Genomic DNA, 72,089 nt, shown 5'->3' with positions numbered 1-72,089 from the left:
AGAGAGAGAGAGAGCAGGTAAAAAACAGTCTATACGGCTTAACATCTTAACACAAGAAACCATGAAGTGGACAGTGGTAGGGACCACCAGTTCTGAGCCAGCAATCATTAGGTTCCCAAAGTCCGCACCAGTCCAAAGTGGCTCAGAGGTTACTAGCCCAGTCGGTGTAGTCCTAGGAGAGGTCAACATAAGCTGGTTGGACTCAACCGGTGGTAGTGTGCGGCTCAGAGGAGCTGGTTCGACCATACGGAAAACAAGAACCACCACTCGATCCACAAAAACAAAGCTTAGATCATTAGGAGCTGACTCCTGGAAAAACAGTAAATACACAGATATGGACCTAACCAATGGCACCGTGGTAGCATGACTGTGGTGTGTTGGATGGATGTGTTTGTTGGAACCCGTACCCGCAGTGATCTGTGGCTTCAGAGTGCTAACCCTATTGAGTGGAGAGACAGATACAGGTGAAACGGTACGTGAACCATTAACTGAAGCAGGTGACACTTCAGGCTGAGAGAGGGTGGTTACGACATTGTCCGGGGCCAAAACCCTATCTAGTGACGAGTTCATAGAGGCAGGAGAAAATGGTGTCACATAAAGCCTGACCCCAGCTTCCATCTCCTGAGTGGTGGTTATGGTGCTGGAGCAAAACAGTTCAGAACCACCTGGTTTATTACCTATGGGGAGACAGGAGACGTGTTGTGACATTACAGTGTCCTGGTCACCATGATCTGCTGTTATGTGTGCATCTTGGTAACATGCTAGGGGTTCATGACCAGTGTTCACAGTCTCTGGTTCGTGAAAAGCAAGTGTAGCTGGGCACACCGGAGCACTAGCTATGCTTTCGTTGCCTTCATTCAGTGACCGATGGAGGAGCAGGGCCGGCTCAGGAGGGAAGAGAGAAACCACAGGCAACTCAGATTTAGTTGGAACTGCAGACACGGAAAGAGACACCAAAGGAAACACCTCCCTACCATTATTAAAACCAAAGGCAGTGGGAAACCTTGTCAGTCTGTGAATCGAGTCTGTGGTCCCTGCCGGGTTGAGTGAAGCGGGAGCGGAACTGTCTCTGGCCTGCGGCTCGGTGAATGGCTCATTGCTAGCCACCTCACCGGCTAAGTCCGTAGCCTCCTCACATGCCTTCCGCTCAGAGGTAACTTGGAGCGACTGGACAGTTTCACTCACCTCCGAGCGTCGGGCGATGCGGTGGCGACGCGAACGCCGTTTTCTTTTGGCCGTGGGCCCTGTAGACGTGGGAGATGGAGGCTCCTGAGGCGTCGCAGCGGCTGAGGAGGCGGTAGTAAGCGGAGTGGCAGGCGGGAGTCCCAGGCAACTCCGGGGGCCCCCAAGGGCTAGCCGTGTCCCGCGGAAAACCTCATCGTAGGGGGGAGTGAGCCATGGCTCCTCTCGTAGCTCTTCCTCCAGTTGCGCGCATACGGCGCGCTGCCGCTCCTCGAGGTCGGAATCCGCGCCCCCCACAGCCACCTCGTGTTGCTCAGTGGAGGGCAGAGCGGGCCGTGGCGGTGCGCGACAGTGGCGGGAACGCCGTTTCCTCTTAGGGGCGGCCGTGGGCTCAGCCTGGCCTTCCGTGGCGACCGGCTCCTCGCCCTCAGACCACATCCGTGGCAGGCAGGAAGCAGGAGACGAGTAGCCCGATCGCGGCGGTGAGGGTGGGTGGTCGGTCTGTGGTGGGACAGCTGACGAGAGCTCCTCCTTGGTGATAAGCCAGGGCTTCCAACGGAGCTCGTCCTCCCGATACGCCCGTAACACCTGCTGCCGCTCCTCTTCACCGAAGTCGCTGGCCTCTGGCATCTCCGTGCGCCACGTAGTGTAGACAGGCGGTGGCGAAGATGTAGAAGCCGATGAGAAGCGAACAGGCGGCGTAACGGTGGTGAGCCCCATGGTCCCAATCCTGACCGTTTCCGGTTCTTTCTGGGACAGCTGCCCCGGGCGGATGCCCACGGCGGACACAAGAAAGTCCCGGATGTGGGGGCGCAGCGCGCCGAATAGCCACGGGAGCCCGGACACCATCCGCTGAAGACGGACGGCTACGGTCTCCCGGTATTCGCCTCTAGGCAGCGTCGCCCATTCCTCACAGTGGTATTCCACCGTGTAGACCAAGTCTTCCTGGAGGTCCGCGGAGGGGTTGTGAGCTGCTGGGTCCAGTTCGGGGTCGCGTTCTTCTGTCATGATTCGTTGTGTGGCAGGCAGGAGAAGGACCCAAGATGCAGACTCACAGACACGGGGATAAACTTAAAGATCACAGTTTTAATGCTGGCTTAAAGGTGAAACACAAAACAGTACTGAACTAAACTGGAAAAACTAAACATGAGATGTACCAGGAACCACGGGGAGAGTAACACACAACATGAGGGAGAACGCGACGCCGAACAGAGGAAGACGCAGACAGAAATACACAGAGGGTTAACGAGGAAAGTGGGAACACACGGGGAACACAGCTGACACAGATAACCATAACGAGAGAGGGCGGGGTGAACATAACACTGACGGGAGACGGGCAGAGTCAAACAGGAAGTACACAGAGGTTCAGACAGGAGGAGAGAGCACGGGGAGAACACAGATATAACAGGCTGGGGAAAACATGGAATAAAACACGAAAGGGGACAAGGGCTCATGAATACATAGAGGGGCACACAGGGGGTGAGAGTCACAAAGGGAAAGCACACAGGGAACAACATAACAGGGCAACTCAGGAAACAGAACCTAAACAGGGAACTGAATACAAAAATACAAGAGAACTAAGAATACTGGGCCAACACGGCCCAGGACCATGACACAGCCGAACTTTATGAACCCACGTAATAAGGATGATTGACCAGGAGACTTTAACATTACATTTAAAAGTACTGGGTCCCGTTAAGTACCATTTTGTTCTGTGCAGGATTAATGCTGTTAATGCTGCATGTATTTCAACAAACCAACATCAAATTAATCCTAACAAAATAGGTTTGGTACCTAAAGCTAACCAAGTCATAGAAAAAACTAGCAGCAAAAGAAAGCAAAAGAAAAGTAAGATTAGGTCATTGATGTCTGTCTTCTCTGTGATATGAAGCTATTCTCTCTGTCTTTTCAGAAGCCATTAGCCATCAATGCAACAATGCAGTGATTTAACAGTCTGATATATGGTAATATCTCTCTGTTGCACCATCTCTGTGTTGAGATCCATGATTTTGTGTGTCTCAGTGCATGAGGACGTTGTATAGTCATAAATTACAGTTTCTAGTGTTATTCAATCAGAAGGTAAGAGAACATAATGCAAAAAAAAAAAAAAAAAAAAGATAATGAAAGGCACCGGATTAACACTGTGGTGCTCAGTATTATGCCACAGTTTGTTTTAACCAAACCTTTTTATAATTTCAATGTTTCTGCATGCAGAAAGGTATATCATAAGACATAACGGTTTGGTGAAAATGGTAGCCCCCTTAAGTGTTTTAAAAGCAAAATTAATGAGCGGTAGAGGGTGTTTATTTTTTACTGTAATTTCATTCATGCAACGCTAATCAATGCATGGAAACAATCTTATTCCTTATTGCTACAAAGAAGAATCCCACACCTACTGGGGGGGGGCGGGGCAGGATGGACGAATGATGCCTGCCGCCAGTACTTTTTCATAGCCTCCCTCTCAGGCCATGATAGGTTGTAAAGGCGGCAAGATGGCACAGTTGTAGGAGTCTAAGTGGAGAATGCAGCACAGGGAGACAAAACATTAACATTTAGAAAAACAGACTGAAGTTCACACATGAAGGCTGATTTACCACCAAGAGTAGCATATGATCTGGCAAAGAGTAGAAATCCGTGCTGGCCTTAAATGCAAGACCTCTGATGGGTACTGATGGCTTGCAGATGACGCTGAGCTGGCGCCTGAGGCAGACTCCACCCAAAATGGGCGAGGCCAAGGCGCAGGGGCTGTGTGGAAAATAGAATAGAACACTCACACCGAAATTGTGGGTGTTCCAGACCAACTGTGCTGGAATAAATTATAAGCAGTAGACAGCAGGAATAAATAGTAAAGAAGAAAAATATATACAATCAAGAAAGAGATATACAAAACAAGAAAAATATATATAAAAAATAAGAAAAAGGCACACATTAGAGAAAAAATTGCAAAGTGCTTGGAAGAAGTGCAAAGAAAAGACTTCTAAAAAGAATCTGTGTGTGAATGGAATGAGTGACAGGGGTTATTCAGACCATGGCTCAGATTGGTGAGATCGGTGGGCAGGGGAGGGGTGTGGCGGGATAATGTTTGTTGACAATACAAATTGCCCAGGGGAAGAAGCTGTTTGTGAGTCTAGAAGTGTGGGACCTGATTGACCTGAGGCACCGACCAGAGGGCAGAAGCTCAAACAGGTGGTGGGCAGGGTGTAAGGGGTCACCTGTGATGGCCCTGGATTTCCAGAGACAGGAGGACCTGGTGATGGCCTCCAGGGCTGGCAGTCAATGATTTTTTTAGGGTGGTGTTAATCATCCTCTGCGCAGCCATCCTGTTCTGGCCCCTGCGTACCAAACACCCGGCAGTAGGAGAACGTGCTATCCAATGAGGAGTGGTAGAAGGCCAGCAGCAGCTTCTGGTCTATGTTATTCTTCTTCAGGACATGGAAGAGGTGTGAGCGAGAAGGAGTCTGTTCCCAGCAGGCTATCTTGGTGTGCTAGCCGTTGTCGTTGACAATTCACATTGAACCAGTCACGGTGCGCACATGAACTGGCGGCTTTGATTGTGAGTTGGGCATGTTCCAGGTTGAGGCAACATGAGCAGCCCTGGTGTGCGTCCTTTCTTGAGATTTTGTTGCTACAAATGCAGCGTCAAGTCCCGGAGTCTCTGCTTCCTCTGGTGTGAAGAAACAATGACATCTTCGCTAGCTGGGATGCTAACGACAAGGCACATGAGTAAGCTGCTTTGCTAGCATTGGCCGAAGGTATCAGCTGGTGTGCTAAACCATGCAGATAAGACTGCCTTAAGGGAGTGTAAGGCAAGGCAAGGCAAGTTTATTTGTATAGCACAATTCAACAACAAGGTGATTCAAAGTGCTTTACAGAGACATTAGAAACAAAAACAAATAAAAAGTATGATTTAAAATTGATTAAAACAAGCAAACTAACTAACTAACTAACTAACAAACAAACAACAAACAAAACAGTATATAAAATCAAAAATCAAAACAGATAAAATCGGCAGTTAAAATGTAAGTTTTGAAATTTAAGCTTAAGTGCGGATTTGGTGCTTTATTTAAATGCAGCTGAGAACAGGTGAGTCTTCAACTTGGAGTGTTTCAGCTGATCTCAGGCTTTCTGGGAGTTTGTTCCAAATATAAGGAGGATAAAAGCTGAATGTAGCTTCTCCGTGTGTGGTTCTGACTCTGGGAAGTGATAAAAGACCGGATCCAGATGACCTGAGGGATCTGGAAGGTTCATATTGGGTCAGGAGGTCACTGATGTATTTTGGTCCTAAACCATTCAGAGCTTTATAGACCAGCATCAGAACTTTAAAGTCTATCCTCTGACGGACAGGCAGCCAGTGTAAAGACCTCAGAGCTGGACTGATGTGGTCCACTTTTCTGGTCTTAGTGAGGACTCGAGCAGCAGAGTTCTGAATGAGCTGTAGTTGTCTGTCTGATTTTTTTAGGTAGACCTGTAAAGATGCTGTTACAGTAATCAAGCCTGTAGTTGTTCATTTGTGTCTTGTCAAGATTGTCCTTTTTCAGTATAGGTTTTATTACAGCAGTTTTTAGTGGTTCTGGAAACACGCCTGATATTAAAGAAAAGTTGACGATCTGTAACAGGTCTGACTCTAAAGTCTTTGAGACCTTTTTGAAAGAACTTGTTGGCAGAACATCTAAACAGCAAGAGGAGTTGTTCAGTTGACCTAAGATGTCCTCCAGGTCTTTTCTGTTAATAGGGTGAAACTGTTTGATTGTGTTTAAACAGTTTTTCGGTGGACACAGTACATACAGTATTCTGGATCTGCTGTTGATGTACCAATTGCTTGTCTAATCTTTTGGATTTTTTCTGTGAAGAATTTGGCAAAGTCATTGCAGGCCATGGTCGAATGAAGTTCAGCTGCCACTGACACAGGAGGGTTTGTAGCCTGTCAACTGTAGAAAATAAGACCCGAGCATTATGACTGTTTTTAGTGATGATGTCAGAGAAGTAGGACCTCCTTGCACTCCTCAGTTGTAAATTATAATTGTGAAGTTTCTCTTTATAGATGTCATAATGAACCTGGAGGTTTGTTTGTGGGTAAATAGCATGAGGTGGCCAATTATCCCTGTCTGTCTAACAACACAGAATAAATATCAGAAAAACATTATTCCTTCTTCATGTGGGAGTTTGATTAGCGTCCCTGCAATTGAATTTATATTTATACATTATAAGTAGGTAGGTGTGCTATGAGTGCAAATCAGTCATACCTGTTGTTCATCCATTGTAACTAACATATTCGTGGACTTAAAAATCCTGTAAACTTAGTGATTATAAACAAAAAAACAAATACACAATTCCAGACAAAAACAGAAGTAGTCATAAATTGCTAGTCTAAAAAAAATGTTTAACCAAATGTCTTATTCTGGTTTTATATTCAAAGTCCACCATTACCTCCAATGCCTTTATCAAAAATGGCACACCTAAAGCCATTTACAAGCAATAATTACGAAATAGTCCATAGCTATAATTTCTCTTTGAAATGCTGCATGCAGGTAGAAACTAAATTACCCTAGCCATAACGGGAAAATAAGATACTTTAAAGCAAATTATACACAGTGTCTATATTGGACAGGAAGCATTTAGTTTAATGTGTAATTGTTGAATTGCTCAAGGATCTAATTTGGAACATTTTTATTCTTTCTTTATTTTTTCTTTAGTGTTAATGTTGTATGGTTTATAGAGTAAACGGTCATACACGCTCGTCAATTATAATTTGGACAAATTATTATTGGTCAAGATAAAAAGCTCAAAATTCAGAATATCTTTCTAATCTGGGTACATGTTTGCAAATACTATTACTTGTTGTTGTCAGTGAATGTCATCATTTTTTAAGGATAGTCAGGACACAAGATATTCCTCTGAATGTTGAGCTTTTATATGTGTACTAAATTGGTGGGTGAGTACAAAGCCAATAGCACCACTGGTGTGCCAGAAAAGTTAAATGAGAGTGAAGCAGTGGTCATGCCAGCACTAAATCAAAGAGAATCAAAGCAAAAGTGGAATTTGTAAAGCTTACTTGATAAAAGGGCAGAAATGAAGCACAAATATATAGAGATATGTTTTCAGTATTACAAATTAAAAAAAAAACTTTAAACTTATTTAAAAGAAAGCTGAATTATGAATATATATTTTAATACCATACCATGTATATACCAACTACCATTACCCTGAATTAAATAATTATAATTTCTGGCTCTTTAATAAGAGATTTAAAAAAATATGGGATACATAAAATTTCTTATGTTATAAGAAAAACCTGAAATCAGAAGCCTATGGCTTATCATTGTTATGTTCTATAGAAACTGAGTGGGCAACTAAGTTATACAAACAATTATATGAAATGCAGAAGTTGTCTATTAGTGATGGGAATTCCGGCTCTTTTTAGAGAACCGGCTCTTTTGGCTCCCAACCGGCTCTTCAGGTTGTTTTGTTGCTTTAATTAATTTATTATCAACAACAATATAAAATTATGCAAAAAAGGAATTACTAATGTAAAAAAGACGTGGTTTTATTTATATATGTTTATATATCCATATATTTATATATAAATATATGCGGTGGTCCCTAGAGACAAAGCAGAGGGAGAAAGAGAGCCAGGGACAACAACAAGAGACAACATCATCACATTAGAAAGGTATAGTAATCATCCACAATATTTTCAGTTGCGAGTGATAAAGGATTCAGAAAGTTTATCTGTGCAGTGAATCCTATGTATGCAATTCCAAGCAGGAAATCATCCCAGACTTATATCACAGAGAACGTGCAGCTTCCTTTTATTTTGCATATTTTAATTTATATTTTAGTGTGTTGTGGTTTGCAGTGTTTTGTGTTGTTTCACTTTAAATTTGTTTAAAGGGAAAAAGCTGAAAATTTTTAATAGTTAAAAGTTGAAATTTGAGTAGTTGGTTTTTGTATTTATAATTTATTCATTACATTTTATGTGGAGTGAATAAATAAAAGTATATTTACAGTGGCCCCTAGAGACAAACACGTAGAAACTACAAAACAAGTACAAACTCCAAAACATGTACAAACTCCGAAACAACACAAAACACTGCAAACCACAACACAATAAAATTTAAATGAAAATATGCAAAACAAAAAGAAGATGTCATATAGACCTGGGATGATTTTTTGGGAGAGTGTTTTCCTGCTTGGAATTGCATACATAGGATTCACTGCATGAATAAACTTTCTTAATCCTTTATCATCCGCAACTGAAAATAATTGTAGATGACTTCTATACCTTTCTAACGATGATGATGGTGATAGTGACGATATTGTTCCTTGTTGTTGTCCCTGGCTCTATTTCCCTCCGCTCTGTTCCTGTGCTACTGCGAGTGTAACTACTGCCCCTCCCCCCTCTGCTCAGCGCAAGCACAAGGCTCACATGCGGAGTGAAGCGAAAAAAAGTGCGAGAGAGAGGGTGAGAGAAAGGGGGAAAAAAAAAAAAAACAACGGCTCGCGTCGTTCACTTCAAAGATTCGGCTCTAAGAGCCATATCGTTCGCGACCGACACATCACTATTGTCTATCTGTGTGAGATATGAAAGGGTTTCAGTACATGAAAAATAGAAATAATTGGAAGTATCCACTGTAGTGCATGGAAGTATCTTTGTTTATCTGGAAGTATCTGAGGCATAATGGATGTCTACTGTCTACCTCTGACTACTGTGCAAAAACAATTTCCACAATCAATGTGTAATTACGCCCAATTTTTATTTAAATGTGTATAAACAACAAGGGCAGTGGTGCAGTGGTTAGCAATGTTGCATCACTGCAAGAAGGGTCCTGAGCTCAACTCCACCATTATGGCCAGGGCCTTTCTGTGCGGAGTTTGCAGGTTCTCACCTTCTTTGCATGGGTTCTCCCCAAGCCCTCCGGGTTCCTCCCACAGTTCAAAGACATGCAATTAGTGGGGTCAAGTTAAGTGGTGATTCTAAATTGCCCATATTGGTGAATGTGAGTGCTAATGGTTATCTGTCTGTACTGTGTGTCAGATCGGCAACCTGTTCAGGGTGTACCATGCCGCTTACCCTATGGAAGCTGGGATAGACCCCAGCCCCCCTGCGAGATAAGATACGCTGAAAGAAATGGATGCAGGTATAAGCAAGTATACTGAACCATGTGTCCAATCATGTTTTTAATGTATACAGTAATCAGAGATGTTGTCAAGTTGTCTTTGTGCTGTAATAAATCTGTGTTGTCTTCTGTTTCTGCGAGTGAGTGAGTGAGTGTTCCTGGGTGTGGCCACTTTCTCCCTCTGGAGGTCTTGCAACGTCTACGTTATCCACTCACCACCCTCAGCTGTTTATCAACCCTGGGCTCCCTCTCAGCCTTCCACCAAATTAGTTCCAAGGTTAGTTCTTTGCTCTCTTCCTTCTTTCAATGTTATCTATCACCGCACTTCAGATTCATCTTCATCTGACTGCCTGCCTGCTCAATTGTCATTTCATCATCTGCCTGCCACGTTCTGAGTTGTGCTTCTGACCAAGTCATTTAGCCGCAGTGTTCATCTTTCCGCCATACTCACTGCACTCTTTGTCTGCTCAGACTACATCTTTTCAGCCAACAATCCAGTCTGTAATTTTGTTCTCCCCACAAAATATTGCTCACTGCCCATCTTCAGTCTCCAGAAGTACATCTCTTAATCCTACCAGTAATATTACACATTTGGTTTTCTGTTTTGAAATAAATTCTTAAAAACATCTCTCTCATCTACACGAAAAACACTGACTCTACTTAAAAAGCGATCTTTCCTTATGGTAGCCTCTTGGGAAAACTTAATGAGATACTCCTTAGCCTTCAGGGAACCCAACAGCTTGCGTGAGGGAAGGTGATATAAAATGTCAAGACTGTAGAGTCAACAACACTCTCTTCAGACCTCTTTGTCCACACCTTTTTCTGAATCTTTTTGGATCATGGGGTATCCACTGATACTATATTAGCTCTTGGACAAAAAACTGGTTGATCTGATGCTAATTATTTGAAATTTGGTGGCAGATTTTATTTCAGTATTTGCAATAAACCTTTGAGGTTTGTTTAACCTCCTGGGTTACTCCAGATACTCTGGTTTCCTCCCACAGTTCAAATACATGCAAGTTACAGCAGATTAATCGGTATTTCTAAACTTGCTGTCACCCCTGTGTTGGAGTAAGGGTTGGATGCATTAAACCTTTGAAAGCATCTTTCTAGTATTTGTGTCACATCTGGGTCCAAGTTGTTGGTAAAGCTTTACAGAAGCAGCGCCACTTTTAATAAAGCTCTAGAACACAACTCCAAAAATATAGTTGTTAAGCAAAGTCCTTTGAATCCTTAAAAATTCAAGATGTACAACACATGGCTTAAGCAGGTTTGCTGTATGCTTAACCTCTGAAGCTCAAAGATTACAGTAAAGTTCAGCATTGACTGTTTGGCCTGGATGAATTCATGATGCACGGTCCTGTAAATGTCGAAGAAAGTGACATGCATGTTTGTTTTTTGGTGATCATAACTAGGTTTCAAGGATACAGCTAGGTTCAGGTATTTGTACAACATTAAAATGTAATAATTGTGCCTCTGCGCAACACCACAAGTGATTTTATATGAATATGTAATTGAAGTGCAGACTCTCAGCTTTAATTCAAAGGGTTTAACAGCAAGTGTTGCCTTAAAGGTCTAAGAATTAAAACCACATTTTTTTAGAGGCTCTAAATTAATTGTATAAAGTAATATCATTTAGAATATAAGCATTGCTTGCATTATTTGAATAAAACTCATTTGCTCACTGCTCACATTTGACTGCCTTAAGTCTACAAAGCATGGATGTCACCAAATGCTGTATTTCCTCCCTCTCAATCACACCACCACACAGTATTGACCCACACTTTTAGTTCTTACACACACACTGGACATTCTGGACATTGTTTTCACTTCATCACTTAAACCACTTTAAGCATATTTGCACTGCACAAGACATAATGTGGATTGCACAACACTGGTCACTATATTCTTCATTTCCAGTTAATATTTGTACAGCTGCTGTTATTGTGTGTATATATATATTTATTTATTTATATTTCTTCATACATTCTTATATAGTTCTATACTGTGTATTGTGTATTTTGTTGTACAGTTATTTTATTTTCAACTTTAATTTATATATTTTATCTTATTCTTTCCCAGTTAAATTTACACTTTTTAATTTTTCATATTTATTTCCTATCTTATTCATAGCCTTTTCCTTTTTTTTTTTCTTTAGGTCACGAGCAGTTGTCTAAGCATTTCAATGCATATCGTACTGTGTATGACTGTGTACGTGACAAATAAAATTTGAATTTGAATTTTGAATTTGAATTTGAGATCCTCTGAGAAGCCTTTATTCCGGTCATCTTCAGTTGTTGTTTGTTTGTTTTGTCTTCAGCAACTGATGAGCATGCTCTGCTGGATTGAGATCAGGTGAATTATTTCTCCATTGAACAATATATTTGTTGTGAGAAAGTCTTGTGCCACCTTTTACGGGATATTTTGAGTCATTAACCATTTGCACTGTGAAGCACTGTTTAATCAGTTTTACAGCATTTGGCTGAGTCAACCCATGTACATTGCAGAGTTCAGCTGGTCTGGTCTGCTAAGCATGTTGGTGTTGCTGAGCTGGCCATTGCATTTCTGCTTTTCTGCAATGTTTATTTTGGCTTTTTGGCCTAATGACGGCCTCCTTCGGTTGTATGAACATCTCTTTGGACCTCACATTGAGAATTCAAGTGAATAGCTACCAAGTTCAACATTTAGAATCAACTCCAATTTTAACTGCTTCTTAATCAAATGTACAATTACTTTTGAGCCTCTGAAAATGGGGAATTATTCATGTGGGGTTTTAATTCCTAAACAGTTAATCTAATACTTTTTCTTAAGCTCCTAGATTTAAAGTTGAAAAGCTGCTCTTCAGTCACACCTTGATAGATTAATTTATCATCCACTTTGGTGGTGTACATAGGCAGAAATACAAAAAGTATCAAAAAACTTATAGACCTAAATCTATCAGTTTGTATCATATGATATGAGCCAGAGAAACAACTATAATTACCACTGATGGTCCTTGACACGAGAGTGTTTGTTCTCTGTGTGAGTTCTAGTTCTTCTTCTTCTTCTTCTTCTTCTTCTTATTATTATTATTATTATTATTATTAAGCCGCCATGTGAAATATGTTTCAAGTCCAAATTAAAAAATAACTCTTAAGGTGATAAATGAATTCAACAAATTGTATCATGCTCAAAATAATGAACAATTACAAAACAAAATAGTGAGCAAACTTGTCTTTGATTCCAGATGGTTTTATGTCTCTGTCTGATTGGGATAGATAGATCGCTTAGAATGTTAATATAATTTTAATATAATTTGCAATATCATCTTCTCATACTTCTCTGTCTCCAAGGTTCATCCATAATTTCATATATTTCGCATATTAAACCGGGACAGCGATAAGGCAGGACACAAGACTAGTTGGGCAGATGATGTGAAAACTTTGCTCTACATTTCACACTAGACGTTGTATGAGACAGGAATCTTACAGTCAATTATTTTCATGAATTTTTCATCTCTCACATAAGCACCACACTTCAAAAAGCAAAAAAAGCTTCACTAGAACTATGCAGCCCACAGGCAACCATCAACCGTGAAACAACTTTCTAACTCTGTGGATCTCTCTTAAAGCAGTAAATATACATCATTCAAGAAGAATTTCAGGGTCACTTCAAAGATGGGGGAATATGTAGGAATATAGATATTCTAATGCTGTTAATTACAAACCTCATGCCTTTTAATTATGCAGATTTGTTCTATAGTAACTCAATACAACTCCCAACAGCTTAAACTTTGAATAAATTAGGTGGAAAAAATCACCCTTCAGTTGAGTCATTAGCTGTTGGGGTATTTGTTGAAAATGAGATGATCTTATCTTTTACTGACAGATGCTACTAGTCATTCTTATCAATGTTCTGGGTATTTTGTATCCCTTGTCTTTGGCTGACATGCGATTTCCCTTAAACATCAAGACATTAGAGAGGCACAATGGCTTTAGGTAAAAAACAAACAAGAAAAAATATATTCAATTTGCAGTTGGAAAGGGTCAAGCTAGCCTCCCAGGGTTTCTTTCCACGGGTTGCTTTAACAGATGAAGTCAACCATATACTTTTCCTCACTGTCAGAATTCAACAGAAACCCCTAAAGGAAAGAACAGGTGAAAGGAGTCCCAGGGGAATAGCCTCACTGGCCAAAAAGAATGATCAATTTGACCACTTCATTAGCATGTGTATCTATCCATTTGAGAAAATGTAGTTTTTATGTTCCCAATATTCAGTATAAGCACAGTGTAACATGTGAGTAAACGTGCAGCAATTCTTCATCTCCTGTGCTACAGCTAAACTATTTTAACATGAACAAAAAATTGCATATATCATCAGAAAACATTTCATATGATTCAGTCTAAAATTTGACTTTTTGTAAATCTGTTGATTAAAAGATGAAGAAAATAATTTGAGACTGGAGCTCTAGCTTTAGTAAAATTTTCAACATAGATAAAAAATTTTTAGGGTCTTTGAGATTTCAGTCTTGGAAAAATCTAATAAAGTCCAAAAGGCCTACTTACACCATGGATACAAAGGCCCAGGGAACACATTTTAAAGAGGATGAATATATTTGTCAAACAAACTGACATAAGAATGCTAGCAAAGAGGAACAATAACGTCCACAATTTTCCAGAATGCCACAAACCTAAATTGTATTTGTGACCTTTTAATTGCCTCACCACCTTTACGGGTACACCTTCTATTCTGTTGGCTCAGCAATCATACTATTACTAAGAGACTCACTGCAGCTTTATATTGCTTATAAAGGGAAAATTGCAAGCACTGTGACAGTTTTGTACTCTTCTCCTTGGATTTACATTATCGTTGTCAAGTTCTCAAAAAATAAGTGAGTTTACCTGATGTCTGTTTGTATCACTAAGGCTCCGACTGACTAGTGAGTTAAAGTGGAAATCTTGTCATGTTAATGCGTGTTTTGCTTTTTTTAATTAATAGTGTTTTCTAAATAATTATAAGAGATATAATATAAGCAGTGTTGGGTAAGTTACTTTAAATTAGTAACTTAGTTATGTGAGTGCGTGTGTAAAAGCAGCAGGATTTATATTTCAGTTCTGCTGAGCCAAATAAGACAGGTCAGGGTGAAGAAGTGACAGCCAAAGAAAAGCTTACCGCAAAACGGAAAAGTTATGACAAATCAGACTATAAGGCAAAAAGAAAGTGCAGCTTTATGGTTTCATGGACAAAATAATTTCTGTGGCTGCGATATGATGAGCTAAATAACCAGGGCTGCACATAAGTGGTCCGCAGGTGCGCATTCGCTGTCAAAATAAAAAACACGCACAAGGGTTAGGGTTAAATTTAAAAACTGTACTTTTGAGTTAAAATATATATTTATAATTTTAATAAATGACAAATTAAAAAGGCATGAACATTTTATTTTGTATCGAAAAAATATCGAACCGTGACACCAAAGTATCGAACCGAACCGAACCGTGAATTTTGTGTATCGTTGCACCCCTAATATATACATATATGTTCGTGTGTGTGTGTGTGTGTGTGTGAGCTTGCTGGCCCCAAAAGATATCCGATGCAGAATGCAAAGTTAACAAGACAAGTTAACAGGACTTCTAAGTATTAATGTAGTGAAGTCAGAGGTTAAAAAAAACTGTGTGCTTAGACTGTGGGGAGCAGATTGCTGTGATTACCGATTACAATTTGAATCACCATTAGGAGACTGAACATGCAGGGAAATACAAGAACTTGACTGATGCAGAACAGGAATAGACATCTGAACCTTTGCTAGCAGAACTGCAAAAACAACAAAGGCACACTTTACATATCCAGGAATGCATAAGAAGTTTTATGATTTCCCACAAAATCACTAAACACAGTAAGCCATTCTCTGATGCAGAATTCATCAAAGACTGTTTGGTGGTCTCTGCCAAAATAGGCATTAAAAAAGAAGTAGCAAATGAAAATGTGACCATTTCCAGGCAAAATTTTAAGAAGATGGATCGAGGACATTGCAGGAAATCTGAAGTCTACAGTTGGGGTACAGAGTCTTTTTGTCTGTAGCACTAAGTCTACGTGGAGTCTTTTAAAAAACAGTTAAAAACATTAATCATTGATCAGGATTTCTGTTGACATTTTATTGTTATTTATGTTTTATTTATTTATTTTTTTGTTTTAAAATGGTTCTCTATTAACATTGTGTTTTAATTGTTGTAACTGCTATGTAAATACATTTTACTCAGTTACTTTACTTAGTAAATGTGAAGCCTCACTTGAAAAACGTTTTAGACAACTTTAACTTTCTGTCCTTTGCTCTCTGCAATAGCTGTGATGTAATTACATGCTTACATAGGTTGGGGTTGAAATGGGATAAATTGGCATGTATTATAACCAATGCCTGTCCAAATTGGTAGTTTTGCATTGTATCTATAGTTTCAGTCACTTGACTGACTTGCTACACTGCTGTTCAAAACATTATTCCATCATGACGGCCAGCAGTGGACAGTTGGTAGTACTGCAGAACAAAAGGGGTGTTTTTTTTCTATGAGTGTGGCCCTAATACTGCTTCATAGTCTTGAGTCAAAACTACTTTGATCATCTGTCCATGGAGGAAAACTGAAGATATGAAGAGAAACTACAAATTTTGGGGACTTGTGATCCATATTCCACCCCAGCTGATTTATTTAAATCCCTTAAAGTGGTCACATCTGTCAAAAAGCTCCAGTTCAGTGACATTTCTGTATATCTTGTAGAGCTTATACTGCTTATGCTGACCTTCCACTGTTGCCAGGATAAAAGCTTTCAAAGCGAGTACATTTACAGTGTAGAGTATATGTAAAAATGTCTGACAGTGTTGATTTGTCACATTAATGTTGTATCATAAAAGTAAAGTTCACTGAGTAGTTTTTTCCAGTGTCAGGTAAATCATTCCTAACTGAATGAGCTGCTACTGACAGCCTGGGTTGCTGTGGAGAAGCAGAGATTGGTGCGATCAGAGGCGTAATTTCCAGGGGGTTAGGGGGGTTATGACCCCCCCCCCCCAATAATCAGACCCAACCAATATAACCACCCAATAAAATTATGAATTATTTTGCATAAATAGGCTATCGATTTTCTTTACTCATTTAAGGTATTACCAGCAAAATGGTTGCATGTTTAATCATCGGGGAATTTAGCCAGATTTATTTATTTATTTAGACAGAGATGTTGACCCCTCACATATTGGTGCCATACTCTACCCTCTTCTGGCACCTGTAAATAAATGTAGATTGGTGCATCCAATAGCACAGCAGCTATACAACATTCGCATAGTTGCTTTTAAACTCAAAGACGTTCAAAGGATGGCTGGAGGGCAAAGGACCGGAGTACTGTTTTCCTCTCCAGGTGGGCATGTCCCAGTAGCTATGGATTAAACACCAGGATGTGTAAGTCAACCCTGTGTTGTTGATGTTGTAACTAAAGTGATAAATTTCATTGGGCCAAGAGTAAAAAATGACAGTTGTTTGTTTTTTTTTGCACAGTTGATTTACTACTGGCAGAGGATTTTAAGTCAGTTTCACATCAGACAGTAAGCCTGGCTTTAATGCAATTGTTCAAGCCCAAAACAGAATGGATTTCTCTGACTGGACAAGAAAAACCCCAGAAACACTGTAGACAAAGTCATTAATCTACAAGCAAAAATGGCAATAGCACTTTGTATGAAGTTAAAAGTCTTTGAAATATTACAGTTATTTTCAGGAATTTCGATTAACTAGTGACAAAATGTTAGCATTTTTACTATATGTATTTCACATAGCCTAAGACTGACTTTTACCAGCGCAGTTGATGAAGAGGTCAAATTAATTCAGAGCAGAATTTAGTTCAGTTTATTGTCACAACCCTCTGCACAACAGTACGGATTTCTCATGTGAAGTGTAGAACTGCAGGCTTATGTAAAATAATTTCTATGATCAAGTGTTAAAATGTTTTTTATAGTCCCTGAAAGCTTATTCTGAAAATACTTCACTTTGCTTTAAAAACTGTTTGAATCATTTTTAGTATTTAATATTAAAATGGAAGGCAGAATGAAACGTAATTAAAAAAGAAAATGGGATGCTAATGGGATAATTTAATTAGATCGTAACACTGGTGCAATAGTACATTGTGGTCTTTATGTAAAATTTCACTATTTTTTAAGCTGACAGTTGACCAGAAACTGTACTGAGACACAATATAAAACACTCTCGAGCCTATAATTTGGCAACATAAAGGAAAACAAGAAAATAAAACAAAATATTGAGGCCAAGTTAAGCTATCTCCTTCTCACAACCTGTAGAAGACAGCTCTGAATGACTAATTCCCTAATTTGACATTTTTTAATGCATGTTTTTATTAAACTGTGTGCACAAGATAAGTGTATATACACTATTACAGACATATCTCTGTGTGTTGCAACTTAAACATTCAAACCATGTCTTTCCTCCTCACTGTGAAAAATGTGGGTCTGGAATATGAAAAATAGCTGATGTTCAGGCTGGAACTTGAATGAAGAAAATATGTTTTTGATCCATACTATGCTTTCCACATGGGTGGATGGGTAGGCGCATGGGACTTTTGGTCATCCTTTTATTTGGTTTTGTGATTTGTTTGGACAACATAGAATAGAATAGAATTAGAATAGAATTCAACTTTATTGTCATTGCACATGCACAGGTACAGGGCAACGAAATGCAGTTTGCATCCATCCAGAAGTGCTTTAGTGATATAGATATATTACAATATATATTAGCAATAATATAGATATGTGAGTATATTACAGAAATGGGTCTATTATGGTATGTTATAATGTACACGGTATGAAGTATGTTGTGAATATTCTATAACTATAAGTATGTACAGGCTGTAGTGAGTACAAGCTATGTACAGGATATGAACAGGATATAAATATTAAAAACTATACAGAATATGAAATAAATAACTTTACAGAATCTGGGATATACAGCTATACAGAAATGGGAACTATGCAAGTTGTAAACAGTTGTAGGATTAAAAATTATCGAATGTACAGAATGATTATTTACACAGAGCTCTACAGTAGTGCAGTTAAGATAAGTGAGGGTGTAGATAGTTTCTACAGAGGCTATATAAAGTGCCAGTGGTTGTGAGTGGTGGTTCAGTCCATGTTATTATTGTGTTTGAGGGTACAGTTGTCCATTGTGGGTGTGTGTATGTTCAGTCCATGAGTTTAACGTGGGTCAGATGTCAGGAGGCAGAGTTCAGGAGTCTGACAGCTGTGGGGAAGAAGCTGTTCCGGTACCTGGTGGTCTTAGTCCGGAGGCTCCTGTGGCGCCTCCCAGAGGGCAGGAGGGTGAAGAGTCCATGTGATGGGTGACTGGGGTCTTTGATGATTTTCCCAGCCCTTTTCAGACACCGCTTCCTGTAGATGTCTTTTATGGCAGGAAGTGGTGCTCCGGCGATGCGCTGGGCAGTTTTCACGACCCTCTGCAACGCCTTCCGGTCCGAGGCAGAGCAGTTCCCGTACCAGACTGTTATACAGTTGGTCAGGATGCTCTCGATGGTGCAGCGATAGAAGTTCACCAGGATGTCTGAGGACAGGTGGTTCTTCCTCAGAGTCCTCAAGAAGAAGAGGCGCTGGTGAGCCTTCTTGACCAGCTTGGAGCAGTTGGTCGTCCAGGTGAGATCCTCGGAGATGTGGACTCCCAGGAACTTGAAGCTGCTCACACGCTCCACAGCCGTCCCCTTAATGTGGATGGGTGGATGTGGGTCAGCATTCCTCCTGTAGTCCACGATGAGCTCCTTGGTCTTCTCGGTGTTAAGCAGCAGGTTGTTTCTGTCGCACCACTCAGCCAGACGATCCACCTCCTCCCTGTAGGCGGCCTCATCGTTGTCACTGATGAGGCCAATCACCGTGGTGTCATCTGCAAACTTAATGATGGTGTTGGAACCATCAGCAGGTCTGCAGTCGTGGGTGAAGAGGGAGTAGAGGAAAGGGCTCATCACACAGCCTTGTGGTACACCGGTGTTCATTGTGATGGTAGATGAGCAGCGGTTATCCAGCCGGACATGTTGGGGGCGGTTGGTCAGGAAGTCCAGTAACCATTTGCAGATGAGGGAACTGATACCCAGGTCTGTCAGTTTCCTGATGAGTTGTGAGGGGTGGATTGTATTGAATGCTGAACTGAAGTCTATAAACAGCATTCTGGCGTAGGTGTTGTTGTTGTCCAGGTGTGAGAGGACAGAGTGCATTGCGATGGAGACTGCATCCTCTGTGCTCCTGTTCCGGCGGTATGCGAATTGGTGGGGGTCCAGGGTGGGGGGGAGACAGGATTTGAAGTGTGCTAGGACCAGTCGCTCTAAGCACTTAGTGATGATGGGGGTGAGTGCTACTGGGCGGTAATCATTGAGGCAAGATGGGTTGGAGTTTTTGGGTATCGGGACGATGGAGGTGGATTTGAAGCAGGCCGGTACCACAGCGTGGGCCAAGGACAGATTGAATATGTCTGTGAGCACTCCTGCAAGCTCCCCAGAACACGCTCTGAGAACACGCCCGGGGATGCCATCAGGGCCTGCAGCCTTGTGGACATTGATCCTGCTCAGCACCGCTCCTACATCGGTGGGGGAGAGAGTCAGAGGTTGGTGGTCTGGCGTCATGTCTGCTTTGGTTGTGGTTGTGGGGTTCCCTCGCTCAAAACGAGCATAAAAGTTGTTGAGCTCGTTGAGGAAGGAGACATCAGAGGATGCGGGGGAGGGTTTGGTGGTCCTGTAGTCTGTGATGGTCTGGAGTCCTTGCCACATGCGTCGGGGGTTGGAGTTGGAGAAGTGTTCTTCTACCTTCTTTTTGTAATGGTATTTGGCTTTTTTGATGCCCTTCTTTAGATTAGCCCTGGCTGTACTGTAGGCGTGTGCATCTCCTGACCTAAAGGCGATGTTGCGGGCCTTCAGGAGGAGACGAACATCCCGGTTCATCCAAGGCTTCTGGTTGGGGTACATGGTGATCCGTTTCTGGGTGGTGACACTGTCTGTGGTTTTGGAGATGTAATCCAGTACAGATGAGGCGTACTGGTCCAGGTCTGTGTGGGTGAACATATTCCAGTCTGTGTTTTTAAATCTGTCCTGGAGCACTGCGTCTGTCCCCTCTGGCCACACTTTAATTGTCCTCACAGCAGGTTTCACACGTTGGATGAGTGGTGAATACCGAGGTGTGAGGAACAGGGAGAGATGGTCCGATAGGTTTGCTCATGCCATGATGCATCGGTTATATGTATCTCTTTACGAGAGCAGGCCGTGTTAGAGTGCAGGCTGTAATGTGGCCCAGGCATTGTATAATTGTCTATTTATTTTTGATGCAGAATATTTCCAAGGATATCTCCCTCTCTGTATCACAGGAACCTTGAGCATAAAAAAATATTAAGTGTAAAAAAAAAACAGGTCAAAAGAAGCCAACACTGGACAGCAAAACATGTTAACAGAGAAATAAAGATGTTGCTTATTTACGGTATTTGCAGGACTTCTTTCCTGATACAATAAAAAAGCTGATTAAAAAAGCACTTCATTGTCAATAAGTTTATCATGTTTTGAAAGATACAAATGTCTTATTAGGAGGACAAAAGCTGCCTCTGGTTTTCCCCAACTTTGCTCTCTTGTTTATATATTATATACACAAATAGGTAATTTGTTCACATATTGGGTAAAATATTTTCTTCCATATTTGTCCAGTGTTATGTTCTGTAACATATTTCATATTAAAGTCAGCATCAACAAAAGCAGCTGTCTCACTGACTTCAATAATATAGATGATTTTTAATATGGGTTAAACTGTACCTGTATTATCCACTTTCTATTCTCTCTAAGTTTACCATGTGTTTGGTGAGATTCAAATTCAAACCTTATGATACAAAGCTTTTGTTCTTTTCTTCAACACATACATATAAAATACATATATAATACAGTATGGGTGAGCTAATCACACTTAAGCCATTATCACACATCCACTGCAGCAGTGAACTTTTCAAGGCATTACCCGCCAGAGAACACAAATGTCAAACACAGAAATATCTGACTTTACTCTGCCAAAAATAGTGCGAAGCCCTCGTGATGTTTGATTCTTCCTGTGTGAGAATAGCACAGGTAATTGTCTGGTCAATTCACAGTCCACAAGTGATTGTCCAGCATTCTGCCTCATAGCTTTACCTGGCCAGACCTCTCAGCTCAACAAAATGGAATATAAGAGAAATCTGAAGTAGGGTATATCCTCTAGTGTTCAATGGGAAAGAAAGAAACACTTTGGATTTTCACAACATTTTCTGAAATTCATGTGTGAAAATAGCCTTTGAATACAACCTTCCAGTTGTGATCTGTCTATAACCTGCACCATGGTGAGTGACTTATACTGAACACAAAGTTGTGGTTCTCAATTCATTCTGTGGATTATCCCTTCTCTCTATTGTCCATAGAATTACAGAGGTATTTCTGGATTTTAATCTCCATCCTCAGAGTTTTTCAGCCAAATGAATAGATTAAGTAATTAATAAATAAAACAGCATCAAACCTCTATTGATTGCTCAATGTTTTAAATTCTGATAAAGACACCAGCACATAAATCGCACAGGTAGTTATCTATTGCAGTTATCTATCTGTTCTTCTTCTTGTTTTATTTTTGTTTCCTCATTAAGCCACTGGCTAATTTGTGTTGTGGGTTAGCAACACTATAAACCCCAAAATAACTTGAAATCGAATGCTTTTCTTAGTTATATCACAGATTTATGAGTAATATATTTGACATATCTGCAGTCTAACTTTAAAACATACTGTAATTCAATCTGCTGAGGTTTGGTTTAGTCATCTAACATCTGAAAGTCACAGTATGACCATGCTTAGTCATAAGCATCTTTGAAAAAAAATGTTTAAAGCCATGCTTTTAATTACTGGTGTATTTTACTGTGTGGCCTGTCATTAAACAGTCAGCTCATAAGAATATAAATCAACTCTTTCTAGTGTATCAGCAAACAAATATAACCCACCTGTTATATAAAGACTGCTTTTGTGATGGAATACTGAATGAGAACTACGTCTCAGCTTGACTGCAGGGTCTCCTGACCAGATTTGCTGACTGGTAAGCCCTGGAGAGAAACACTGGTTAATTAGCCTTGTGGTTAGCTCTGAGGTCAATTGTAGGCCATTTCTTCAGGTCATCAGAGAAACCAGTGCTGAACACAGACCTGTGGTTATACTCCCCAGGGTGCAGTGGTTTCCATCACACTACTTCAGAGATTAGTGGACTTTAGCTAATGGTAGAAATTCACCCTTTATAAGGGAATCATAATCCACAAGTTAACTGGTACAAAAGAAAATCTACAGTAATTTCATTTGTCCCTATTTCCTTAAATTACCTTATGTTCTTTTCTTCTCTTTTTAAAAAACAAAAAAACAAACATAACATCCCACTGAAACTGGAATTATTAGTCCTACAACCATTGAGGCTTTCAATATATCAGCTTTAAAATGTAGTTCTTTGCTATTTCCCAGCAATTGAACCATTTTCATGCTATTTTCCCAGCTTCCACTATTCTGCAGTATTCCTTTATGAATGTCTGAAAGTCATTGTATGTAAATGTGTTCATACAGATAGAGAGCTATCTAATATCCCTTGTAGTGTGTATCTAAACAGTTAGACAGATACAGCATTTATTTGAGGACAACAATACCCTTAAACAGCAATGATAGAAGCCATCTACATCAAGTGGGAGCAACATTTAAACAGAGGAGGTGGTCTACAAAACCAATTGCCTCCCACTTGCAAACCAGTCCTGACATTCCCTCCAGACAAACACCCTACTGCACCTGTGACCCTAACGATTCACATCATGGGTGGGTGGGTCAATGACTCACATGTGACCTCAGCAATTCTTGGGAGCTAATGACCTTACAGACATGTATTATCTAGCTTTCCCCTTGCAGCAGGGCAAAACTAAAGATTTCTTCTTCATGTGAGCTGATGTCCACTAGTGTTCATTTTAACACAGAGATATACAGCGAAGTACAAGAACTGGAATCCATGCAGACATGTTTAGTGAAATAATCTTCATCTAAAGGAGGAATTATTGTAAAAGGTGAGATTTAAAAAAAACAAACATTTTTAAATGTTGTCATCCCATTAAAAACTTGGTATCATAAAAATATTATGAGACTATTCACATAGAAGTAATCTTTCTGGAGATGCCAAAATAAATTGATTGTGCAAATACCTGGTATGCAGAAGAAAACGAAAGATAAGCATATATGGTCATCCAGACTGTCTTTTCTCACGGAATATTAATATAATTCAGTAGTTTCAGAAAAGGTAATTTCTATTTCTTCATCTCCAACTTGTCTGATTGACCTTCAGGCATCTAACAGCATTAAACGATGCCAGAAAAGAAACTCCAGATCAGAGGTCTTAAGACTGTGATAACTGCCATTTAAAGGGTTTAAAATGACAAACAAGTTAAAATGTTGTACCTCAAGGCTGGTTTGACATTGGCTGAAAGCTTTAAATCACTGAAATTTGAATGACTGGTCAAAACTGTTTTCCCACATTTCTGTCCGTTTCCTTTTTTTGTGTTACCCGTTTTCTCTTTTCCTTGTTTGTTTGTGGTTGTATTTGTCTCTGGCATAGACATATCAAAGATGAATGTAACAACCATTTTACCCACTGGTTTGGTGACCTAGAGCTCAACCTTTTGACCTTCAAAGTATTATTTTTAAGAAACAACATGTGTTGAAAGAGAGGGGATCTGTTGAAGAAACCAAGGACACTACAAGGTAAGGCTGTGCGATATGACCAAAATCTCATATCCCGATATTAAGACATCTATCGTCTAAAGTCTCAATAGGATGTTGAGCTTTATTGTGAAAAGTTTATGTGGAACAAGCGGTTTTACCATCGTTGTTGCTAACGACAACGCATAAAAACAAACGCTTGTCTGTCTGTAGTGTGGTTATATTAAATGTAAGAGAAAGAGAGAACTTTAAGAAATTAATATAGCCACTACAGTGACCATCAAAATAATGAAAAAAATATTGCCGTAAGGAGTTTATTTTGCGACACCATGAAACAAACGATAGCGTAAAATGAAACGATAGACGTTTTTATATCGTCATCCGATATATATCGTTATATCGAACGGCCCTACTACAAGGCCATAAATTAGGTGAGTACCATCGTCATTTAGACTTCTACACAATCATTATTCTTCTTCAACCATAAGCGTTTCCCCCTGCTGGCTATTAAAATGAATGAAAAGTTTATACAATCACACACTGGCTCAAGTTTTCACGTCCAAAGGCTACATCCATCTACATACCACCCGTGTCCAACTTGTATAGAGAATTTATCATGACTCACTGCACAAATCCTCCAGATTGCATCAGCCTGGCTGTCATCATCACATCACCATGTAACCTTTAATCCCTCAAACCTTTAATCCATCAATCATTCTACCAGTTTGGTACTAGCCACATTGGTAGACTGGCCCTCCAGTGTTTAGTTCTCAGTTCTTGGTTTCCTCGGGCTTTTTTACTTTTTAGAAACAATCCCCTTTGCTGCTTTTTCAACTCAAATTTTACCTTTATACCTCTCTGCTATTCAGCTTCAGCAGCGATGTCAGACTCACTGCAGATTCTGAGTCACCTTTGCATGATGAGGATTTCTTATCGGATGTGTTTCCTCCATGGTCCATCTGCTAGGGCTCACAGAGTGCTTTAACAAGTATAATAATGATATACCTAGTCACAGAAGATTCATATCTGGTGAGAACTGCACAAAAAGTATAAGAACAAGGATTAGGAACCATGTACACTATTAACATTTGTTATAATCAGTAACATTATTTTTTGACAAAGCCTTTAAAAAGTTGAGGTTATGATATTAATAATGCAAATCTGGTGTTTTCATTATTTTCAGCTTAAACGACCACTGAATTCAGAAAAAAACCCACATTGTTTTCATGGTTTATATTATATTAACATTTTTGTTGAAGATGGAACAAATGTTTGATGAAAGAGAAAATGATAATTACAAGGATACGCTTAATATTACTGCAGATCCACAGATGACAAAATTATGCATTTTTCCTGCAGAAGTGAAACCAAAAATGTCAAAACAAAAACCTAAATTCACTTTCATTTTAGGCTGATATGTCATCAAGAGTTTATTGGTATTACTGATGTCAAATCCTGTAATTAAATGTCAAACTGACCTTTTTGGTTTGCCCCTTCATAGTTTTATCAAACATGTTTAGACATGCTCTAAAGCATAGCCTGCATATTACTCTGTAAATGGGAAAGTAATTAAAACTTAGCATCACCCTGTATTAAATAACATCTGAAGAAAACTAAGGATGTGAGAACACAAACTCATTAGAATAAAAGTAGTTGTTGAAGTGTTGGGGAGAATTTGTATCATGAAGTCATGTTTCCAACTAGACTGCTTTTTCCTGCTTAAAGACTTATAAAAATTATACAAAATTATACCAGTGTGAAGAAGAATTGGAACATTTAGAAAAAGTGTTTTCTGCAGCGTCACTGCTTGGATCCCCAAATGGATAAACCTTTAGTTAAATCTACTTTCAACTGACTTTTAACAGTCATAGAGAGAGATTAAACCAAAATACAATGTTTGCTCCTGAGAATTTAAAACTGAAAATTTTTTTTTCATTTCTCAGAGAAGCGCTGCTGTGGCAAGATATGTGCCTTATCATTCCAGAGTGAGGTATTGGTAATAAAATGTCCCTGTCATTGTCTTTGTTCTTCTTGTTTCGGCTTCATAATGTAGCCACTCAGTTCCACTATTTAATCGCTTCACTGCTGCAATTAAAATTCTCCTTTTTTAAAAAACTGGTGTGAACTACAAGTTTTTGACAAGACAAATAGAGCATTTTATACACTAAAATATTTAAAAAAATAAATGAATATTTTAAGGCTCCTAATATGATACAAAAGTATGCTGTGATTACTGATGCAATGTGATAGTTAACAGAGCCAAGGGAGGGAACACATACGAGCCTTTGGGAGCCTCGTTAATATTTGCAAGACAAAACAGTCTAATTCCATGAGCCAGTAAGAAACCATAATATTTTAATGGTGAAGGATGATTTTGGCATGCTTATAGACTATAACATTTAAATGAAAAACAAGAGATGAAGGAAAAAATGTAGGAAGAAAGCAGATATTGCAAAGAGCCCTTGCACTTCAAAATGGCGTGGGTTATCAGAAGTGCTACTTAAAACCAATTTAGCACAGTTTGGAACTTAAGTGGAGTTTTATTGAAAACTCCACTAAAGCCTTTAATTCCACTTGAAAACCAGGATGCGTGTTGTGAAGTGTCACTATCCTGTTGATTTGTGATACAATTAGTGCAGTAAGAGTTTAGGGTATAAGCTCTTCCACATACAGTTCAGTTTTCTATTTTATTTATACAGCGCCAAATTACAACAACAATAGCCTCAAGGAGACTTTATGTCAACATAATGACATAAGATATTGGGACACCTCTTACCTCCATTATATCATGTACTATATAGATATTATATTATCTATTCACACATTACCTGTATGTGTATAAAAAAAAGTAAGGATTTAAATTAAAGTAAAACAACTGGGAAATCAATAAATAGCATAAAATATGTTGTCCTTCCACTGCCTTATTAACCCCACTGTACAGTAAAAATGTGGAGTGATTACACATAGGCTTGTAATGAATTTGATTTAGCCCTTTTGACAAATAGCAATGAAAACCTTAAGAACACACACCCAAATTGACTCACTATTTGCACTATTGTAAATACCAGCTCCAGGTAAAGAGTATATGGAAGTTTCTTGCATTTAGATCCTGAACACAAAACATGAGTTGCTATTTGTCAGAAATTCAAAAGTGGTTAAATAATTTCAACTGGGATTAATAAAATATTCAGATTTTGATTCTAGTATTATGTTGTATCAACAGTGTTGAACATTTTTCAGCTTTCCAGAATCAAATATGAAATTTGAATTAAATCTACTCTGATCTACATAAAATCTGAGTTCTGCAGCTGAACTCTCACAGGATTTGCAACGTCACTGTTACACAAGGAAAATGAATCTTGCCATGGTCTTCTGGGCGAAAACACAGTGGGTTTCAACCAATCAATGTCCTATGGGACACTATACTGGCCAGATCACAGCTACAGGCAGGTTTGCTTTGTGACAGGGAGAAGATGTTCATCCAATATAGTGCCAAACATCTTGTAAAAATGACTGGTGGCATTTTTTTTTAATAAGCAAATTTTCCTTACAATGATCAGAACTAGAATCACTGACTGCTTGCTATATTTAAAGTTCTTTAAACTATGGCTTGTTTCTCTTCTTTGGAGGTCTCTCTTTCCTATGCTTCACTGGTCTGACTGGTGAAAGGTGATGGACAGATGGTTCATCAAATCACCTTCCAAGTAGTTTTTGAAAGTGGAAGTCCTTTTCCAAATAGTTTACAAGGACGACTTCCCAGATGGTTCTGTGTAACAAACCATCTGGTGTGTCAGGTTCATTTAAACTGCATGTGAATAGTTTGCATCTTGGCCATAAAATTAATTTTAAGAGCTTAATTATATGTTGAATATATATCAAAACATTATATACTGAATCCCTTTAGCTTATAGATTTATTTATTCTTTCTTTTTCTATTGGACATTCACCAATGAATAAGTAAATGAAAACACACTATTTATGAGCTATCCTAATGTAAAGTACATACATATTGTTGTTCAGGACATTAAAAAATGCATCATTGACTGACATATAATAAAATAAGTCTGCTAAATGTAATTCTGGAGCTTTGTACAAGGTTGTTTTTACATTAAATTCTCAGTTAATTTGCACAAAAACCACTCTAGACAATGCACAGTAACACATATAGGGGTCCCTATTTCAGCTGCTCACTTCAGTATATTGTTGCAAAACAACACCACTAACACGTCCTCCTTCTTTTAAATCCTTTTGCTACTTTGCTGTAATGTACAGAAATGAGGTGTTAGGAAAAAGTATGCTTAAAGAGCCTGTGTGCTCTTCGTTTGAAGTTTTGCCAAGCACCCATTTCTCCCGTAAAACATTTAGTCATCTTTTCAGGTTTAAAAGCAGAGGGTACTTTAATAGTTGGCAGTAAACCTGATAACCCACTGAGCTTTGTAGTCAAAAAGAATTCAATCTTTTAGCCACATGTTTGCAGTGGTACATGAATAAATGGTACGATTATATAAAAAAAATAAATAAATAAGACATATTCCACGGTGAATTAAACTTCTATCAGAAGCCTCAGTCCGCAGCTTTTTATTGAAGCACACATTATGGTCATCATATCTCTGGGATTACAGCCATTATTTATTTATTTACGTTCATAAAAAGTAGTCATCAATCCTCTGTGGCAAACATACAGTGTAGTCAGCTCCCCTAAGGCTCCATGTCGAATGAAATATACCATATACCTGTACTCAGCTGCTTTTTCCATAGCTCTGACAGCCACTGGCCATTTGCAAATGCTTTGGGTATAGCAGAATCATTTAAAAATATACTTGAGCCATTTAGTAATGTTTTCATGGGCCAAGTTTTTTCTCTCCTCTGTGTGTATGACTCAAAACGCTAGCATATTTACTGTCAGGCTTGAGATTAATCAGCTTTAGTGGTTTATAAATGCCAACATCCTGTTATCACTGTGCAGCTGATGGAAAACCATAGAGTGACAGTTGCTGTGTGGGCAGTTCAAATGTTAACTTACCTTGTAATACAATACTCAGTCAGTGAATCAAGACTTACTGGTGATTCATATTTAGGTCAAAAGGAACAAATCCTCATGTTTAATGGAAACACTTAAAATCCTGCTGAGACAATATTGCTACCGTGGAGTGTGATGCAGACTGCTGAAGTGCCTCACTTCCTTACAGGATGCAGCTTCTGACTATTACATGCTCCTTTTCAGATCCCAAAGCCAGAAAGAGTCTGAGATCCAGATGGCCTGTTAGTACAGTGTCCTCTAACATTTTAAAATAAGCTATTTTCCAATATTATACAAGTAAAAATACATTTAAATATGACAATTTGGCTTGAAGACTTTCATAGATATTTATATTTTCAAGATTCAGGGAACTACTGAAACTATTAAAAGTTATAATCTGTAGGTGAATCTGCACTTTAGTCAGTTATAATATTATTACTATACAAGATTTTATATGGTCTGTGCATAATAACTAATTATTCTATAGACAGACTGTGCTTCAGGTTATTGGTATACCATTAATTGTTTCTTTATATGTTCCGGTAAAAGAAATGGGGCAGAAAATGCTGCATATGGCATTACTGTAGAACAAAACAGTGCCAAAAATAACTAAAATTGTACAATGACACTCAAATAACTTTATGCAACCACCTTTTAAAAATATTTCTCAGAAGCACTTTACAGTGACAGACAATGCAATGCATGAATGGAACAGAGATTGGTGCATAGTTATAAGTAGTATATGACTAAATAGTACAAACTGAGATGCCTTTAGGAAAAGATTGACAGTTTGGACAGTGTAGGACTGCCTGCAGGTATTTTTGGGTTATGTGTCATGAATATGAGATGGTCTTCAAAGATCAGCCAAAACAATACCTGGGATTGCTTATGTTTTCTGATAGCAGACGTCTCTGGAGTCACTTCACTGTGAATTTTCCTTATTTTGCTCACTAATACTCTGCAGGCTCGCTGTTATTTTTAGCAATATAGTTCTGCAGCCTATCAAGAAAATATACAGGACATGATGTAAATCCTGTCAAAACATATTTCTCTTTGCAAAGCAGGCTTACTTTTAACTTAGATACTCTATAGTGCAAATGCAGGTTTTAATTGTTCGGCTGTTAGCCTGTCATAATTCTGCAGATATCAGTTCTTCATATAGAGTTAAATGCTGGGTAAATTAACCCTTCATGCAAAGAAAACACAGGCCTAACCTATATATAGGTTATCACACACATACACACAAAATCAGTTAATTTGCATTTGTTCAAAAACACAAGATATTATACATTTTGTTTCTTAACAAGGATTTACGTAATGCCAGTTAATCTTCTTAGGTATACCCACACACCAAACAATATTTTGTTCATTTTACTGTTTCAGTATTTAAGTCAGGCAAATCATGTTTAGAATGACTGATTAATTAAAGCAAGACTACAGTTAGAGTTTCATGTCTACAAAGTTATCACTACATAAAAAAATGTTAAAAAAATCAAGGTGATAAATAAATGTTTGTAATACAAGGCATTGTGCAAATTTTCACATTAGCAGGTCAAAAACGAGCAGACCTAATGAGGGTGTCTGGTATACTAACCAAAATAACACACTGTAAGTACTGGTGTTACAGAGTTTCTCTGTGGAAACAGCAAAGTGGTTCAGATCAATGAAAGCCAACTGAAAGAGACTCAATGCTTACTTCATGTAAAGGTAATTTCTTACACGAGTTAGAAATTACTAAGGCTTTGGATTTATCCAGAGAGGTGCTTAATGCAAGTATTCCACTGTCAACCTTAAATCTGTGTGTAACAGCTGACATGGACAATGTGTAGAAGAGCACAAGACACTGTTTACTGTCAGAGCCTGACCTACCTGTGTGTTAATGAAGTTACAGTTACTGGTGTCACGGCGGGGTGCGCCGATGTGTGCGGAAACAGGACCCAAAAGCAGATGATGACGAGGAATAGTAATGATTAACAGAAAAGTGAACCTTTATTGCGATGACGGCAGGAAATGAACCAAGAGACCAAAGCAAACAGGCAAAACACTAAGAAACAAAACACTGAAGGTACTAAGACCAAAAACTATAACTATGACCGAGGTGGAAAATAAACAGGCTAAGACTATGACTGTAACTCTGGTGAGAATAAACAGACGAACTGACAATGGCATGAAGAAAACAAAAGGCTTAAATACAGACATGAGGTGATCAGGGGAAGTGGCGACACATGGGGGAAAACAGCTGACAGACATAAACCTAATGACAGGACCAGGAGAGGAAAGCTAAATACAATGAACAAAGAACACATGACATTGTCAGAATAAAACAGGAAATGACAACACAACTTAACAGACCTAATACGTGATGAAATAAATAGAAAACCCCAAAACATAGAAAACCCAGGAACAATAACTGCCTAAACTAAAGGCAAATAGGAAATAACACAAACTAATAACATATCAAAAAATACAAAGAAAACTCAGAGTGCTGGGTCGGAGACCCAGCCTGTGACAGAGCCCCCCCCTTAAGGGCGGATTCCAGACGCCCTAAAACCTCGAAAAACAAAACCAAAAACAACCCACCAAGGGCGGGCGGTGGGGGTCCAGGACGGAGGGCCAGAAACAAGGCCAAAAAAACCCAAAAACAAAACGTCCATCAAAATCACAGGAGCGCAGGGAACAGTTCATGACTCCTCAGGGGGCCGACCCGGAGGGTGACGGTCCAGAAAGTCATAGTTCATGTGATCAGGGGGCCGTCCGTGCGGACGGCAACGGCGGCGACACGGAAACGGTTCAGGGGGCCGACCTCGACGGCGGTGACGTGGAAACAGTTCAGGGGGCCGGCCGTGCGGAAGGCGGCGGCGGCGGCGCCCAAGTGTCAGGCGTACCGGCCGAGGCTTGGAGGGCACAGGACCAGGCGACGCTGAAGCAGAGGCTGAGGCCGGACCAGGCGTAGCAGAAGCACAGGCAGAGGCCGGACCAGGCGTAGCAGAAGCACAGGCAGAGGCCGGACCAGGCGTAGCAGAAGCACAGGCAGAGGCCGGGCCAGACGAGGACGAAGACTCTGACGAGGCCGGGCCAGACGAGGACGAAGACTCTGACGAGGCCGGGCCAGACGAGGACGAAGACTCTGACGAGGCCGGGCCAGACGAGGACGAAGACTCTGACGAGGCCGGGCCAGACGAAGCACAGGCTGGAGCTGCGGCTGACGAAGCACAGGCTGGAGCTGCGGCTGACGAAGCACAGGCTGAGGCCGGGCCAGGCGAGGCTGAAGACTCAGAGGCCGGGCCAGGCGAGGCTGAAGACTCAGAGGCCGGGCCAGGCGAGGCTGAAGACTCAGAGGCCGGGCCAGGCGAGGCTGAAGACTCAGAGGCCGGGCCAGGCGAGGCTGATGATGGAGCTGCGGCAGGCGAGGATGATGATGGAGCTGCGGCAGGCGAGGATGATGATGGAGCTGCGGCAGGCGAAGATGATGATGGAGCTGCGGCAGGCGGCTGAACGGGCCCCTCGGACCCTCCAGCGGAGACGGGAGGCTGAACGGGCCCCTCGGACCCTCCAGCTGACGAGGCATGAGGCTGGTGTGGTTCTCCGGAACCACCAGCCGACGAGGAAGGCTGCTGGACGGGCCCCTCGGGCCCTCCAGCTGACGTGGCATGAGGCTGTGTAAGTTGCCGCAACACACAGTCTATATTGGGTGAAATGAGTTTATATGTGTTCTCAGACTGAGGTGTGGCAGAACCAGGCGAGGCGTCGTCCTCAGGCTGAGGCGTAGAAGCAGCAAGCAGTTGTGCAGCAGGTGGTGGTCCTGCAGGTGGCGGCACGGGAGCCGCAGGAGGTGGCGCTGCAGCCACAGGTGGTGAAGCAGAAGGTGGCTGAACGGGCTCCTCGGGCCCTCCAGCTGACGTGGCGTGTGGCTGAACGGGCTCCTCGGGCCCTCCAGCTGACGTGGCGTGTGGCTGAACGGGCTCCTCGGGCCCTCCAGCTGACGTGGCGTGTGGCTGAACGGGCTCCTCGGGCCCTCCAGCTGACGTGGCGTGTGGCTGAACGGGCTCCTCGGGCCCTCCAGCTGACGTGGCGTGTGGCTGAATGGGTTCTCCCGAACCTCCAGCAGACGAGACATGAAGCTGGCTGGGTTCTCCCGAACCTCCAGCAGACGAGACATGAAGCTGGCTGGGTTCTCCCGAACCTCCAGCAGACGAGACATGAAGCTGGCTGGGTTCTCCTGAACCTCCAGCAAATGAAGCATGAAGCTGGCTGGGTTCTCCTGAACCTCCAGCAGACGAAGCATGAAGCTGGCTGGGTTCTCCTGAACCTCCAGCAAATGAAGCATGAAGCTGGCTGGGTTCTCCTGAACCTCCAGCAGACGAAACATGAGGCCGGACGGGCTCCCCGGGCCCTCTGGCTGACACTGAAATTGGCTGCACCAGCTGTACCTCCGTCTCTGGCTCCAAACCGGCCTGGATAGCAGTCCCACAGCAGCTTAGCTGAGCCTGATGGCTAGCTTTTCCAGGGCAAACAGTCTCTGTATAGCCGGGTTGCGTTTGTGATACGGAGCGTCGGTGGCGCGCACGCCGCTTTTTCTTAGGAGTGGAAGACGGCGGAGCGATGGGTGGAAGTCCCTGGTAACTCCGAGGTCCCCCGAGAGCCAGTCGAGTTCCCCGGAAAGAGTGCTCGTGCTCCGGAATGAGCCACGGCTTCCACCGGAGCTCCTCCTCCAAGAGAGCGCAGAATATAGACTGGCGCTCGTCGTCGTCCAAGTCTATGGTGTGCGGCGCTTCCTCGCGCTGAACTGTGACAGGAGTATGGCGAGACTGTGATGAGGGCGTGGAAACTGGTGAGCTGAGAGGTGGTGACGCTGCGGCGAATCTCAGCGAACCGACACGAACACAATCAGGTTCCGGAGGCAGCAATGGAGATGACTGATTGTGGGGTTGTTGTGACTGGTGGGTGCTGGAAGCCATTTCCTGACTCGACAGTCCCTGGGCCTGCAGCATCTCCTTTATCCTCGTAAAAGCATCAACTATGGCAGGTGAGTCCGGGAGCTGGAGAAGGCGGGGATCCCTCTCCATAATGGCTTCAGCAGCGTTAATCATTACCAGCTTGCTCTTTAAATCGGGCGCTGTAAAGAAGCGGTCGAGGATCGCTTGGATCCGAGCAGTCTCCTCCAGACACTCGGTGAGAGCAGAATCCGCTGGGTCCATGACTGGTCAGTTCGTTCTGTCACGGCGGGGTGCGCCGATGTGTGCGGAAACAGGACCCAAAAGCAGATGATGACGAGGAATAGTAATGATTAACAGAAAAGTGAACCTTTATTGCGATGACGGCAGGAAATGAACCAAGAGACCAAAGCAAACAGGCAAAACACTAAGAAACAAAACACTGAAGGTACTAAGACCAAAAACTATAACTATGACCGAGGTGGAAAATAAACAGGCTAAGACTATGACTGTAACTCTGGTGAGAATAAACAGACGAACTGACAATGGCATGAAGAAAACAAAAGGCTTAAATACAGACATGAGGTGATCAGGGGAAGTGGCGACACATGGGGGAAAACAGCTGACAGACATAAACCTAATGACAGGACCAGGAGAGGAAAGCTAAATACAATGAACAAAGAACACATGACATTGTCAGAATAAAACAGGAAATGACAACACAACTTAACAGACCTAATACGTGATGAAATAAATAGAAAACCCCAAAACATAGAAAACCCAGGAACAATAACTGCCTAAACTAAAGGCAAATAGGAAATAACACAAACTAATAACATATCAAAAAATACAAAGAAAACTCAGAGTGCTGGGTCGGAGACCCAGCCTGTGACAACTGGGCCATGTACACAAATCAGTGTATAGCTCTCTCTCTCTCTCATATATATATATATATATATATATATATATATATATATATATATATATATATATTAGTGCTGTCAATAGATTAAAAAAATTAACTAACTAATCTCACAATTTTCTGTTATTAATTGCGATTAATCTCAATTACTTTATTAATAGGACTGCTGAGCCCTCTGGTCCCCATACAAAGTGTGCAGTCTCGACACAATGGTTCCTCTCGAGGGCAGATTGTAACACTCATCTCCTGATGCAGCACGAATGACTTCTCTCAGTCCATCATCTTCTACTATGCTAACTGGTCGGCAGTTTTTAGCTATCCAAACAACCAAGGAATTGGTTACCTTTTCTCTCACATTTTTTGTTATTCGTCCACAAGCACCATACTCCTGAAGCGTAGACTGGCGAGGTCCCGTAGAGGTGGATTCAGTTGGGTGTTTTGCTCTCAGGTGATTCGCCAGTGATGAACTGCTTCTGTGGTACTTGAATTCAGCGTTGCAAATTGTGCATCTTACTCTCGTTTTGTCCAACAAGCCATCAGGCAACTTCTTAAAGAGAAACTTTCCACCCAAAAGTCCGCCCTCGTCCATGCTTGCGTGTGTTAGCTAGTGTTAGCTAGATAGTAGCATGGTGTCACTTCTTCTTCTTCTTCTTCTTCTAATCATTTCTGTCAGGCCAAACGCCAGCATAGCACACTGTTGCCCCCTCCTCCAGAGGTGCTCATGAATTTAAAGGTCTTAGATTACAGGAAATTAATAAAAAAACAAAATCAGCGTTAAATTTTTTTAATGCATTAAACATTTCGCGTTGATCTTAACAATTAACGCGATAATTTTGACAGCACTAATATATATATATATATATATATATATATATATAAAAGATGGCCCCAACTGACCGAGTGCTCAGTGAATACCTCAGGCAGCAGAAACCCAAGAAAGAGGAGGGAGACGAGGAACCATCATGGAAGGACAGGCCCCTGCACGGTATGTACCACCAGCAGATAGAGGAGGTGGCTGGACAAAGCTGGACTGAAAGACAGCACAGAGGCACTAATCATGGCAGCACAAGAACAAGCTCTGAGTACAAGATCCATAGAGGCTGGGGTCTATCACACCAGGCAAGACCCCAGGTGCAATCCAGCACATAACAGCAGGGTGCAAGATGCTAGCAGGCAAGGCATACATGGAACGCCATAACCAAGTGGCTGGCATAGTGTACAGGAACATCTGTGCCGAGTATAACCTGGAAGTCCCGAGGTCAAAATGGGAGATGCCCCCAAGGGTGGTGGAGAATGACCGAGCTAAGATCCTGTGGGACTTCCAGATACAGACGGACAAAAAGGTGGTGGCTAACCAACCGGACATAGTGGTGGTAGACAAACAGAAGAAGACGGCCGTAGTGATCGATGTAGCGGTTCCGAATGACAGCAATATCAGGAAGAAGGAACACGAGAAGCTGGAGAAATACCAAGGGCTCAGAGAAGAGCTCGAGAGGATGTGGAGGGTGAAGGTAACGGTGGTCCCCATGGTAATCAGAGCACTAGGTGCGGTGACTTCCAAGCTAGGCGAGTGGCTCCAGCAGATCCCGGGAATAACATCGGAGATCTCTGTCCAGAAGAGCGCAGTCCTGGGAACAGCTAAGATACTGCGCAGTACCCTCAAGCTCCCAGGCCTCTGGTAGAGGACCCGAGCTTGAAGGATAAACCGCCTGCAGCGGCGTGCTGGGTATTTTATATATATATACAGGGAGTGCAGAATTATTAGGCAAGTTGTATTTTTGAGGAATAATTTTATTATTGAACAACAGTGTTGGGACTAACGCATTATTAAGTAACGCGTTACAGTAACTACGTTATTATTGTGGTAACGAGCACGGTAACTAGTTATTATGCCAAAACCGGGAACGCGTTACTCATTACTGGGATTTAAATAGGCTCGTTATTCGTTACTTCATGTGGTGGCTATTGCGGAGCTTCCACAGATTCAGTAACATTAGCAAGTGGTGGATGCCAGCAGGTGGATGAAGAAAAAGGGGGGCAAGAGGAGAGACCCGAAGCGGCCGCTGGTCCGAGTGTCAGGTGAACCGAACTTCAGGTAAGAAGTTATGACCTGCAGTCCATCTGGGTCAGATATGAACCAAGTTTAGGTGCAGTTTATTTTCGTTATGCTGACTTTTTTGTACTGCGTGCTAGCTAGCATGACGGAGTTTCTATACAGCTGGGTGGGTGCTATGTTACTGATGTTGAACTTTATTTTGTTCATAAGGTTAATTATTTGAGTTGCTAACCGTCCCGTAAAAAACGGAATCGTCTCGTATTCAGAGAAAATATTACGCGTTTCGTATTGAGGTGAAAAGGAACACAGTTTGTCCCAGATTTCAGGTAGAATGGAAAAAGACACAAAGCTGGAGTTTTTCTGCATCTTTACGCTGTCAGCTGCCTCTTCTCCTCTCATTCTCTCACCCTCCCTCTCCTGTTTCTACTTCAATCATGAAACTGATCAGTGATCAGCTGATTGGCTTTTCTCTCTCGTTTATTTATCGCCCACTTTGTGCCAGAAAGAGGAAACCAGCGGAAAACAGCAGCACTTTTAAGCTTGATCAGCTGTTGTTAGAATTTATTTAATATTACTTTCTACTATCAGCTGATGTTGGCTGGAGCCACAGCTGTAAACCTGCTGGTCCAACAGCTGGTCATGATGTCGGTTTGGTTATGTGGTGAGAGGGAAACATGAAGATGAAACCAGGAGATGTCCTTACTGAATCATCAGAGCTGTGATGGAGAAACAGGTTTACCTTTTAGGTGACATGAATGAGTTGAAGGTAAGTTATGAACTGTTTCTGAGAGACAGATAACACCAGGATCCTTTTCTAAGTAGCTGACAGCTGGTAACTGTGCAGGGGCGGATCTAGCAAAGTGTTGCCAGGGGTCCATGTAGGGCATTAAAAGGGAGAGGGGGGCACAAGGAAATACTTTCTTATTCTCATTTAAAATGTCTCACTTTTAAAAAAAATAATTATCTGAGTCTTACAACAAACAATTGATAGATTGATGCATATATACCATCAGAACAGTGTACATCACTGTCACAACAGCGTTTGTTTTCATTCAAAGGCTTTATGATTTTTCCTATAATGGTGGGCCGGTCTCTAGTCAAAATGCCCGGGACGATTTTTTGGTCCCAGTCCAGCTCTGTATGCAACTCATCTGCAGTCTGGTGTTACCTACATCTTCCTATTCAGAAGGCAGAATTTCCGAGTTCTGAGTACAATCGAAAGCACCACGACTGCAGTTTTTGTGTTTGATGTAAAAAGCAGGCTAGGATAGAATCAGGCGTGGGATTTCTCTCGTGGAAATGTGCACATTATTTTTTCCTTTCTATAGGTGGCACAATGCACTTGTGGCAAGTAAGCAAGCTAGAAGACTGGCAATCTTGCTGGGTATCCAGTTACGGAAGCAACACATTAACAAGAGAATTCTGAGTAAAACCAAAGTTACTTTCCAAAGTAACTAGTTACTCTGAAAGTAACGAGTAACTTGAAGTAACTGAGTTACTTTTGATAGAAGTAGTAATGTAACTAAGTTACTAATTTAAAGTAACTTACCCAACACTGTTGAACAACAACCATGTTCTCAATGAACCCAAAACACTCATTAATATCAAAGCTGAATGTTTTTGGAAGTAGTTTTTAGTTTGTTTTTAGTTTTAGCTATTTTAGGGGAATATCTGTGTGTGAACGTGACTATTACTGTGCATAATTATTAGGCAACTTAACAAAAAACAAATATATACCCATTTTAATTATTTATTTTTACCAGTGAAAATAAATTAACATCTCCACATTCACAAATATACATATACATTATATATATATATATATATATATATATATATATATATATATATATACTTATTTATTTATTAGGGTCAGAAAAGGATGGGCAAGAACACCAGAGGCGCAAAACAACAGCTACTGGCAGACCAAGCAGTCAGCCGAGACTGCAGGACCAGACTGACCAACCTGTGCACTACCTGGATTGATTACAAGAAGGCCTACGACTCAATGCCCCACACCTATATAAGATCAACAGGACCCTGAGAGCCTTCATCAGGAACTCAATGGGGATGTGGCGGACAACACTGGAGGCCAACCTCAAGCCCATAGCACAAGTCACCATCAAGTGCGGGATCTACCAAGGAGACAGCAACATCAGGAAGAAGGAACACGAGAAGCTCGAGAAATACCAAGGGCTCAGAGAAGAGCTCGAGAAGATGTGGAGGGTAAAGGTGACGGTGGTCCCAGTGGTAATCGGAGCACTAGGTGCAGTGACTCCCAAGCTAGGCGAGTGGCTCCAGCAGATCCTGGGAACAACAGTGGAGATCTCTGTCCAGAAGAGCGCAGTCCTGGGAACAGCTAAGATACTGCGCAAGACCTTCAAGCTCCCAGGCCTCTGGTAGAGGACCCGAGCTTGAAGGATTGACCACCCACAGGGGCGAGTAGGGAATTTCTTTTTTTTATATATATATATAGGGAGAGAGAGAGAGAGATTCAGATATTAAACTTACACACTTCAGCTCTTGCTAAATCTCCTTAATTGCTGCGTTTTGGCAGTTTTGTTTTCTATCAGATTAAATACAGTGTGTGTGCACTGCAATAACACATGAAATATTTTCAATGTACAATAAAGTATACCATCTATTCCTGTAGAGATGGATCATGGCTGCATGTAAAACAGTAACATGCAGGAACTATCACAAGTACACTGAGTAAAATAACACATTTTTGACACTATATTGAAGGAAAGTTGCAGCAACTGTTGTGCTGCAAATATGAGTAAACCATGTGTATATGGTTAATTTAAATACACTGCTGTTGCCCTGTGAACACGAAATCCCTACAACTATGAATGCAATAAGGCCTGCCTCAAAATTACCTCTGTCTTGCAATAATATAACTAACACTGCACCATTTTAGTAAATAGTACTGAAATACTTCTATACTGTTAGTATTACTAAGGCTAGCAATCTGGCCATGTGTATCTATAGCAATCCTCCTTGCTTTCTTTGTTCTGAATCACAGTTCAAGAAACTGTGATGCACAGCAATCTTGTTTGATTTATGTAACAACTTGATGCAAACATTAATACAAAGCACTTTTAGTAGATCAAGCAGGGCATTTTTGGCATCTTATAAGATGTGGAGTGTTTTTATGTGTTGAATATTCATACATACCTTACCCAGCTAACTTTTCTCGGGTCAGTGTTGAAGGTTTTTGGCCCCATTCATGATCAAAGCGACAGCTGCCATAACTTCAATTCATTTGTGGGATTCAGGGAGCCGGGCACAGTAATTGAGTTTGAGGAATGAGGGCTATAACCATTCCCCATGTTCCCTTGTCCACCTCATCACCTGCCATCTATGTAACTGTCCATCTATCGTCCTCATGGGAATCCATTCCATCATTGCTGTTAATGGCTCTCATGTTGTCCAGATAATGGGCATGAGTTTCGGTTTGAACTTCCTGGCAAGTGAGGATGAAAAATAGGTCTTAAATTATGTGTACATCAATTTGTTTTCTTTGTATAGATGATTTAATTGTAGTAAGCTAAAAGCCAATACGTCATTTCATTTTCATAGTTTTGTTTTTAAATGTGAAGTTTGATTTAAAAAAATATCAAAATTTGTGAGCCAACCATTCATGACAAGACAAATGTGGAGTTTTGATTTGAAGACTGAAAAAAACAGCCTCAGTCTTGGTTAAACTTGGCTAAACAAATCAATAGAGCAACCACATAATAGGATAGGACAGATCATGAATAGACTGGCAGCATCAACTAAGGGCTTCTTTCTTTCTTTCGTTTTAGCTTTCTTATTAGTTCAGCTACAATTGATGTGTGTTTGCAATCACAAAAAAAATCATTTACAAAGCACTTAACCAGAAAAACAAAACAAAACAAAACAAAAAAAAGTCAGACCAGTTAATGATATTAGCTACTATGTTGGTCGTCTATTTAAAACATCATTTGTGTAAGAGACACACAGGCATGTGCCCTCTGATATCAAAGACACTATATCCACTATATGCTGAAGGACAGGACTCACATCAAATGGCATAAAACCCAATTAACGTTTCCTGCATGCCTGTGATTTAATTTTCCTAAAAGGGTCCAGACAGGGTGTATATAGTGCACTAGCTTTGTTGACGCAGGACACAAGAAACGGAGGCAAGAGAAAAATATTATATATACAAGTTTCTAGTTATCAAATTCGCTTCCTCGTCCATAACAGTATGTGGTCAGTATTAAAGTGTCTTTTCCCTCATGTAAGAGAATGAAACTAATGTAAAAGTTTCATTCTGCTATACTGAGCGACAAAGAGCCTTTTACTTTAAAGTTGTAGGAAAAATGGTGCTGTGATACACTACAAATGCCAGACACAGAAGCCAGAAAGGTGGAGAAATTGTGATTAAGCACACTTGCATTGGGTTAAAGGATTACAGTTTCTTTTTCTTTAATTGAATCTTGTAGAACTTATGTTGCTAGAGTAAACAATAATGAGTCTACAGAAGAAAAAACCCCCAAAGCAAAACAAGAACAATAAAAACAAACAAACATAGAATCAGTGTGAGTGGATGTTTCTAGAATATTTGTAACAATTTATTATTGTCTACCAGAATTGTTTTTATTTAACAACCAGATATAGATGCTAAGTTCAAAGTACTAGAAAGGGCTCATTAGGCAGTACAATTTGCAAAAACAGCTATATTTATTTTACTGTGCCATCATTTTATCATTCTGCAGAGTTTCACACATAAAACTCTAATGCTATCAAGCTAAAAAAAAAAAAAAGGCTTTTTACATTGTAAAACATGTTACAGTGGTTTTGATTCCAGGATGTCAAGTTCCACTCCATCACAAGGTGATAACACCGGTGCACATTTTACAAACACTTATTCTCACTCCAGCTAGAGTTTTCTAAAACTTTCAAATGCAATTATAGGTCACAAATGGTAAATGGTAAATGGCCTGTATTTGCATAGCGCTTTTACTAGTCCCCCCCTAGGGACCCCAAAGCGCTTTATACACCCAGTCATCCACCCATTCACACACACATTCACACACTGGTGGAGGCAAGCTACAGTTGTAGCCACAGCTGCCCTGGGGCAGACTGACAGAAGCGAGGCTGCCATATCGCGCCATCGGCCCTTCTGGCCAACACCAGTAGGCGGTGGGTGAAGTGTCTTGCCCAAGGACACAACGACCGAGACTGTCCGAGCCGGGGCTCGAACCGGCAACCTTCCGATTACAAGGCGAACTCCCAACTCTTGAATATTAGGTTGTTTACATATTGTACCATATCACTTATCGTATAATGATTTGGCACGTCCAGTAAAAAGCTATATTTTTAGCTAATGTGAGACTAAAAAGGTCAGTTTTGATGTATTAAAACAACTTCAGGTGTCTGTCTTGTATTGATATTTGTCTGGTGACTGTCATGTCAGTGAAGACAATGGGCATATTTACAATTACAATTTATAATTATAACAATAGTTATACTAATTCTTTTAAGCTGGTTTTATATGTGCAGTAGCAGTTATAAGAGATGTTGCAGGGAGATGCTTTTGTCTTCTAGTGACAGCAGTTTATCGCTTCATTTGCAGTGGTTACTGTCAGGACTGGAAAGACTAAATCCACAATTATGTCCAAAAATAAGCAGGTAATAGGCTTAATATTTACAGAACAGAGATGTCCTGCTGTAATCTTTGTGGATATTTATACTGTCTACTCACATATTCCTGGATTCAAGCTTGAACATGTGCCAGAGGATTTTAACATTTTCATTTCCAATCAATAACAAGAAATTGTGTTTTTTACTGGTTCACAGTCCCTTTTTTGAACCTGTGCTGGCAAGATAAGAAGGCAGTGCCCATAAGCACAAGGTTCTGTTTGAGGATGCCAAATAGAGGGTAGGAACATAGGGTATTAGGGAAAGGCACGGTGAAGTGACAAGAGCTAAAATTACTTGCTTTGGACAGTTGATAACTTCAGGGGCACATCAAGGTCCGGTTGAAGCTAAATAATCTTTTCAGGTGCTCCCTTATTCATAAGTTGTATGTTTTATTTAGCAGATATTTTCTTTTCCTTTCATTTTTGAAGATTAGATTCCATTCCTCACACAACCCCAAAGGGATTTGTGTCCTGGGAAAAAAAAACATGGATCTTTCACTTGTTTCCACGAAATGATGGAGCCACAGGTTCATCTTAAGATAAAGAAGAATATTTTTTTAACTGTATGTCAAAAGCGCTTGCAATAGTTCAAGAAAAACATGCCAAAATATGGTAAAATGACCTTATGATTTTCCCTTTAAGGTATTAAACCTTTTTCATAGAGATAATATCAGTAAAATAATAATTATCGCTAAATTAATAAATCAATAAAACACATCACAAAGTCATTAGCTGTGTTGGGTATAATAACCACAATTCAGAAAACCTGCCTCAATTAAGATTAACAGAGCAACACACAATACAATTTTTTTTTACCTTTTAAAAAGAATAGTTTTTAAATACAGTACTAAAGTAATGCCAGACCAAAGATCAAAGCCTTTGGTACCATTAAGGAATATCCCTATGTATTTTCCAAAAGGGAAAAAAAAATACTGTATGGCTTGGGAGAAAAGGCTCAGTACTATATTAAAAAAATAGAAACTGCACTTTTTTTCTCAGTTATATAACATATTAGTTTAAAACTTTAAACCAACCACAGTGCAACAATTTTTGGTCACTTGATCGTTGATCAAGACAGCTGAACCGGTATTGACGGTTACGATTATTCATGACATCCTATTGAGGTTTTACACTGTTTTGAATCACTTTCTGATCACTCGGCTGACTACTGCCATCAGCTTGCACAATGAGCACACCAGAAAATGTAGCATAAATCAGCTTAGAATAACTGCATGGTGTGGTTGTAGCAATGAGAACTGGATTTAGAATTAACTTTCAGAGGAAATAATAGAGACTGCATCTGCCTCTTTTGTGTATCAGCAGTGTGTATGTGTGTGTGTTTGTGGGGAAGAGGAAATAGACACAAGTAGCATAAAGCGATAAAGAGCAGCTTAAACTAAGAGATAGGGCAACTATAGTGGACCAAGAAAAGGGGGTTTTGTACTGCAGGGGAATTGGTGTGGAGCAAAATGATTTGATAAGAAAGATGACAGAATGAGGATAGAGAAACGTGAAGCAGATACAGTGCAACAACATCAAGTCATTGGGAAGAATCGTCTTATTTTCTCACTGTTAAGTAGGGGTGTGTGTGTCTGTACAGATTGGAAGCCTGATTGGATGCGGGGAAATTGTATAAAAATAAGACTTCAGGACTGCCCTCACATTTGAATCTCTTCTTCCACTTAGATTCAGCCTGCATGGTGAGGCCGCTGCGAATGGCGTAAAATACTTTCATTTATTTCCCTCTTCCTGTCTGTCCCACTTATGGCTAAAGATTAATAGGTTGTTACATAGTGTTACTTTTGTGCGAGAGCTTATATGCTACATAGAAGATTATAGGGAATGTGTATAAGTAGCAGATTTATGATAATATATGGGAGGATGATGTTTATTTTATGTGCCCCTTCCATTCTTTTAACCTTTGTGGGAGTGTGAATGCCAAATATAACGGAATCTTCAATTTTGAGCAGAACCCATAGATGATGTGCAAAACACATTATTTCACAGTAAAAAGGAAACAAAGAATGTAGTGCTGTGTTTTCCTCATCCAGAAGAGGGCAATGAGGTTATACAAGCTATAGTTTTTGATGTTTGGTAAACAGAAAAGTTACATTTTGTCTGGCAGAGATGTATTGTATTGATCAGTTTTTGTAGTGTCTTTTATTAGATGCTGTCAAATTCATAGCATGTATTACACAAGCATACTGAGTGTGTGAGGAAGTATGCGCTGTAGAGGAACAATTCTGTCTTTTACCTTTGTCCTCGAGTCTACAGCAACATAGGAAAAATACATTTTAGGGGATCTTTCTTAAACCAGGAATGCAAAACTGGATATTTACTGCATAAACAAAATGACCTACTCCACCTCATGTTTACTACAATCTAATCATGCATCCAAACATAATTAGTTGGGATTAGAGGAAGCCCTTTTCTCATTATCTCCTGTGAGTGTCTCAGGTTCACAGAGGTTTTAATTGTGCTTCACTGGCAGGACCTTAACGCCCCTCATAAACATTTGATCTTCAAAGAGTTCCTCTTATGTCACACCATGAAAAGCTCTCCATAAGCTTCACTTACCTTTCTGTATTGGGGCTTAGTTACACACATCCATGTATCTAGTTGTGCTAGCTTCAAGGTTACACAAGATCATTATGCTCAGAAACCATACTGTACACAATACTTGTGGGTACCGACACAGAGCACGACAGTCAACCAAATTGTACCGAACTGTTCTGTGTGGGTAGGTATTGGTTCAAAAACACTGTGTAGAAAGCATTGTTCTTAGACCACCAGGAAAATGATGATCAAATCTGATGTATCCTCCAGTAGAAGCTCACATGAGCATTAAACAGCATCAGAACCAAAAACCTTAGACAAATATCTGACAAAATGGTATTAGACAAACCAAGCAGAGATAAAACAGCATCAGGACAACTGGCCTCAGACCAAACAGCCTCAGGCAGAACCCAATGAATGTCCCAGCTTCCCAGCGTAAGTGAAGCAACACTTTTGCTTTCTTATTTGGAATTTGTCCATTAAAAACACGTTATAGCATAGTAATAACAGTTTTTTCTTCTTTTGTAAATGCCCTGCAAAAGTAATCTAATGTGTTGTAGATTTTAAATAATTGTTAGTAACAATTATTGGCTCTGCATCTTCTACTCAATAAGTTAGCCTATACATTTTAGTCAGTCATTTAGTCTTTTAGCCATTAGTCATAATTATAAGAATACCAAAGCCACTTTATCTATGGAAGACATATTCTATATTCAACACAATACAACACACACATCAAATAGAACAGAGATGGCTTAGTAGAGGATTCTACTTAGAGGTATTTACTGACCATCAACAACTAACTTATTGTTAAATCCACCAACTATTTCCCATATAACACATCCTCCAACACTAACCAAAACTAGGCAGCTCCCTCATCACACACATACACCAAGGGCACATGTCTCACTAACAAAGAGACTGAACTGGAATCCTAGTTGACACAATATGGAATTAATAATATAGAATAAATATTGACTAAATACAGAATGATGAGGACTCTGCTTACCTGACACTTTTTTTTCCAGTACTGCTTTTTCAGAGGGTATTTAGCCTGATGTTCAGTGGTATAGTATTTTACAGTTTCACAAAGAATTTTAACCTGTGGCCAGAAGGGTTCTGACATGAAGATTAATGCTGTTTTACAGTTGGTCATCTACAATTAATGGTGGTGGATGGTCTATAATATCTGCACTTAGCATTTCTGTTTAGTTTGTGTACATTTATAATTATTGAAGGGGGAATTTTTTCCTCTCATACGTCTGTTATTTGATTCTTTGCTACCCCCATCCACTTCAGTATGTTGGCATCTTTGTTTTTTTGTTTTTTTTTAATTGCCATTTTGCTGGGCATTCCCTGTCTCAAAATAATGTACAAGCACGAGTGACAGCTTAATTGTGAACAAGAGAATGAACTGTGCAAGGAAATTTCAGTGCCAGACCTCCAGGTTCTCATGTGGAGTGGTGTGACATCTCTCCCGTGAAAAGAGACTTTGTCTTTGCATTATTGCGGCTTTGCAGTACAATCCACACGCATACACAAGAGAGTAGTGAGCAAAGTTCAAGTCTGGGATGTTTCTATAATCATAATTAAACAAAAAAATCCTATTCATAGTTCAGGGTGTCATTTTTCCTTTTTTATGCTTAGTGGTCTGCTACATTGTATAACATTGTGTAAGAAATAGCTTTAACCTTGGGTGGTTAAAAAGACTGCATTTTGCTCTCCTCTCTCCTTTATCACTTTCCATCGCCATGGGTTCTACAAGGATGGTGCTGAACTGAATAAATCATTTTGCATATCCATCCTCAGTGAACTGTATAGTGTTGACATAAAAAAAAAAGATCTTGGAATATTACACCGTTCTCGCGTGTGGCGCACCAAGAAAATTGCCTAAGGTGGAGATAGAATTGTTAGAAAGAAGCAAACAATTTGCTTGGACAGGGCTGTGCAGAATTCATGATTTCAGGGAAGAATCATGCATAATGTTGAAATATATTATTGATCGGCTTACATTGTCGTATTAGGTTGAGGTACAATGTCAAGCACATATTTGCTATAGGCATTGTAACCTTCAAGTTAAGGGGCAATATTTTTAAACTGGTTTACACACACACACTGGCCCTAAACAATTCCAAATTGGCCCTAGGTGTGAATATGAGAATGAATGGTTAGCCCTACTACAGACTGGCGACCAGTCCAGGGTGTACACCACCTCTTGTCCTTTGACAACTGGGCTTCAGCTTGCTCCAGCCCCACTACAACTGAACTGGATGAAGCAGAAGAAAATGGATGGTTTAATTGTCTGTGCAGTATATCCAAATATATGCTGTATACTGTAGCTTGTGTGTCTGCTGATTTATTAGTGAGTTGCCAATGAGTCATTGACTCATTTGAGTCATTCAAGCAGACCTCAAGCCAGATTCTCTGGGCACTCTCACACGATGGGAATCTAGTACATCTCTTCTAGAAACACTGTAAACCAGTAAAGAAAAATGTTGCAGATTCACCAGGAAAACTTTAAAGAAATACAATAGTAAGCATCTGCTGTTGACCATTAGTCTTACATAGAGACATATGGATTAAATGAGTGAAAATAATGGACAGCGGAGAGAGTTGATTTGTTTCATACAAGCATTACTGTCTTAAAAGATCACAGCTAAATACACTGCTCGCTTCTTGGAACTAACTGGCCAAATCCTGTTTCACAAATTAAGTGGCTTTTTTGTTTCCAGTACATCAGTGAGTTATGCAAATAAAAACAGGCCAAAAAAGAAGAGCAAAAACAACATAGAGCCAGACTCTTAATGACTCTGAGCTATATTTTTATTTTGGTGTATGCTATATGAAATGATATTGTAAATATAACTTGCAGATGGTTAAAGAGAGCACATTTGATGGCAAGTAAATTTTCTGGGATTAAGTGATCCAAAAAGCAACATACTTTGTAGAGCAACAGGACAAATCTGGATCTGCTACTACTTTATAGACTCGTCTTATTTTCATTTGAATTCACTCAGTTCTGATTTTAGTCATTTGGACTGGACAACATACTGACCACAGAGCAGGATATTGATCACAACGGCAACTGTCAGCAGTGTGTTTGATATCAATACACTGATGGCACTGTGGATCAGTAAATTATACTTGTATGAGCCAAAATAAAATAATAAAATATCAATAAAAGGTTTTTGAGGAAAAATATGCTTTTCTTACATCAAACAAAATGTTTGTTCTGAAATGATTATGGGAAAATTAACAGGTTGAGTTTTACCTTCTAGTCATTGGATTGCATTGAATTATATGGATTCTAGTGCTTTGGGCGCTCTTTAACCCACATTATTTATTGATCACTACAAAGTAGCTTGTCATCTCTCAGTGCACTGCCATGCATTACAACCTATCCTGGGTTCTATATGTTGTATATATGAATATGATTAATACTTACATTTGAATGCTCTATTTTTGTGAAACAGGAAATAGCTGACCACAGATTCTACAGTTTATCTGAGTTAGTATTTGCTTATCCAGTGCCTAATTAAAACAGGAAGTACTTCCCTTGCGACTTGTGCACTTGAAAAACAACCTAGGAGTAGCTGGTTGCTGGGAGCCACAGCAATGCATCACCAAATGTTTGTAAGCCAATACTTCCATTAATTCTCACAGCAACATTAACATCTCCCTTGCTGACTTAGGCAGAAATGTGTTAGTCTGTGCCACGATGAATTCTCTGTGACTCCGTGTATCTTTTTCTCACCGTTCACTGCGAACGGCTAGGTGTATATTTACATATTAAGTGCTTGTGATTATGTGAGTAATGTGAACTTTAGTGTTTGCACCCTAGAGAGTAGCCTGTCCCACACAATAACAAAAAGGACCACAGAAATCACAGGGAAAGCACGAGGTAGAGCTGGTCTTGACTTACAATAAGTGAAATGACAATACTTTAGTGATACCTTGGTGGCTGGGGTTACAAACATGGAGAGGGTGTTATGCAAAGGCAATAGAGCATAGCCCTGTATTACAGGTCGGATTAGATAAGTGTTGCGCTTCAGTTTGACTGGCAGATTCAATTTGTTCAGCTGTAATGCAGACGAGGCCTGTCACCAGAAAAAGGGTGTAGAGGAGGTGAGTAGTGACTACATTTGCAGCAACATTGAGGTAACACCTATTTTGCATTACTATACTACTAGTCAAAGAGAGATTACAGGTCACAAAACCATAAGCAAAGACATCAATTTCACTGATCAGAAATACTGACATTTCGTGGGGTTTTATACTCTAATACTTTAAAATGTGAAGCTCACTACTCGCTAGCATGACGCCAGTTAACATGGTGACATTTGAAAAGCTGAATTTAAAGCTCTTGCTCAGGAGGGAAATGTTAATATTGGAAAAATCAGCATGCGGTCTGATTTCAGACACCATTCTTGTGTTGTGTGTGCACTCTGATTTTGCAGTCCCTCAGTGAAATGCAGTGGAACAGCTTTACATGGAAGCACATGTACATGCACACTCTTAAAGATGAAACAAGTAATCAAATGATTACACAGTCTGTCTTGACTCCCTGAGTGCTATCAAGAGAAAACTTGAGAATGTCCTTTCAAGAGATTGACAGTGAAGGAAAACATTCCCCCCATGGCCAAAGTACTTAGCTGTTTTATGAATATGAAGCAGGAGAATGAACAACAGATTCAGTGACAGCAGTCTAAGTCATACATAGCATATTCTGAAGAAATGGGTCAACAGTTATCTTGCTAAAACCAGTTATGTATATTATGTAAATTACTACAACATATATTTATATTGCATTTTTGCAGAGTGTATTCACAAACAATTGTGCTGGTTCATTTATGTCATTGCCAAAAAAGATTTGCCAAATTAACAGCTTTGCTCACAGGATGATGATAGGTCACTATAGTGCATTTTGTCTGACTGCAAGAAAATGCAATGCTCTGAATTTTTTATACAGATGGGTATGTGAGTGTGTACAGATTTGCTTTTTATTGGATGATTTATATTTATTACTCCACAAAACAATCCGGTTCTGCTGTGTGAGCTTTGCAATGAGTGCAACAGGCTTTTTGTTATTGTACCAGAGAACATCAGCATAAAACTGAGCATTTCTCAAATTTCCCTGTAATGTCAGTGTGTTCCTTTGCAGTTTCTATAGCTCAGCATGCAGCACCAAACTGAAATATGGGGTCCCATTCACAATGAATAAGAGCTGTCCTAGATATTGTCTGTGTATGTCCCAAAGTGTCTTACAATGTGTTCTGCTATGAGACACCATTGGAACATTGCATAAAAAGGGCCTTTATTTTCTTTCCTGAAGCAGCAAACACAGTGCACACTCTTGGATAACTGTTATACTGGTGCTTGATCCTACTGAGACACTTTATGGCTGTCTTCAATAACTTAACTATAGTTACAACTTCACATTTACTTCACAGTACCTGTAGTTACATGCCAATATTGTTACTTCTCACATGTGCATGTTACATTCTCCACTGATCGCTACTCTGTGGGTATTGAGGGATCCATTTCACACATAGGTTACCAACAAGGCCACCTTCCTAAGGATGAAAGCTCAGATCTTTGTTAACATAAATCTTATGTTTTGATACTTTGTAAAAATGCTTAAGTGAACAAAGCATGCAAACATAATTTCGATGGCTTCCTATTTCTAAGCACTTTTATCTTAGAACTACAGCATCTGCAGCAAAGTCTAGTTTCTGTAGGAGCTCTGTGCAGTGTAAATAATTATCTATTCTAGACCATTACAGTAGAAAGTAAACAACCACACACTAAAATGCATCACATTACTTCAGGCATTGCCCCAGGTGGTGTCCAATCATTTAAAAGAATTCTGAAAAAAAAGACCTGGTAACCAAACAGATCATTATGGACAGATGCGGGGTAAAAGGTCTGTGGGAGCTCAGGGCATGGCCTGTGGCAAAGACTGGATATAATTGTTTCACCCTGAATTGAGATATCTGAACTCTGACATACCTGTGTATAGGAGAGGAACACCGTCGAGTAGGGTGAAAGAAAACAGGAGGAAAGAGGAGAGGGAACAAATTACGGACTTGCACAACAATGTTTAGTGCAGTGAACTCTAAAAAGACAACTAATGGCAAATAATCAGGCCATATTACAAAGACACGATCGAAATGTACAGAGGAAATTACAAAAATGAAGCAAGATGCAGTTTAAATGTATTGTTGAAAATAAAAGGATGTATGAGAAATAAAATAAGTAATTATCTAATACTTTGAGGTGTTTAGGAGTCAGAGTAGATTTGGATTTGGAACAGTCATTAGCTACGTGAAGTAAATGTGGGTCAGAGAATAACAAAAACCAAGGCATGAGCATACAGAATCTCCATAGGCATGCATTATACAGCCATCTGTATCTGTACATCAATCTAGTAGAATGACATACAGGGCGTCTGCGAAGGAGACATTTAATGCCTTGTCAAAACATTACCCCTGTGACTGTTCTCCCTAACTTTGACAGACTACCTTGTCAAGGCATGGAGCGTTTTATGTCTCCCATCTGCCTCGTCCTGCTGACAGGCGGCTGAGTCAGACGGTCTGGCCTGAGAATGGATGCATAGCACCATACTCAAACACACACACTCCCCGGCCCATTTATCTTTTATTTGTTCGCTTACGCAATGTGCAGCTGATGTGATATATGACTTTTGTGTGTTATCAATCTGTTTATCGCCAGATTCTGCTATGAAACTATGATTATGGGGCTATAGTCATAGTCTTAATCGATTCAAAGCTTCATGGGGCATGACAAATTAGTCTGACTTGAGACAAAGAGAATTATGGAACTTTAAAAAAAAATCCTACTCACCTCAAAACACACGTAAGAGAAATCGCTATCTCTACATAAAGAATAGATTCACAGTTCTCCAGTGTAACTTCATATACAGTAAATACTCTAAAACAGCGGTCCCCAACCCCTGGGCCTCGGACCGGTACCGGTCCGTGAGTCGTTTGGTACCGGGCCGCGAGAGTTGAGGCTCGGGTGTGAAATGTATGGTTTTCAGGGTTTTTATCGGTTTTGAGCGTTATTTTGTTATCGTTATTATCGTTAACTCGGTTTTCTTGGGTCTTTTCACGTGTGTTATGAATAAATCTTCTTTTTTTCAGTACCGGTACTAGTTTTATTTTGTTGTATTTATCCGCGACACCTTAAAGGCCGGTCCGTGAAAATATTGTCGGGCATAAACCGGTCCGTGGCGCAAAAAAGGTTGGGGACCGCCGCTCTAAAACTTGACATAACAGTACTGCTTAGAATGCGATATGTGAATTGAAAGCATTGATGTTAGGTTAACGTAATACTTCCTGTGCATATTGGGTTTGAAGAGAAAAAAAGCACAATAACTTTTTGTTTTTGGCAGTAGCAAAGTTCAAGTCATCACTTTAAATTGATATAATAGTAAATTATAATAATTTATTAGTGCTGAGGGCCAGGCCCCCCTTCTGTGGATCCAGGTGACCCTGAATCCTCAGTTAGTTAGGATGCAATAGGTCTAGGTCCAAGTGCTTCTTCTTCTTCATTCACTTCTTTCACTCAGTCATTATTTTTTATTCATCTCTGGTTCTCTTGCACAGTGTGTCTTCGTCCTCTTTTCCATCCATTACCACCAAGCAGTCGCAGCAGATGGCTGCCTCTGCCTGAGCATGGTTCTGTTGGAAGTTTCTACCTATTAAAACAGAGTTTTTCCTTCCCATTGTCACCACATTGCTTGCTCATAACGGATTATATGATTGGTGGGTTTTCTCTGTTTTATTGTGGGGTCTTTCCCTTACAGTATAAAGTGCCTCAAGGTAACTTTTGTGATTTGGTGCTATATAAATAAAACTGAGTTGAATGAATTGTATTTATTTATATCTCCCCTTAATAGTAAAGCTTCTGAGATTAGCTAGTCAGTCAATATCTTTTTGATCCTACAAGGAAATTTTCTTTCTGGTCACTTTGTGTTTTACTTCTAGCATAGATGTTCAAGAAGTAAGTTAGAGCTTAAAGCTTTTGCTGAAGGTAAAATTTTTTTGACAAGCAGAAACATTCTTCTTTCGTCTAATTTAATGTTTTTCAGGTATATTCCTATAAGCTATTGCATCATCACTTTCTGTGTGAAAACAGCTGAATAAATTATAGACAAGTCTTGGATTTTGAAGCCTTGGACAAAAGCAAATGCCCTGACTAAGCCAGCGTTTTTTAAGGCTCCGCCTCGTGTAGAGTATAAATTTTCTAGAGCACTCAAAGAATGTCTTGCTTTAAGTCGGGTTTGGATCGAAAAAGTTGAACCTACTCGGACCTACTCATCAACTGGAGTAGAAAAAGACAGCAACACATCAATGTTCCCTGTAAACTGCGCACGTGCGCAATTGCGCACTGCTGGCACGGTCTCTGCGCACAGAAAATCTGCGTTGCATTGAAATTAATACTTTAACAATTCTGTTTTGCAGTTTTAGTAAGTGACTGGCTGCTCCCGTATGGGATTAGAACGATGCCACCTTATCCCATAGTCCAGCCAACAATGCGATTCAAATTCGTATATATGCAGCTAATCATCGTCGTTGACAGGCTATGACAGCGTCCTTATGTGCCGACCCCGGTGTTTTAGTGAAGCAAAGTTGATGACAATGTGTACAACCATCCGGTTGTTCAGTCTGACGTCACTAGCCGTGTCTGGACCTAAACTCCGCTGCAGGTCCATATATCAAACGATCACTATGGCATTGCTGAGAGTTGAAAAACTGTCTAAAGTCTTTCATCTTTAATAAAATGATCAGCGTTCTGCTCTACAAGGTGTAACAATTGAGTTTAACATCCAGGCATCCATGAAAACGGAATTTATGACATTTAACGGAGTAAGAAGTTAGCAGGGAGTTAGCTCACTAGCTTCTATCTAAATACAATATAGCCACCGCCCGTGTCGCCCATATCAAAAACCGCTACTGCATGTAAACTCGTCTGATGTCGCTCACAGTGGGACTGCTCAGGGAGTTTGTGTGTTCGCTCAGACACATGAAAAATTAGAGGGAACATTGCAACACATTCACTGTTTCTAAACTAAAGGCTAGATATTCACATCAATCATTAGAACTTATCTCAGACAAAGTAAATCATAATTAGAAAATGTGCATGTGGCTGATGTATATACATATATGTTTCGACTCACAATAATTTACAAAAAATGTAAATAATTATTGAAGTAATCTGCTGTCTTTATACAATTTATGTAATGCAACACACATTTGGACAATGTGTATAAATTAGCATTTTGAGTTACATGTTGCCGTTTTTAACAATTTATTTTTTCAGGGCTTAATGGAAGAGCACACAGCTGCTGCTTCTGCAGGCAAACAAACATGTTTCAAGCAATTAATTAACGGTCTTCTGTTTTGATTTGTCTGTGTTGTCAGTTTTTCTCCCTGAACTTTGTTGACGCTTGTAGGTTTCGTGTTTTGGTTAAAGTAATGCAACATGGCAGGTCTCGTTTGAAGGGTACCAATATCAAACAGAGAAAGGAAAGAAAAGCATACAAATAAACACAAGCAGCTAAAACTTACATTTTAGGAGTGATCAGTATAATTTAATATTTGTTTTTACAGAGAGACTGAACACATTCCCAGCTCAAATATTAATTAACTGAACTTTCTTTGTTCAAGTAAACAGTGACAATTTATGTACACAGAAATCAGTACTGGGAGCTGCAACTGTCACGGTCTGCGGTGGGTGGCTGGAATTTCCATAAGGCAACCGGAACCTACCTGGGATCCGCCCCTGGGCAGGGCCACCTCCTCCAGCTCCTGCACACCTGGAGCCAATTGCAGGCAATCAAGCCAGAGGGATTTAGGCCACCGCCAGTTCGTCATCAACAAATGTTGGTAACAGGCCCTTATGCTTAAAGTTCTCTCTGATTTAGCTTGTTAACAAGACTTTCTTGTGCTGTAGTTGCTGGATTCATCTTGGCTCACGCTCTACCTCTGGACTCAGGATACCAAGCAATCATTTTGAAAATCACTCTGTGCCTCACCTGCCTGCCCTCACACTCTATCTGAAGACCCCGGATCTCAGGTCAGCCTTGCAATGCCACTCAGCTCCCCTGGATTCTCGTCACTCCCCTCTCAACACTCTGTGTCCCCTACTGCAAATAAGAATTGCTATACTTACCACTTCAAAGCCACCTCCACTAACTCCACCGTCTTCTCTCTTCAGTGTGGTTGTTCCCTGCTCAGCTCCACTCTGCATCTCAGGCCCTGTTCCCTCGCCCTAGCCACGTTTCCCAGGCCATGCCACAGTCTTTTTTCTGTCCTTGCTACGTTTCTAGCGCTTAAGCCTAATAAAATATTGTCAAACCATCTGCTGGCTCTGCTCTGGGTTTCTGCACCTGAGTTCAGACCACTCGGTCCCGTGACAGCAACTGCATAGATTATTCTGCACAACTTTTCTGGAATCAACTGGTTTGTGTCCTTCTGATGTTCAAAATGTGTTGCTAACAGGTAAACTGCAGAGAAATGTCTGGTAGACATATTATGCAACATCAAAGGTCATAGCATAGTTGAAGGTTGTTTCTCCCATCTCTTTTTTACTTTAACTTTTTGCTGATATATTGGCCCCACCAGTATATCAGCTGGATAGTAATAATGTGATTAATGTTAATTAAGTTGCATGCAATAAAATGGTCATTTCCTTCCTGTATTTGGAATTATTCTCATTATGAGTAACACAGGTTTATAGTTTACAATTAATGTTAGGATAAATAATGGATTAATAGGTTTCAGTCACTACCCACAGCTGACTGTTACACACCATCCTAGGGGGCTGGAGTGCAACACAAGGGAAAACAAAAAGACAGCAAAGAAGTAAATCCCACAGCTTTACAATGACTAGTCGTTTTATTAACTCGACAGGTAGTGAGCGTCAGGGTGGGCATGGCCAAAACAACAAAAAAAACACACTAGAAATTAATCCGAACTGACTTACCCTATAGTGAGACAACCCCAAAAGAAAATGCAAGCCTCTTACTGGTCTCCCTACCAGAAAAAGGTTCTAAAAGAAGCAGCTTCCCACCCCTACAGCTACCATGTCCAGATAGAAGTCTCGCTACACTATTTTCACTGCAGCCTAGTTCTTCTCATCAGAAAACTCAGTCACATGGCACGAAGGGGCCAAACGCAGCTCACTGGCAACAGGAAGTAGGAGGGGGCTGCCAATCACAGAGTACAAACAATGCCCCGCCTGGTGTGGTGAGTAACAGCACCACACGGCAACAATGACCTGGGTCATAACAGTGACCATAGGTGAGGGCGGAGATCGAATCTCTGTTCACCACAAAAAACCAGTACAGCATCGGCACCAGTCTGTCTGTCAGTCTTCTGCTCTACTCTCCCCTCACTCATGAGCACCCAAGATACTTAAACTCCTTCACTTGGGGCAGCATCTTATCCCTGACCCAGAGTGGGCACTTCAGCTTTTTCCACCTGAGAATCATGGCCTTAGGCTAATTCTCATCCCAGCTGCTTTCACTCAGCTCCAAACCAACCCAATGCAAGCTGGAGGTCACTGCCTAATGAAGCTAAGAGAACCAGTAGCCCAATGTGAGCAGAAATGACCCTCCTGGGAGTGAAGAATCCTCTATCTGCTGATGTGATGTCCCTGAGGGGACAATAAAATATATTGTATTGTATTGTACATAATCTGCAAAAACCAAAGATGAGATCCTGAACCCACCAAAACCTGACACTACTGACCCTTTGGCTATGCCTAGAAATTCTGTCCATAAGTTATGAACAGAAACTTTGACAAAGAACAGGCCTGGTGGAGACCAACACCCACTGGGAACAAGTGTGACTTTTGTGTGAATAAAGATCTTAGTTCTTAGTTGCATTGGAGAAAACAAAAAACAGCTATAGCCAAATACAGGGAGTTATAGCACACTACCTGCTATGCTCAGCGCATCATCGCACGTGACAAGAGAAGCAAACAGTAGCTACCCTCCTGTCTATGTTACCTTTTTCTAGTAGATTTTCCAGCCAAGCGCTGGACAGTCACATCAGCAGATAGGTAAGGGAGTGAGGAAGGAGGGCCATTTCTGCTCAGATTGGGACTTGTAATGTAGCAATATCAAGTCTCCTTTCATGTCCGGCATGGCTAACCCCACATGTCCCAGGGAGATCTGACAGCATTGCCAACATTCTGATAACTTCCAGTTTGGGAAGTTCCCAGCAAAAGCACCAGATGATAAATGCAGCAATGAAGTCGTTCTTCATTAAAATGACTGACAGAGGACACTACCCCTCTTGATGGTGTATGATTCTTTAATTTAGGGCCCATGGCAAACATTAACTGAAAACATAGTTTAATTTATTTAAACTGCATAGGCAGAATTTGATGCTTTTGACTGGGGTCTCCTGGGACCCCACAACACTTGTATTTTTCAAAAGCACTAATCAAAGCAGTTCAATCAAGTTCACAATACAAAAATGTGAAAACAGTGAGAAAATAAATAAATCTGCAATGAGCTTAAATTTAAAATATATTTAAGTGGTATGAAATGGTAAAGATTTCCTGTCCTTCTAGCAGACTGAAAACAGATGTTAGAGAAAGTGTTCAATTGCATGTCCAGTAACTGGTGCAGAAGGTTCTCAGGATCCATTAACTTTCCACGGCCAGAGTAAGGTGAATGATCTCTCTGTTAGCTGCAGGAGGAATCGAAAAAGTATTTGATTTAAACTGGATTCAAACAGCAAGAGCAATGATAAATTCCCTCAGCAAGTAATAGACACACTACACCAACTAACTCTTCAATATTCAGGCAAAAAAAGCATTCCTTCACAAGAACATGCCTGGAATTACACCACTTTGACTGAATTGTGATAATACTGGGATTGCGCACCTAGTGCACAACTAGTGCACCCACCACATTTCGTTTTACAGTTAGATTAATATTTTAAAATGTGTTGAGCAGGTGAGCAGCGTTTCAAAAGAAAGCTTTATTGTTTCTGCCATAGAGGGACCCTGGGATGTATTTGATACTTGCCTTGGTCACTAGCAACTTGCTTTATAATTTCTCTCTGCTGGTACTGCTTCAACTTCGGCATGTGTGTCCATCTCATGCTTAAGAGGGGTAAAGCATCACATACACACAGTGGACCGGCATGTCTGTTATATGCTTTTCTGTGTTACTAAGTTGTTTTATTCCATTAGTTTATATATGTAGCTACATAGAATGATAATCTGTCTTCAAATCATAGTTCCCAAAACATTTATTATTGAGCAAATAATAAAAAAAAAAATAGGCTCCAATTACACCATGAATTCACCATAAAACCTATAAAGACAAACAAAAGCAAAAAAATATTATTATTATTTAATTTAGGTTATTCATTTATTTTTTTATTTATATTCAGACCATTTTTAATCAAGCTTCTCAGTAATCTGTAGACTTATCCAAAATCAGATTATGGCATGACAGCGAGAATCCACCCTGCCTTATATAAACATTTCAGGATGGTGGTAACAGTGCAATGGTGTGTTCGCTTTAATTATTTATTTATTGTTCCACACTTTGAGCCCCTTAGCAACTGAGCTTAATTTAGATGGCACATCCTACCTGACCTTGCTGACCATGTCCAACCCCATTATTACATTATTACGTTATCCAACCTCATTACGGCCTACATCATATTCAGATTCTAATTGTTACTTTCAGGTGGAAAACTAACCATATCACAAAGCTTGTATAACCTCTGGAGGGGTTTATTGAACATGATACTAGATCTCAAACCATTGGAATTTGTTGATTCAGGAGATTTGCATCAAGGCGTAACTGATAAAATGGATAATTATTGTAGTTCATTTGTTTCATGTAATTGTTGAGCCTATATTGCTAATTATATGACCCCATGCATATCTTTAACAGCTGCCATCAGCCTAACAAAGTATACTAAAACTGCAACTTTTTTTCAGGACCTAAATACATTTGGGAAGCACTCCCTAATGCCAACCTTTCAGTCAGAATTGTAATATGTACATCCATGGAAAAAGAGAATACAATTATGTGAAATTTAGCTTTTCCCAGTTAATTTAATGGTCTATAGCTGGTGCAAACTAATTAGGTTGTTTGAATAGTCTGTTGGATAGTCCCAGTGTAAATATATAGTTGGCTTAATGTTTTATTGTGGTGTGGAAATTAGAAAAGCACAGAGCAGAAACCTTAATGTGCAACTGTCAAGCTATATAAATATTAACATAATTGGAAACAGCCTTTTTTGGAAAAAGGCTGTTTCAAAAACACATTTGTGTTCATACGCTCATTGTTGCAAAAAAAAAGAAATGCACAAATCTTGTGTACGCAATGGTTTGAATGAAACAGGTGTAAGTATTGTATAGACTGAGATGAAATAGGGTCCTCCACAGGAATAGATTTTAGGATCCATATTTTCCATGTGGGTCATCATTGGGTAACACTTTTATTTGAAGAAAACTCTTGTTCACCGTTTTTTTCGGTACTATTGTCACTGAAACCAAAGAAATCCAGGTTTGCATTAACCCTAACCCGTTCCCTATTTATACACTAATACTACCCAAATAATAGATATACATGATGAATTGCAAAAGCAAATCTTAGCCACGCCCATGACAGGAATTACAGCACACGTCCTATATTATTTCTGAAGCAAGTAAAAGGACTGCCAGCGCTGAAAGCTTGGCCCACTATGGTAAGTAGGAGATAATGCTACAAGCACATAGGAAGGGTGAAGGACAGGAGCTCTCATGACTGTCAACCTCAGAGCACAGCTAAGCCCAGTGGGACGATGAGCTAATGCAATCTCTCTCCCTGTTGTCCTCTGCCTCTGATCCTCTCCTTGCACTTTACTTTGCTTCCTTATTTCCTTTCCGTCATGTGTTATACTCCTCGCTTATTCCTATCTTCCCTTGCAACTTTTAAGGTTTTTCTTCATACTGTAAGCCTTTCTCTTTCACCCTCTTATCCTCCTTCTTGTATCTCTCCTGTCTCCCCACCACCAGCTTTGTATTGTAGCTGCCAGGAAATGAGAAAGGCACTCAATTACTGTGCTCATTGAATCATTAATGTCAAGGTTGCTGTGTCTTCTGTTGGCCAGTAGGCAACAGTTAACAGACACAGTGCCTAGTAGCAAATCTTCTGCTGTATGTCCCAACAAGACAGACACAGTTTGATATGGGTCTCACTGATAACAAAGGCTTGGATGGAAATCATGGCAGAAACAAAGATAAGAGCAGTATTAATGATGAACCTGGCTAGCTCTGTATACACAGTGATAGAATGGCTTGGGCTCCTAACAGCAGCACCAGGTACATATCAGATGAGAGGCCGGTCTGGCAAAGACACTCATTACAATGTAACCTTGTAAAACTGCCCCTTTTGTGAACATGACAGAGCTTTTATACTACTTAACCACACATGGAAGATTATCTGTGGATCACATGAGGTTGTGCGGTTGCCAAGAATCTGCTTTCATAACATATGTTTGTACCTGTCAAGCAAGACAAATAGTCCATGTGGTATAAATTTCAGGGTTTGTAGGTTCGAAGTAGAATTTATGTTCGTGTGTATGATATTATCTAGAAGTTCATTTTGCACCGTTTCTTTCAGTGTGAAAATATTTTCATAGATTTTGTGTCTGAACATGTGTGTTGTGGTGGGTTAAGACACAATAATTTTAATTTAATATTGCATCTAAACACAATGAAATAATTTATTTTTTAACCTCCTAAGACCCGAACTCTTCCATGGCATTCATTTTTAATTTCTCTTTGATATTTGTGCATATTTGGACCCGATGAATGTAAAAACAGAGAATTAACAGATTTTTCTTGTTTGTTTGGGTTTTGTTATTTTTGTTTTTTTTACCAGATTTTTGTTTCTGAGAAAAATGAGAGCCACATGTGAGGATATTCGTCTAAAATTTCGATAGAACAGTGGCAGTACAATGTCCTCGTAAGTGGATATCAGGCCCTTGTAGAGCAAAATTTAGTATCTTGGTCTAGACAACCCAAAATATGATGTCCACATATGTGGACGCCAGGTCCTAGGAGGTTAAACTTAAATGTGGTGAATGTATAGTAAATTGAGTTGATGTGATGCTTAAAAACATCTTTGCAGGTGTCTTTCAGTTTCTGAAAACTGAAGACTGAAGAACTCTAAAATATTGAAGTATGAGTACCTCTCAACATCACTTGAGTGCTTTGAGTTTACACTTTTATATGTAAGTCTGCTAATCTACACTTCAGAAGGAAATCTTGTCTGACTCCTTTTTATTTTTACTTTGATCGATTTTGGTTACACGAGTCAAAAGTCAGATACAAGGGTCTTACATACAACAATGTAAAACATCATTTTCTATTTTTTATAGAATAAATGTGAACTGTTTTGCTTTCTAGCCTTGAAGCTACAAATACTAGGTTCTTCAAGGTTACAGTTTTGTCTTTTGATGTATTTGCAGTGATATTGTAAAGCAACCTTAACATATTTAGCACTTCTTCTATTTTGCTAAATATTCTTCTTTCTCCAAGTTGCATGTATGTTTTTTTTTTTTATGATTTCATCAAAACAATTGAATCTTTCAAAAAAAAAAATAAGCAAATGCCTTTTAAATAACACACTTACTCCCCCCTTGTAACAGAAGAAGATGGTCAGTTGTTTGGCGAATCTCCAAGTTCCAGTTCCCAAACACTTACACATAAGGAGAGGTTAACAGGGCACAAGTTTTCCCCAGTGTGCTTGTGAGCTTTTCCTAGCTCTCCTATTTTGACCTGCTGTTAATGTTAACTTTGTCCAGTTGCCTCTCTAATGAATACAATATTGTAGTCATTAGCACTGTACAAATGTTCACAGCAAGAGGCCTTTCAAGTAATTACATATTGTTTTTTTTAACTCCATTTAGCATCTAAGAATATCAGTTGTTAGACAAAACCTATTCACATACAATCTTTGTTAAGAGTATGATTTATATAGCCAGTTAAGTGAAACTCTTACATTTTTCTGTCTCAAGAGCATCCTGACTGACATATGTAGCATTAATTAAAAATAACAGGGAGAACATTCTAATTCATTACAAAAGAGCTCAATCTAGCTTTGAGCCCACACCATCTTTATGTAAGAAACCAGTGCTAATAGTGCTGCCTAAAGCACATAACTATAGTTTGGATACTGAAGTAAAAACCTTTCTGAGCAAACTTTGTTTATTTTTAAGTATTTTGCAGAACAAATGTATAACTTCAAAATGTTCTCATCCCCAGGCATCAAATATCCTTTGTTATCTATGTTATCACAAACTGGTCTCTGCATATCATATAGGTTTAGGCACCAAAGATTTGTGGTTGGAGATTATGAAAGACTTTGATTTGAGTTGAAACCCTTCACATATAATACCCTAATACCCACATATATCACCCTTCATATAATCCTGGACATTCAAAAGATGACTCAGTCGTCTTGTCCATTTTGACATGAAGTACCTTCTGCATATCTCTGAGACCACAGTGACTTTGACAGAAAGACATAATTTTTAACCTTGGGAACAATCATAGCCTAAAATAATCAGAAATCAGGCAGTTATTGTTAAAAAAAATATTGGTTGGAAAATATTATCATTTATGTATATATTTTGTCTTAGTAAATTAGACGTACATCTCCTGTCTTCCTTTAACCATTTGCATGTACCTACCACAGGGTTCTTGTGCCTTGTTGCCAAGGTTTCTCCACAGGTTGGCAATTGTCTGCGAATAACGCTGCTTTAAATTCAGAGCAAACTGCACCAGCTGTCATATAATTCAAGTACCTTTACCTTGGTGAAGAATTTGAATTATTGGCTGTACTGTATGCTCCCTTATGCAGTATTGTAATCTGACAATGCTTACGGGCTTCATGCCGTGAAAAGATATTTGCAGCACAGAAGCGTACTGAGACAGCACAGAGACCGAGGACATGTTTTCTCCCGAAAAATGTTTTCCCCAATATGACTTGATGTTTGCATGATAGTGAAATACTGATTAATAATTTTATCACACACGTAAGAGACTGCTGCTGTTTTGTGCAGGTGCACCAAACTACTCTTTATATTACACTGACAACCTATTCCAAACTGCTGCCAAAACATGCTCAGAACCAGGACAGAACACATCATTGCGCAGTGGCTCCCTCATGTAAACGAATCGTTTTAGACTTAAACTGTCTGTGTGGGTGCTGTTCTCCAACTGATCTTACCCTGACTTCTAAAGAGTCAACAGATGGTAGGTCTTTCTCCTTCACTTCCCTGGAGTGGTCTGTCTGCTTATTTTAAGGAATAAAACACAGTTTCTATTTTTAAAAGCGGGCTCCAAAAATTACTTACATAATTTGCATCACCATCTCCTTGTTCCACTCTCCATGACCTTGCTCGGCTCAACACACACCCTAAAGGCCATGCCATTACCTCACCCTTCACACCACCAAAAGCACTATTCAAGTGAAATGAAACATTTAAAGCTGAAGTGAAACCGCTGGATTACAGTGACTCACTTCTGGCTCTAGCTTCTGCATGTTCTTTCCCCACCTCTTTTTTGCCCTTTGCAACTCATGCCCTTGTCTGTAACCTTCCCAAATTGATGCATTTTACACTCTTCCTGTTTTTCCTTCAGCCTAGGGAACAACACAACCCTCATCTCTCCCATCAGTAATACTCAGGTTTGCACTGCACGTCTTCTGGTGTGTGTTAGTTCTCAAACCTTGTACAAACCTTTGACCACCTGGCTGCTGTCCTTGCCCTCTAATGACTCTTTATCCCAGTAGCAAGGACTGCAGTGTCACTACTGATGTGCCATCATATCATTAAAACTCATCTTTTTAAACTTTTTATTAGCTGTGTTAATGTGAATTTTGATTTTCTTCATAAAATATCATAAGTTTCCTTTGCCAGGCCGTATGTAAGCTGAGTGTGCTGTTACACATGCAATGCTATGGGAGAAATGTGATGCATCTGCACATTTCCTGTGCCACTACCTTGTTATTGTGCCAAATTTAAGTGCTGCCTCTTTATAGTGCTTTTTGATATATGACTATACTTTCACCTTACACCTTGCCACACTCAACAATATATGATTTTCACTGTCCTAGGTAACACACTGTCAAAGAAATGCTATTTATTTTTTCCAATCACACTTATTGACTTATCTTTGCACTTACAAAACAGCATATTACCATGTATTAGTTGTGCTATACAACTGTAAAGGCAACCTAAAACAAATCTCATTTCCCTCCATTTATAGGCACACAGTGATTGTGTGCTGGGCCTTGAGTGCTTTTAAATTGTGGTTGACCTAAAGCTCAATACCTTGCCTGATTGCGTCCAGTGCTGGTGCAGAAAGTGCATCAAAGGTGCTGCTCGTCCTGCTCACCACATCTTCTGCTCACATTTCACCTTCTGTGCAGATTCTATCTAATATTTAAATTAGGTGTGTTTTCTTTTCCTTTAGATTTCCACAGTTTCTTGGTTTCAGACTTCAGTGTGTAATAACTTGGAATAACAAGACTAACAGTCAATAACTGTGCTGATGAAGAGGAGGTATAAAGCATGCCATGTTTTGCATCTTAGCACTGAAGACAAATTCCTATTAAAAACAAAACCAACATCATAAAAAATATTTTTTAATATAATTTTTTAAAATAAACTAAATTATTTTCAAATATTGAGGTTTTAATAATGGTCCTTTCAAAAACAAATATCATACTGCAGATATTAAAGCTATTCCAGAGAAAAAGATAAATGTTCACGTTAGCATTAAAGAAAACTTAAACAACTAGCAAAAGAACCTGCCTTTGTCATCATTTTAAGGACTGATAGACATTCCTTTAATCCATTTGAAAAATTAAAGGTTTTACTCTCACTCACTGTTTTTCTCATTACTTATACTTTAATATTTAAATGGCTCTTTTTCACTTTAAATCACATTTTCTCAAGATGCATACAAAGAATAAAACTGACAAAAATATCCCCCATTCCCATTCAGGAATGGCTTTCATTTCATTTGCAAATGATGCAAAATAAACCGCAATTAATGAGTCCTGAATGAAAACAGGCATGGGAGAGATGTGAGGCAGTGATTCCTGCTTTGAAAGAGGGCTTCTAAGAGCCCTCAGCTTCTTTCATGTATAATAGAGTAATAAAGCAGGCACTCTCTCAAGCAGGTACTGTATTTCATTACCATTCCATTGGGCTAATCATTATGCCCTCGGGAATGATTTTCCCATGTTTACCCAAACAGTGCAAAACAATACTGATGGATACTGTGATAAAGAGGGTCAGAAATTGGTGAGATTATAGGGGGAATTTGATTGTGTCATTTATTTCTCTTGCTGTGAGTAATTCTTCAATCATGCATTTCAAAGTCCTTTTTAAACACAACGTATCAAATTTCTTGATACACCTCTGAATCCACCAGACAGATTTCCATTTAAAGTGGTCCCCCTCTGAGTATTTTGCTAAACTGAGTCTACTAAATAAAATTATTATTATTACCGGATGGACAGCTTTAGATGACCACCTTCCAGTGGATTTTGCAGTGTTTTCAGCCATGTGACATGTGCGAAAGATCCATTTCACAGTTGCTTTTGCAAGAATAAGAAACTTTTATCTGTAGATTATAAGTTTAGATCAGACTTTTTTTTTTAATTCTTGCAAAACAGCTTTTTTTTTTTGCTCCACTTGCCTTTATTGTCCAAATTAACAATAATGCATCTATATAATGATTTTATAACAAGCAGTCTGCTGTGAAAATAATAATAATGGATACTTTATTGATCCCCATGGGGAAATTACTTGTTTTTCTCTGCATTTGACCCATTCACTCAGTGAAGCAGTGGGCAGCCCACTAAGCAGGCGCCCGGGGAGCAGTGTGTAGGGACGGTACCTTGCTCAGGGGTACCTCAGGGTAGCCGTTAAGTGGATTCGAACCGCCGACCTTCCGATCATGGGGCGACCACTTTACCTACTGAGCTATCCCTGCCCCAAAATGAGCACAGACCAAGCTCCAAACAGTAAGGTAAGTAAGATTACATTCATCTTAGTTTGACTGAGCTGAGTATAGGAGGAATTATTGCTAATTAAGAACACCTGAAACTAAAGGGAAAATCCATTCAGAAACTCTCTGTGCCTCATTATGATAAAACTGTAAGCGTTGATATTGATGCACTTTGTGAAACATTAGAATACTTCTGTGGTTACAAACCCAAGATTCACAGTTTTGTTTGGTAATGTATGACTGAGCTCTTATGAAGCATCATTATTACCAATCAAGCATAATTACTGAAATATGTTCAGAGTAGTGTTCTGTGTACCTTTGTCATCATTTCACATTCACTGAACTGGCCACATTATGCTTCACTGTAACTTTGTTAAGCCATTATGTCAGTACTACAGATGTTACATACTTATATATTCTATGTGATGTACTCTGCAGGTCCAAACAGCTGCTTTATGGTTTCACTAACAACAGATCAAAGGACAAATATAGGATGATAAACATGTAAGGATTCATCGCCCACCTCTGATGAACTGTATGCGCCGATAAATACATACTTGTCCAGCTGTAAATAGCGTCAGTTGTGGCACAACTTAGAGAATAGTTAATCTGTGAATGAATCAAAATACAAGTATAAAGAGGTTGATACCTAATGTACATTTGTTTCACTGCCATTAAACGTACACTAAATGGATAAAAAATTTCTCCAATTCTGCTGCCGTGGGTTCAATAAGTAACTGCTTAGTGTTGACATACATGTTGACAATATGAGCATAAGAAAACAATTTGTTATGAATGTATTATGGTGTAAAGTACCTAGGCTCATAAGTTATGGAGGATGACAGACAGATCTGGTTTAAAGTGCAGGCCCCCTGATTAGGAAACTGTTCCAATTATTAAAGACTTTGTGAACTTCATTTAGCTAATACTGTCATTAACAGTGCGTGGGTGATTGACTGGCACCCCTATTTACAAACCTTTGCTCTTATTGCAATTAGACTTGTGATTCTTACCACACATGTAAATTTTGTCTGCATGCATTCATGTATTTTTTCTAATGATGCCATTATTTGTTTACAATTGATTGCCATGTTTCTGTGTGCTCATATGCAATGGTAGCCCTTTACACTGAGCTAATATGAGAAGAGGTGGTTTCTTCCATGATGAACTGCTTTAAAACTGATCCCATTATTCCCAGGCCTGTGCCTGGCAGCGGCTGTAAAAGACATAAAGTCTTGGTGCTTAATCCTGTTAGTGCTGCAAACCTGACACTGCTTATTGGCTCTGTGGTAGTGTGTGAACATTCAGGACCTAACAGTTTGCCCTCTAAATATACTGTACAGAATTAAATTATTACAGTTAGACTTTGCTGCCTTTGCACTGATATGGACTATTTTCTGTAAAAGAAAAAAATAGTTTGCTAAATATATACATATTTCAACTGAGACAACTTTTTTTTTCTAATTTTGGTCATCTACAATACCACAATGCATTTTAAATGACACAACTCTGATTCAGTTGAAGAGCACCCTTTCAGCTTACTGGGTTGAGCAAAAATATTGCATAAAAATGTGAGGAACTAAAGCAACCCCTTCATTACAGGGGGTCAAAAGTAATTGGACAAATTAAATAATACTTTGTCAAAAACCTTTTGCTGGCAGTGACAGCCTGAAGTCTTGAATTCATGGACATCACCAGATGCTGGGTTTCCTCCTTTGTAATGCTCTGCAAGCCCTTTACTGCAGCAGCTTTCAGTTGATGTTTGTTTGCAGGCCTTTCCATCCAAAGTTTAGTCTTCAACAAGTGACATGGATGCTCAGTTGGGTTAAGATCGGGTGACTGACTTGATCATTCAAGAATATTACACTCCTGGCTTGCTTTAGCTGTATGTTTTGGGTGATTGTCCATCTGTATTATGAAATGCTGCCCAATCAATTTGACTGCATTTAGCTGGATTTGAGCAGACAGTATGTCTGAATTCATTCAGCTGCTTCTGTCCTTTGTCACATCATCACATCATGCCAGTGGCACTAGTGTCTCAGTGCCACTGGCAGCCATGCACGCCCAAATCATGTCACATGTTAAAGAGCTGAAACTCCTAAACCCTTCATCCAATTTGAATGTGGATACCCTCAAATGAAAGCTGAGAGTCTACAGATTATGCCCGTGGCCATCATATAACTATATTTGGAACATGTAAACAGTTAAAAAATGAAAAAAACTTGTGTTAGTGTCCAAACATAATATGGACCTAACTGTACATTTTTGAACTTGAACAACTATCACATCAATTTAAGAATGATTGTAGAATAACAAATTATAAATTATACATTTATATAATGAAGAATTTTTTTTATGTCATGATCACTGAGGAAGCAGTGAACATTTTAGCATCTATTTCAGTTCTCCTTGGTAGAGGACAGGTAATGATGACAAACGGAGTAAAGTTACTCTCTGCAGTTGAAGATGGATTGGCTTGTCAACCGGGGGATCAGAAGTAGGTATAGTTTGGCAGGTCTTTGTCAGGACTGGGATCAGGGGACCACGCCTAGAGGAGGGACACCAGTGGCTTAAAATGGTACCACAGTGGAAGCATGACTGTAATATTCACTGTGGCATAAAGACCACATGCTATGTCGGTTGAAATGGCAATTTATCAGTGTGCTAGCTTGAAAGACAAAGCACGAGTAGGTAAGCGCTCAAGGTCCTGTAAAGTCATATTATAATCTTACAGTGTGCAACCAAACTTTTTTCATGTAACTGAATTAATTGAAATAAAGTCTGGAGAGACTTTGTTAGCGGGAACAAATAGATACTTGACAAAAAGTTTCAAAGCCACCCACGTCGGTGCAGAAAATCACAACATCTCACTTGAAAATAAGTGTCCTATTGCAGAGGATAATGGACCAATCTGCATGGTAATGGATATATTTGGAATGGTAAGTGAGGAGTTAGACAAAGCTGAAATGGGCTGTCATGGTTTGGTAATTGTGCTGGGGAAAGCACACAATTGCTTCTCATGGAAAGATGAATATAGCATTCAAGAACAGGGGTCTCTGAAAGACAAAAACACTTGCCTGAGAATATTGACTTCTGGATAAATTAAGTTTTTAGGTTTAGGCATTTTCACATCTAGTTAAATTATAAGAATTATAAGAAATATATTTTTGTGGATTTCATCTGAAACAGAATACACATTTATTTAATTCAGATAAATATTGAAGTGATAATAGATAATAGTTAAAAAAGGAATTATTTGTGAGTATGCTAGTGTTTAAATTTACAGATGCAATTCCAACATTAGTTTTAGTTTAAGAATTCTTGACCTGTATCCATCAACGGCTAAAGCATAAAGTCACACCTGAGACAGCAGGATACATTTTAATAATCTTCTATTTCAAGCTTGGAAGTGTTCTTATGATGCTGGCATGATCTGTTGGTTTTTAATGTTTAATGTGTACAAATGTTCTCACCTTCTGTACCTGTGACCAAGAAAAGCACCGCCTTTCTTTTATTGTTAAGGAAAAAAAACTAAACAAATGAAAGATGGGTGGATGGATGAAAACTAAACACTGTTTTAGGGTTCGGTGTCATTAATGTAGTTTTGCTGGTACCAACATTTCTATTTGTATATTACAGAATGAGGCTCAAAGACATTTTCATAAATTTTTCCAAAAAGAAGCATGTAACCAAGGTAACAATAACTACAGAAACAAAATGCTCACAAGGTACAATTTAAAAGGGAAAGATGAAAATTACAAATTGCTGATAAATGGACACTGACACTACATAACTGCCTAGACCAAAGATGAGAATGAGCTCCTTGACTCTTGCTTAAGGAGCAACCATGAATTTCAAAATACCCTAAGGGTCAAATTCATTAATTGTTTTACTGTTTTATTTTTTTAAGGATACTTGCACTCAGATATTTATCAGTACTGTTGTTGTAGATGCAAAAAATATATATTATTATATAATTATATTATATTATTTTTTTAAATGATAATTTTAATGTTTGTTTTCATATCCTTTTTAACTGAATGATCATATTTTATGAAAACTATAAAAGGCTTTAAATAAAGCATTAAATGATTTGCTTTCCTGTAAGATTTAATCAAACTAATGTAATGATGCATCCGTAAGTGCAGTTTTAGTTAGACTGAATGGTGATCCTGCTGAGTGACAACATACACCTCACAAGCAATCTGAACCAAGCTGAGTTCAGTACTTCTTGGCTTGTTGATTTTTACATTTTTTTTAACACAATGCAGTGATTACTAACACATTTGATGGAATTCATTTTCAATAAGCAAAACAAACACCTAGTGAGACATCATTAATTTAAAGCTTCATTGACAAATGCAATTTTTTTTGCAATAACACACTGTAAACACAAACACTTGAAATACTTAAATAATAAATAATCAATGTAAACTTGTTTTTTTTAAACAATCCTACTAACTCAAATAGCAATGCTCTCTTTTGTATACAGATATTATGACATTGACGAAATTTAGGGGGGCGGGATTAATGAAGATTTAAGGAATGATGAAATAGGCCAGTAGTGACATGGTAAGTGACATGAGCTAGTAAAAGAGAGGAGACGTTAACCTTTGGCGATATGATCATGTAGAGAAATGGTTGCACTAGAAGCTTTTCCAGTGTGTCACAAAACAAATTGTGCCTTTGTCCATCTCCCAAATGAGAAACTAAAGCTGGATTGCAGAAATCAGTTATAGATGCACTTGTTGATGTAGTTCATATGATCTGATGCTGTGCTTGGCAACTAATCACACACTTAGATGTTTGTATCGGTAGTCAAATACAGAGAGAGAGAGAGAGAGAGAGAGGCATCACACAACACAAATGCCAAGTTGGTGGTGGCACTTAATGATCACCTGGTAACAGAAATGAGGAGGCTTGTATCAATCGTAATCATGCAGTATCAACAAAAGAGTATGACATCATCAAACTATTGGGCGATTATCTGCATGTGAGTCGATACATGGGCATAGCTCAGAAAAGCATTGGAAATAATAACAGAGGGCTAAATCATCAGCTATTGGTTGACAGAGCAGTATACCAGGACTCAAAGACATTACAGACCAACCTAAATACCACCTGCATTGTCTGGAGGAAAGCTTATGACTTGGTGCCATATCAGTGTCATATATGGACTAGAAGTACCCCAGTCTTGATGGGAAACACTGCCGAGGGTGGTCGAGAATTTCAGGGCTAAGGTTCTTTGGGACTTTAATTTCCAGACAGACAATCAGCTGCTGCACAACCAACCAGACATAGTTGTGGTTGACAAGAAGCACACGACCATATGTGATAAATATGGAAATCCCAGTGGATAGCAACATCACACAGAAGAAATATGAGAGAACAGAGAAGGAGCTGAAACAACAACTGGAATAGATGTGAAGCATTAGAAACTGTAACACTGTCTGTCCAGAAGAATGCAGTTGCAGAATAATCTATTTGGCAGAGAAGATTTGGCAAGTGTTTCATGGGCCCAACCCACATACTCGAATCTGCTGCTCAACTCACAAATCAATATTCCTTAAAACTGTCACGTTTTAGTTAATGGACTCAGGCGCAGACCGGGAATCTTTGCAGAGTTAACAATCAATTTATTCACACAACGACACCAGGTGATACTATTTACAACGTGCTGGAGGGAGGGGAGGGGGGTCCAGGGTTCCGGGGTTTGTGAGGGGTAAGACGGGAATCAGACGCACTCCAAAGGCTCTCTTTTCACTCCCCACAATGGGGACACACAAATCCACTCACTCGTCCACACGGAA

At 39.7% G+C, this 72,089-nt stretch overlaps 1 long non-coding RNA gene across 1 annotated transcript; it reads left to right on the top strand.

Annotated features, from left to right (window-relative positions):
• The first annotated feature begins 54,931 nt into the window (after positions 1-54,931).
• Positions 54,932-55,588, top strand: LOC143419620 (uncharacterized). The gene is made up of 3 exons (XR_013099632.1): positions 54,932-55,117; positions 55,189-55,311; positions 55,453-55,588. It is a non-coding gene; the product is annotated as an uncharacterized LOC143419620 (long non-coding RNA).
• The last annotated feature ends 16,501 nt before the right edge of the window (positions 55,589-72,089 follow it).

This window comes from Maylandia zebra, linkage group LG7, assembly GCF_041146795.1.
Source record: "Maylandia zebra isolate NMK-2024a linkage group LG7, Mzebra_GT3a, whole genome shotgun sequence".
NCBI classification, from domain to species: Eukaryota; Metazoa; Chordata; class Actinopteri; order Cichliformes; family Cichlidae; genus Maylandia; species Maylandia zebra.
The sequence above is the reverse complement of the archived record's forward strand: the minus strand, read 5'-3'. Positions and strand labels throughout refer to the sequence as shown.